The sequence below is a fragment of the Camelus bactrianus genome, chromosome 6 (genome assembly GCF_048773025.1).
Source record: "Camelus bactrianus isolate YW-2024 breed Bactrian camel chromosome 6, ASM4877302v1, whole genome shotgun sequence".
Lineage (NCBI taxonomy): Eukaryota > Metazoa > Chordata > Mammalia > Artiodactyla > Camelidae > Camelus > Camelus bactrianus.
In genome coordinates, this window is record NC_133544.1 from 97,563,767 (window position 1) to 97,635,855 (window position 72,089).

At 42.1% G+C, this 72,089-nt stretch overlaps 1 long non-coding RNA gene across 3 annotated transcripts; it reads right to left on the minus strand.

The window, feature by feature from the left end:
- Positions 1–5,115: 5,115 nt before the first annotated feature.
- Positions 5,116–35,944, minus strand: LOC141577826 (uncharacterized). 3 transcript variants are annotated; one of them, XR_012507292.1, is made up of 5 exons: positions 35,808–35,944; positions 14,158–14,343; positions 11,452–11,676; positions 6,065–6,249; positions 5,116–5,309 (listed from the first exon to the last, which is right to left on the minus strand). It is a non-coding gene; the product is annotated as an uncharacterized LOC141577826 (long non-coding RNA). The 3 variants fall into 3 exon arrangements; XR_012507293.1 differs by lacking the exon at positions 35,808–35,944 and adding an exon at positions 17,838–18,505; XR_012507291.1 differs by lacking the exon at positions 35,808–35,944 and having other exon boundaries at positions 14,158–14,480.
- Positions 35,945–72,089: the final 36,145 nt, after the last annotated feature.

Consider the following 72,089-nt stretch of genomic DNA (forward strand, 5'->3'; position numbering starts at 1 on the left):
CCAAAGTTGAAGGAAACTGACTTTCGGGTTCATTTCCTATCAGAAATAGCCCCTGCAATGCACTGGCCTATAGAGCACTGCTCACCTTAAAACAATGCCCAAATGGAGAAAAAGCTACCAGGCCAGGATGAGAAGAAGACGATATCTGAGGTAGACAGCTGACCCAAGACACCGTACCAGGCCTGCATAAAAATTACTGTGATAATTTCTCCTACCTTTGATTATGAACTACTCCAATTGTTAAGTTTATGGTAAATTACCTATGTCTAGATCTTCTGTGTTACCTTTGTGAGTTTCCCTACTCCAAGGCTCTAACTAGATAGCCCTCAGAAACGTTATTCTAAAAAGAAATTATAGTTCTGTTTAGGCCTCTGTTGATCTTACAAGGTGGGAGACCTCACCTGACCAATTAATACCTGCTCTGAGACTGACCATAAATATGAACTTTCTCATAAGATCACTCAAACTCAATCAGAAACACAAGAAAAATTTTAACCCCAAAATACAACTTCCCGACTATTAAATTCTTAATCGTGTCTTTATTTACGTTACTAGCTGTATTACTTATATCCTATCTATTTTATAAAATTGTCTGTTACATTTCCCAAAGTGTAACTAGGCCTACAAAATTGATGATGACTAAACATCTTGAAGAAATAGATAAAATTTATAACCCTGAATAAAGTAATTGTAATAGTGTGATTCTAGGTATGGGAATGAGCAATGAAGGGAAAACACTTCCTGGATCATAACAAACAAGTAAGACAGGTGATCCAGAGAATTTTTAGTATCAACAGGGCCTGATAAAAAACTAACACCTTGAATGGCAACTCAGAAGATTCTTCACCTGAACTAGGATTGAGCCATCCTAGCACCATGGGACAAAATTGGTCATGAAATGTCTCTCAAAACATTGGCAGAATTTAGGACCAAGGGGGAGCACTGTGAATGAAAATACTGCAACCATGTCAGTAAACAAAGAATGCTGAAACCAAGTCATCAGCTGCTGCTGCCAACCCCAACGAGTGCATGCCTGCAGCCCAGCCTCTCAGCCACTCACAGTGGTGCCCTCTGAGAGGACTCAGAGTAAGAAAGGACAGGATACTGGCCCTAGATAGCTAGGTACTTGCCAAAGGAATGAATTCAATGACACAAATGTTTGCTTCCTCCCATACATAGAAAAGCACTAAATACTTGATCTTGAGATATCTGGTTTTCTTTAGATAACAAGCAATATTTTATTGTTCCAACTACCTGGTCTTTCTTGTAAAACTTCTATATATCCTAGCTCCTCCCCTACCTCTTGGGAGCAGTCCCTCAGAGTGATCTGAGAGGTTGCCATAACGGCTCGAGTCCTCCAGCCAAATAAAACATAACTCTTATCATTTAGGCTGAACGTTTATTTCAATGAAGTCCCAGAATAGACACAACTCATCAATTCTGTAATGGAACACACTGGATCAGGAAACAAAAGCTTGTTTTAGTCTGGAAAAACTACGGTTTCCTCTTTCTTCCTGTCATTATACAATCCCACCAGAACTCATTAATTTGCTGTCTGCTCATCTGGCAACCAAACTCAGAGGAGTCAACTCAGCAGAGTGCTCTACTCGGGAGAACACCCCGCAGCAGCACTGCAGGCTACCTGACTTCCCGCACGCTCTGCTGAACCTTGGTGTCCTCCGTGACAACCAGGAAAACAGAGCTGTTCCCAACAGCTGCGAAGTCCCACACGTTAAATAAATCATTTTATTTTATACGATATTTTACATATATACCCATCTCTGAAAACAGATTTGCTAGAAGCCCAAATCTTCAGCATCAATCTGCAAAGGCAAATCCGGTCCGCAAGGGAAAACAAGACTTAAGACGAAGCTAAGGCGTCCAAAGTACTCTCCACGACCTAAGGCCTCCAAAGTCCCCTGCAGGACCTTCAACCAAACTGCCTGCAGGCCTGCAGCTGCAGGCGGCAACATGTCTGCTTTTAAAGCAACCCCTTCCTGCCCTCGGGCACTACAATGTCCCTCTACGCCCTCCCTTCTCAGGGTAAGAGCAGCCGCTGCAGAACCTCACAGGGCAGCACTGACAGGACTGGACACAGAGGATCAGAGCTAAACTAAGCCTTCTGATTACACGAGCTTGTCACTCTGTCACTTTACAGACGAAGATATATATAGAGAGAGGTGAGGTGATCTTGCTCAAAGTCACACAGCTAATAAGTGGCAAAGTCTATAACTCTGCTCCTTCTTCCGGCGTGACTCCCCAGCTGGGACGCCCACAGGGTTCTCTCGTGCCTGCCTGACCAGTCCTTTACTGGCACTCATAAAACACCACAGGGTCTGACCCTTGCCTACTTTTTCAGCATCTTTTCCCTGCAGTCTCGCAGGAACAAGGCGGTTCGGGCCATTGTATGACTTCTGGCTCCCAGAAGCCTCCGTGCTCAGGCTGGTCTTGCCTGTGCATCCAGCACCCTGCTCAGAGGATCTTCCTCCCCTGCAGGAACACGTTCCCACTCTCCGCATGACACCCCCTCAGGGAAGCCCTCTTCTCACCCTCAGCTCAGCAGGTGTCCCAGGCCACATCCCGAGCTGCCCCATTAGGACTGCGGGTGCCCAGGTTTGCTAGTCAGACCAGCAGCCTCAGAGCCAGGGATTATGCCCGGGTCACCCTGCAAACCTACTGCCCGCCTCACAGCCCCCAGCCAGCAGGTCACCTGGAAGTCGCAGCAAGTGCCCCACCCAATCCCGAAGTCTCTTCATTTGCCAGCACCGCTGATGACTGGTCTCCAAACTTTGGTCAGTTTTGCACAAAAGAGCAGCTTCCACTGTGAAGCAGGGGGTTTTCTCTTCTGCTCCCCATCCTTACTGGAAACGTCTAGGGAAATGAAAAGGCCTTTTCTCAACCCTTTTCTGATGACACCCACCCACCCACAATACTCACATGCTCAAGAGCTTTGGGTCTACCTGATTTTGTTTCCCTTACGCTAAGGGGCTCAAAACACTGCGGGATTCTTTCTCTTTTGAGGGTATTTTTACTCAGTTTATCGGCTTTAATCTGTTTTTGTCTCTCTCTTCAATATCCCTAGAAGTTGCCACTTCTTATTCCCTTCAGCAGCCTCCCTCGCAACATCTAGTCTAGGAAATCAGCTGTAATGAGGGGCCCGGGGGAAGTCACAGATGATGCAACTAAGGCACAGAGAGGTGACTTAATTTGCCCGAGAAGATCAGCTTCAAGCCCCAACACTGTGTGTCACGTCCCTCTGTTTAACTCTTATGCTAAGCAAGCGATCTATTTGTAGATTATGGTTATAAACAGATGAGGTATGAAAATACATACAAGGACACACATCAACTCTAAGATGTTCATTATCTCCACTATTTTGTTTCTATTTATTTTATTTCTCTTAAAAAAAAATTAAGAACCTCTGCAGTCAATATAGCAAAATGTTACTGGGCTTTAAATACAGAATATAGAGGTTTTAAGTGTGTCATTACTCATCCTTATTAGTATGTTCACAAGACAAACTGATTTGAAAGTCTCTCTCCCCTCCCCCTACTCACTACTGGCTCTCACCTGAGCTCCCAAACCACACATCTAACAGCCTTTCACTTTACCCACAGCTGTACTCATCAGTTATCCCCCAGAACTCCCTCTACAGCTTTCCCTCCTCAGAGCACAGCAGGACCATCACTTACCTCATTAATCCACCCAGAAACCTGTTCCTTCCTCAATCCTACCTTCACAGACAGCATTCATCCTTTCCTTTTTACCATCTAAACATGCTTTCAATCTGTTCGCTTTTACCCACTGACCATCCCACCGGTCAAGTGGAAGCCACCAACACTGCCCAACTGGACTCACGAGTCTCCCAAGTGGCCCCAAAGCCACTCTCCCCTACTTGAGACAAATGGGATTGTGTCACTCCCACGCTTTTAGGACTGATTTCAAACCCACTGTTCTTAGAAGAAAGTCAAGTTCTTCACCTGATGAAGGTCTTGCCCATCAAATTGTCAGCTCAGGGAGGGGAGGACACGCCCTCTCCCCTAGGACCCGCCCTCTGGCAGAGCATCAGCTTGGGAGGACCTGCTAAGCTACACCAGCCTGTATTCTAACCCTGGTCTTGAGTTCTTAGCAAACTGCTTCACTTATCCATACAAATCCAAGGTAGATTAGAAAGATATTAGATGTTGTGCTAGACTATTGATTTGGGGATTTTGCACTAGCAACCTGCAAGTACATGTTCTAATGATTCTGTCTTCTTAAAACCACACCCAGATTTAAGTAGTATTTGTGGAATGTCTTCGGAGTAATTGGGACTGTAGTTTTACAGACTTTATGTTTTATACCATGAACAACCCGGACAGGGTCACAATTGGAACCGCCTCAGAAGTGACAGAAGACAGGTGAGAGGCACAAAGCAACAGGTCACAAAGATGGTAAGAGCAAAGTTGTTTCTCCAACCCCCCAAAAAAATTTTGAAAGAACCGAAAACTCTGAATTTTGTAAGTAAAATACTATCATATAAAGAAATAAAATAATCCTCTTCATCAGGGTTTCAAGATCTGACTCCAGAATTTTTAGCATGCCATATTGAATCCAAGCACAGAAAAATCAGATGGACTAGTGGTGAGTAAGTTCCAGGAAAACTGCAGTAATTCCTCCACTTGTAAAAGGACATAAACTCACCTGTAGAAGATGAATGTAAACCGCATTCTGGAGAAATTCGGTAGCTCCCAGGCTCCGCTTCCTGATGGCAAGGACATGGACAGCTTCGAAGCATGCTTCTAACTCAGTCACCAGCATTCTTACACTGCAGGGGGAAACGGAGGCCCTCAGTCAAGAGCAGAGGTGTTCCTGTCGTGTCTCGCAGGCCGTGCCTCGGGGACTCAGTGCCCTGTAGCAGCCCGGCCCCAGGCGAGGACCCGCAGCATAGCCCACCCAAGCAGGAGGTACACTGTGCTTGAGAAAGCCCATCCCCGATGGGGGCAAGAGTGGCTGGTGGTTTTGAGTGAACATATAAATGCCCATAGAAATATGCCTGCATTCATTCAATTGATACAAGCAACAGTAGCAGGCTATTTAACAAAATTTCAACTGTCAGTGGAAATTTACCATTCCTTTCCACTTGTCCCCTGCACTCTGAGACAGGCTTAGGCTCTCTCACACCTGCAGCTCTGATGCAATAGTTGTGAAGTCGTTTTACTTTGCTGCAAGTGTCCTCGCTCCCCGTGTGGCTGTGACTGTCGTCTGTTAACACAGTCAGATGTCTTCCTGAATCTCTCCCTGCGTTCCTTGCTCCTGCTCCTCAGATCCTAAGATAAAGGGCAAGTGAAGACACATGACCAGAAAAGGCACCGTGGACTTGAACGAAGTCCTCAGTGATCCCCTAGGTGAATGCTGCCCACCCCTTACCTTCGATTCTCAAGGTTCTGCCCAGGGTGACATCCAGACAGGAAAGCGTCCTAGGCCAATTTAAAGCTGTGTGACTTGGGCCCTGGGACAGGTGCAGGAGCTGGTTCCAGAGCCGTGCCCCTCCCCACCTCTGCTCCCCTCTCTCCCAAGGACCCACTGCCAAGCCCCCAGGTTCCCTGATATTCTGTCCTTCTCTTCTAATCTAATCCAAGCCCTTTTCCTCTTCCTTTATTCCCTAATTATCACCAGCTGAAGTGGTTTTTCAGTCACATTATCTGAAAAAATTTCCGGCAGCTGAAAAAGGTCTCCAGAGGTCAATGCCCATATGCTGGTTCCTGAAGAGAGCCCCTGGTTATGGGGTCCCTCACCAACACCCACGGGGCATCAGACATGTTGCAGAGTCGACCACCCCCAACAAGAGTTTGCTGTGACCGCAATGCCCACACAGCATCCCTGCTCTCATAAATGTATTTGGCCCACTTATCCGTTACTAAGAAGCAAAACTAAAAAAATTGCTCATGTTTCTTACTAAAATTATTTATGTGGTGGAAAAAGAAATTGTAATAGAAAAGAATAAATTTGACTGCATGTTAGATCTGTTCATTTGGCTTTAAACCTTTGCTGTTTTCTAGGCTCAGACTTGGTAGCTCTGTACCTTTTGTAAAAGAAAGTTGCCTTTAGCCTGAAATATCCAGGAGAGCCTATTCTCCGGGCTCTGATCTTTCACGATGTTAACTCTTCTGCACTTATGTTGAGATGGCAAGTTGCAAAATAGAAAATCAACTTTGGTTTTTTTTTGGAGGTTTAAGAGGGGCACCATGATTTGACCCACGTGGACAGCTGCAAGAACAAAGAATTCCAAGGAGAAATAATTCGTACCGCAAGAAGTTTGCAACAACCAACCACATCCCCGCCACTTTTTAGTATAAAAGCGGACTGATTTCTGACTTGGGGGAGACGGTTCTCCAGCATGTCATTCAGCCATCTTCTGGGTCTGCCGACTTTTCAAATAAAGTCACTATTCCTTGCTCCAACACCTCAATCTCCCGATTTATTGGCCTGTCATAGAGCAAGCAGTACGAGTTTCGACTTGGTAACAAGATGACTGCATTGGAGGTAGTATGTCTCCACTCTTTCCTCGTTTCCAATATGTAACATGCACATCATTTATGATCTAGTTCAAATAATTCATCAAAGACAACCACAAAAAGAAACTACACTCACCTAGCTATCAACACTGAAGTCACAACCTATCAATTTTATATGCTGTTTAACAACACAACTAAAAAACCTAACATAGGGAATTGATTCCACAGAAATAAAATTATTTCTACTCCTTCAAAACCTTTTTTTCTTTTCTATTTTATTTTGTTTTGCATATTGAAAAGAAAATAAAAGACAAATCATTTTATTTCACGTATTTTGTTATAGCTACATAATTTAAATACTACAAAGATATTTAAATTGCAATAAAAAATTGTTCATATATTGTACAAAGATATATACACAATCAATGTGGATAAGGAAAGGAATGGACATTTACTAAAAATCCACTGCACATCCAGTTTTTTACAAGCATATCCTGGAATATAAGCTCTATGATCCAGGGGTCCCCCACCTGCATTCTCACTGCTGAGTCCCTTAGTAATCTTCTACCAAGGCACCAGCATAGAACCACGCGATCAGTATTTTAGGTATAAATGAGGAAATTAGCTCATTCAATTCTAAAACAAAAACCCTAAAATAAATACTGAACTTATTTACAGATAAAGAAAATTGGACACAAAGAAGTACAGTTTCTTCCCCAAGTTCACAAAGCTAATAACTGGTAAAGGCAAGATTTGAACTCATCTGTCTGATTCTAAAAACTAAGGTGGAAATCCCTTTCGACTGGGGAGGGTCCAGCAGCACAGCTTATCACCCTATCTTTGTTCAGATCTAGCCTTAGACAGCCTGAGACAGCACCCCATTCCTATGGAACTTGAGGGCAAATGATAACAATAAGGATTTTATATCCAGTAGTTTCTTAGGTATCATTTATATAAACTGTCAGCAGGACAGCAGAAAAACTCTGGGAAATATGAGTGGGTCCAGGGCTTTTTGCTGATTAGAAACTCAGTCTTTCAGGACAGATTGACCTTCCCATGAGAGGCCACACGGACCTAAACTAAAGACAGCTGAGCAATGAAAACTAGCAAGACCCTGGTACTCAAGCAAGAAGGATCCCTGCCATCTCCCTCCCTGTTGCCTCTTCATCAACGTGGACACAAAGACAGAAGACCCGGGTTCTTGTCCAAGTTACACCATCATGGATTCTCACCCATAAAATGTTACGACTCTATGCTGTCCTAAGTCCTTTCCAACTCAAATATTTTGACACCAATATCTCAGCAGAATGTCTATGTCTCCACATCCTCTCTTCTATAAGAATAGTTCTATGGCCACAAAGCAGAAATCCAATTAAAAACACCATGCACTAAGCAAGGTGAAAGTCTGCGTAAGAGACTTTGCTCTCACGCTCAGTGAATGAAAACTCAGAAAAATTGGTCCTTCTCCCTCAGCAAGTGGTAGGTAGGCTGATTGTGTGTGTGGGTGGGTGTGCGTGTGTGTGTGTAAATCAAATACAATGACGTCTGGGATCTGTACAGATTTTTTTTAAGTTACTGTTATTTCATGAGGATGAGACACCCTTTAAAGTAATTTGAATCTAGTGTTCTGAGAGAGTCTCAGGATCTTTTGGTGGAGGAGGGGAAATGAAAGGAGGAAAGAAGTAAATGAAGCAAAGGAGTAAGAATACTGCAAGTGAAAGGCAAGGCATTAATTTTGTTCCTACTTGCATCACAAACAAATTACGGACTGGCTTTGCCCCGATGTCCTGTCGAGCACTGAGTTGCAGATGAAGAGGTGACAGCCCATTTCTCACTGAGCTTGTGACTGTACGTGGCATCTTATAGAAACAAATCATTTATCCTTATCAAACACTCTAGCAGCAGGCCGTAATTCTCCTATTTTGAGAGATAAGAAAATAGGAGTTCAAAGAGGGTAGATAACTTGACAAAAGTCAGAGGACCAGTAAACAAGAGAGGATGAATTCAAACTCAGATCTGAAATGCAGAGTCTGATCTTCCAACTCCCAGGACTGGAAAATCCTTAACAAACAGACTCCCCAGCTCCCCTGCAGTGTTCCTGGCACCAAGCATTTCCCATGGCGATGGACTCCAGTTCTCACAGACACAGCGCTCTGTGCAGCCAATGACCTTGATCAGACCTTGATCATCTACCTGCCACGCCCACCAGGCTTCACCATACAGGTAGGAAAGCTGGCTTTCAAGTGCATACAAAGCCACCCTTGGTCTAACCTGGGCTCTTCTGGGGCTTCTCCAGCCTAAAGGCAGCCATGAAAGTGCTCACAGTTTGTACATGAGCCACACTACCTCTCTCCATCAGTCTCCACACCTATACTTCTTAGCTATGACCATTTTGATAATATTGGAAACAAATATTTAAAAACACAAAAGAAAGGATCCTGGAACAATTACTTAATACTTACAATTTTAAATGATTTGTTACAAAGTGAGTATTTACAAACCGAATCTGCCTTCCTAGGTGTCAGATTAAACAGTTAAAAAATATAATAGCAAAAAATTCTCACTTACAAAATTAAGAAAAACATCAACAATAATCTGGAATAAACTCAAAATTAATGCCCATGTTGTACATGGAGAAAACTACAGGACTGTACTGAGGGGTAAATAAGAGGTGTGAATGTAGAGACATCAACATATTGCATGGAGGAAAACAGTTTTGTAAATATGGAAGTTCTCCTAAAAATAATTCAAAACTTAATAAAAATCCCATGAATAGTCTTATCTGACTTTTTTTAACTTGAACAAAATATTTTAGAATTCTTTAGGAATAATAAAGTCATAATAATAGCCAAGAAAGTTTGGGATGAAGAAAAGAACAAAAAAATATCGCACTGTCAGATAATAATTAATTTTTACAATATGTAAGATATGGCGCTGGAGTAAGGAAGTATGATTGACAGAAATATAGCATGAGCTCAAAAAGAGACTCTAGTGTACATAAGTATTTTGTGCATGTGTGATTTCAAATCAAAGAGCAAATTGTGAATTCAATAATTGTCCTGGGACAATCAGAGAATCACCTGGAAAGAACAAATTCTATTCCTGTCATAATGACCACAAAAAAAATTACAGATAGTGGTTTAAATATTAAAATACTAATAACAGCAAATACAACTCTTTGCTCACATTAATTCAACTTCTCCTCACTATAACAAGTACTATTATCATCTCCATCTTAGACATTAAATAAACCTACATAAGAGATTTATACCATTATAAGAAAGTATTTCTAAGAATAATAACAAAGATAAAAGCCAAAAGGAAGACATTTACTATCTTAAGAATATTTTGAGCCACAACAAATATAAACCTACTGAACAAAATGAAACGAAAGAAATGACAAGGAAAAACTCTGTGATAGATGTTGATGAAGACAAGGGATTAATGTTCATAACATACAAAGAGCTGTCACAAAACAAAAAGAAGCTTCCTCACTTAAATTTGTGCAAAGGACAAAATGGATCATTCACTTTTCAAAAGTCAGATGGCTAATGAGTGAAAAATGCTCAATACCTCACTGGTCATCAAATGCAAACTAAAACAATGAAAAAGCACTTTTGCTCATCTTATTGGTAAATATTTTTAAAAGATATTGTAGCTAGTGTCCATCTGTGGGAGAAAAAACTGTGAGCGACCTTTTTGGAGGATGACATGTCAATGGATATTTAAACTCTGAAAACGTGTGTACACACTGATTCAACCCCACATCTAGGAATCGTTTCGTTTAGAAAAAAAATCAGTTCAAATAGATGTAGTGGTTACACTGGTGGGAAGAAAAGCTGAAGTGAAATCATATCCAGCAATAGAGAATTGGTTACATAAGTAATTCTACATTTTTCATTCCACACTGGAGAAGGAATTTCTAGTCACTTGAAAGTAGCCTGTGATGAACATAAATGTCACATCCAGGGACTAAATTTCCAGAAGACTTAACTAAAGTCATGCTCATACAAGATCACAGGAATGTCTGTTAAAGAAAGATGCCAGTCAAACATCTTTTCTGACAGTGGAAAATGGAGAAAACTTAAGTGTCCACCATCAAGACAATGATGCGGTAAATCACGGCGAGTTGTGGGCACTGAGGGGGCCGGCGTTTCCCCGTGGCCCAGGGCCTTGTCCACAGCACTCTCCCACCAATGGTGTCCTTGCACAAGAGACCACACCTGCACATCAGGAGACCCCTCCAGTCTATCTGAAAGGACCGGGTGAGTCTGGAGTGGGAGGACGTCTATGATATACCCCTGAGTGAATAAAGCGAGCTGCAGAAAACATATAGTATGGCCTTATTTTTCAAAACAGCATATATACACACATATACATAGAATTCTCATATGTATGTATGTATGTATCTATGTATGGGTATATATATATGTCATAGGCATAAAGGTCATGAAATATATACACCACATTGTCAACAGCTTTTACACTCAGGAAATAAGGGGAAGGGATTTAGGGGACTTTCGGTACCACCACAGCTCTCTTTTCAGTATTTCAGTTAAGTACACTTGGAATTTAAAAGTTTATTTAAGTCCGAAGTAAAATGGACGATGCCTCCACAAGACATAATGCTATACTGGTCATTAAAAATCATGCCAGGGGAGATAGAATATTGTAGAAAAACATGTAATAATCCGAATGGAAAATGGAGGTCTCCACACAGTAAACAGGCACAGACTGCTCACTGGTTTTTATGACAGAGCTGATACACACTGATGAAAAGAACAGAAAGTAGATGTTAAAGTGTTCATTATTATTTCTGAGTAGTGGGACCTGGATAGCCTCTTTTGTCTCTTATTTCAGACTTATTATATTAAATATACATTATTTTTCATCTGTAAAAAGCATTTTTAGATGTGTAGTAACACACATTGGAGAATAATACACGAGTACTTACAGAAACAAATAACTAGGAGACACCGCAGCAGCGCCACACAATGTAGAACGGGCGATCCTGATTAACACCGCGCAGTTACATAAGGACCCACAAAGTGAGAGCACCTGCTGTAACAGGGCGCGGACCCCTTCTATTTGTCACTTGTGTCTTCAGGGCTGAGGTAGTTCTGAGCATGGCCAGTGTCAGTGTTGGTGTCTGGATGGATGCCACTGGATGTGAGGGCACCTGCAAGCCGAGAGGAATAACAGAAATCATCCTCTGCCTTTTCTGCCTTGTTTCTGTGTTACTTTAAAAGAGAGGCATAAATAAGATAAACTGTTTATCTTCCCTACTGTAATTTCTGTAATGAAACCGTTTTAAAATGTGTTCACAACTTATATTCTGCCTATAACAGACTTTTCATCAAAGCTTCATATTTATTAAATGTTAATTAACTCAGTTAATTAACTCCCTGTTGAAACCTTCTACTATAGAACATGAAATGCACTATGTGAAAGGACCACGCCTGCAGTGACTAGCTTGGCTGTCTTGACGGCAGTGCAGTCCGCCCCCAACATCCCGTGGCTCTGAGCTCCTGATGCTGCTAAGAGAGCACGCTGCCGCCTCACATGGAGAGAAAGTGTGAAAGCATTTCCTGAAATCTACAGCACTGACAAAACATAACTGACAAATCCCAGGCTCCTTTGAAGCTGTCATTTTCGGTTTCTGGCCAACCCCCGTCAATGAGCAGAACCACCCCATTCCCGAGCAATGGCACTCACTTGGTAAGAAGTTCTGGAGAAATTTCCAGGTATAGAATGTAACCAACTATACGTAGAACTCTGACAAAAGAAACAATGCAATACCCTGATTTTGGAAGACACTCAAAATATTCTCCTAAGCCTTTGTAGCTGGAAAGGTTGGGTTTCTCCTGAGCCACTTATTTATTTCACAGCCAGTGAGCATCTCCCACAAACCCTGTTACCCTGTGTCTGCTGGGAGCATCAGGTACACTCATGCTGTCGATCTTATAAGTCACAGGGCAGAGGCGTGTGTCTCATGGCTGCAACCATCACACAGGCTCGCCTCCTAGCCTCATAGTTTGAACTTGGCCCAATTTTCTAACCTGTTTATTTGGTATCTGTTCTTCTGTAAGCTGCCTGAAATGCTTTTTGGAACAAGTCAGAAGAATGAGTGGGTAGATAAATGGACAGATGAACAGGTGAGAGATGGGCAGACTGAAAGAGAGACTCCAGGAAAAGGGGAACAAATAAAATTTCCTGTGCAAAACCCTCTTCTAGTCAGGGAAGAAAACCACCACGGAGAAGAGTGAAGAGGCAGGTAGCTTAGGACTGTTTCCTGGATTCCATGAAAAGTCACACCAAGAGATGAGAGGGTAGAACTATAAATAATAAAAGAAATAAAGCACACATGCTTGAAAAATATATCTACAATATGTACTTTCTAAAGAATAGATTCAAATCAGCAGGGCCCAATACCACAATCCTTGGGTATTTACAGAAATGAGAATCCCATCTCCAAACCACAAGGCATCCCTTTGGAGCACTGAGAGTCTACACGGGGCGGTCATAAAGCCATCACCGCAAAATCTATGCTATCCTGCACTTACGAGGAACGAGCAGTTGTGCACGCGTGACAGTTACACCCCACAGCACCTCTAAGGGGGAGGGAAGCCTAGCGAGCCCCATCTCTGCAGGACAGAAAACCAGTCCTGGAGAGCCTAAGCCGACCTACCAGTTCTCCATCTCACAGGACTGGTCACTCCAGAGCAGGACTCGATCTCAGACCCATGTTTGTAACCACAGTACTACCGTGCTTTATGTGCTTTTTGTGTGTATAATACATTTTTTTCTGGCATGAAAGTATATTTAATAAATGTTCGGTGGTCTTGTCTATCTCATTAGCTCACAATCAATCTTTATACTGTTGAATTGTACTCTTTTCCTCTGGAGAACGGAACGGAAAGAGCGGGGGTCAGAATGAGGTGGAGCTCCATTTTTTATCTGGTATCTCATCTCATCCAAGTCCCCAACCAGGGAGAAGGAGACAATGTTCTCTTCATCTTTTAAAGAGAGGGGTCCACTGATGATGACTTACTCAACCCAAAAACCAAGGCTGGGGGAAGGGCACATGTAGCAACCAGAGCAGTATCAGATGTAGGAAAGTGAAAAGAGCTCACGGGAGGGCTCAGGGGGTCAGCCTGATTTAATTTCAATCGATAAAAAATACCACACTGTAAAAATACTAGCATGCAATGGATTTGCTCTTTCTTGACATCTAGCAAGTTTCCACAGCCCACATGTAACATTATCGTGAACCAGTGAAAGGAAGAGTCTACAGACAGGGAAAATCAATGTCACAGGCAGGTTGAAAACCAGGCTGGAGTTTAGGAAGAGAAAGGGCATAGTTAAGAATTGGGGAAAGGCTGGAGGAAAAAATCATCACAAGGACTCTCAAGCATCATCCTTCAATCATATAATCATTCATTCAAGAGAGAGTTACTGAGGTCCTATTTTGTGCAAGATTGTACACAAGGCAAAGCAAGAGCGCAGCGACCATGTTGGCAGCAAGGGGCGGGGCTAAAATACACTTCTGATCCCGGTAACTTGCACAATTGTCCTCAGTATAAAGGCAAAGAAAAAAAGTAAAATAATATTCTGTAAACTCAAAGCATTGCTGAAAAAAAAATAAAGAAGGCCTAAATACCTGGACAGACACGCCACGTACATTCCTGGATCAGAAGACAGTGCTCTTGGAATGGCAGTGCTCCCCAGAGTGATCCGTATATTCTACGTGGTCTCGATCACAATCCCAGTGGGCTCCTCTGCAAAAACTGATTAGCTGCTGTTATAATTCATATGGGAATTCGAGGGTCTCAGTAACCAAAACGATCTTGAAAAAGAAGAACAACATGAGAGGACTTGTAATTCTCAATTTGAAACTTTACAACTGTATCTCTAGGTGAGATTAGAGGCCATTTTTAAGTTATTACTGTGTTTATCCTTATTTTCTAAATTCTCTAGAATGAATATAATTGTTATAATAAGGAAAATAAAAGGTAAGGTATCTTTTAAAACATGCACACCGATTCATTCATTGGAAAAAATGTATTTTAAATATAAAGAGGTAAACAAATATCTAGTGAAAAAGACTACTTAAAAACAAGAGTGCATTTACATTTTTAAGAAATTGAAAAATGAAAAGCACAAACACATCAAGTTTCTAGGGAGACAAATACAACATATTAACACTTATTTTCAAAAATTCTAATTGAGCAATGAAAATTCAAGAAAGGGAAAATCGCGATTGACAGCCAAATGCAAACACATGGAGAGCAAAGGCCTAGAAATCACAGTTCCTTTAACTCTGCTTCTACCTCAGTAGGGGAGGAAATTCCTCACTGAGGAGACAGTGGAATCCCATGCATAAGACAGGATACACAGTACAAACTGCACTAGAATCGGGGGTGATTTTCTTAGAAGAATTCTAAAGTTAGAACATTGCTGAAAAACTATAAATACACTGACAGACAGATTAAAACACATAGTCATATATATTATATAGAAACATATGAAGTCTGCTCCCATGTTACATAGAAATACAAACATATTTGTTCATTTATGGGCACTGATTATTTTTTCCCAAGTAGAATATTTCAACTAAAACAAATAATCAATAATACACCCCTCTTGTCATATCTAGTTGATAAGTTACTCTGCTATGTAATCATAATGTGCCTAAGATAGATCTAAAATAAATGAAAAAGATCTTTGTATGGTTTCTTGAACTCTTCTCAACATTCCAATCTTAATTTTAAAATAGATCTGAGCAGTATTTCTATATTATCTTTTCCCTCGTGAAATGACCAATACAGTCTGTTGTCAAAATTCTGTCCTTACAATGATTCACGAGCACCATATCCTCACAAAACTGCTGGACAGCAAGTCACTATCCAGACACTGTGACCAAACAAATGAAACACAAGGAAGACAATGACCCTATTCTGGAGGGCTTACCAACTGTGTCAACACCGGGGTTTTTATTTGATTGGTTTGATTGGGTAGCAAAATAAAATCAATCAATTATTTTCTTCTCTGAGCATTCTGTAAGTCATGACACTTTTCAGTGTCATGAGCAGGAAAGACTTAAACATGACTTGATTAGGTCAAATAGCAACAATGATCACCGGAGAGTGAGTAATAAAGAAGTTAACTGATAGCAATGCTTCTGCCTACATGAGACCTAAAATAAACCTACACTGATATCCGAAAGGAAAATTAGGAGATTAGGTTCCCAATGAGAAAACAAACAAACAAGAAACCGAAAAAGGAAAGACTTTTTCATTAACGATTCCAGGCAGTAGTGGAGCATGGTGGTGAGGAGCATAGATGCTGGGGACAATCATGATGCTCTGAACTCCCACAGCACTGGGTAGCTTTGACACTCATAAGTCAGTGAAATTTTCTGCATCTCAGCCTCCTATCCATAGACTGGGGACAACAACAGCACCCGTCTTCTAGGACGGTCCTAAGAATTAAGATATTTTATATGTAAATTTTAAATCAAATACCTCAGATTTTAAATATTGCCCCAAAAGAACAAGGAAAAAAGAAAACAGAGATAAATTTGAGTTCATCAAATTTAAAACTTCGCTTCAAAAGACACCATCCAAAAAGTGAAAAAACAACACTCAGGAGAAAATATTTTCAAATAATTTATCTGATTAGGAATTTGTATCTCCAAATAAAACAGAGCTCCTACAATTCAACAAAAAAGACAACTAAATTAAAAAATGAATAAAGGATCCAAAACGGTATTTTTCAAGGAAAATATACAAATGGCCAATAAGCACAATGAAACGATGTTCAAAATCATTAGCTGTAAGGGAAATCATGTCAAAACCACTAGGAGAATTCGCTTCACACTCACTACAAGGTTATATTTAAAAAAAGAATACCAAGAACTAATGAGGACACACAGGAATCAGAGATAGCAGCCCTTGCTGGTGAGATGTAACACAGCGTGGCTACTTTGGAAAACAGCCTGGCAGGACCTCAGAGAGTTGAACAGTTGGTTTCTGAATGACCCAGCAATTCTGCTCTGTGGGCACACACGTAAGAGAACTGAAAACAAATGTCCACATAAAAACTCCTACAGGAATGATCAAGGTGCCATTATTCATCACAGCCAAAAAGAAGAAACAACCAAAATGCCTATCACCTGATGAATGGGTAAACAGAGGGGCCCAGCCATACAGTGGAATATTATTCAGCAATAGCAAAGCATGGAGTACTGACCCAGGCAACAACGTGGACAAACATTGAAAACGTTATTCAGTGTGAAAGAAGTCAGTCACAATAGACGGTTCCATTTACATGAATTGACTCGATTTAAATGAAATGTCCAGCACAGGCAAATCCACAGAGAGAGAAGAGTGGCTCCCTGGGGGTGGGGGTGGATGGGGAAGATGGGAATGAGTGCTTATACATACAGGGTTTCCTGTTAGGAGGATGAAAATATTCTAAGATTGACTGGGATGCACATTTCTTGGCATAGAGTAAAAACCGGTGTAAATTTTAATGGGTGAATTTTATTAAAACTGTTAAGAACAAAAGCACCTCGGGCCAGTACCTTCCCATAGTAGATGCAAATTGCTAACTTTTATTACAGGAAGAAGAAACTGCCCTCAGCATGAAAGCAGGAGATCAGCAAATGTGAGTTAACCGAAATTGGACAAGAGCAGTTCACTTGAAACAGTTGCTGAGTGTATACGAAATATTGAGAATGAAGAAAATCAGTTTGACATCAAGATGAAGCATTCTGCTTCAAATGCAGATCAAGGATTCGGCAAGCCCACCTGCTAGAAATAACCAGAGAAGAAACCTGGCTCTTAAAACAAGCACCACATCCAACAAGGAAATGGTGGTGAGGAAAGCAGTCAGCCAAAAAACTGGAACAGTTTGCTACAAATAATTTCTCCACTGAAATTTCAAAAATAAAATGAAAGTGATGCAATGCTGCACTGCCCTCACGTGAATGGGCTTCCTCCGGTGCTCGACAGTTCTGTAACCCCGAATGAGAGACTCAGGAGAATCAGCATGGCTCCTGGGAGTCCCCAGGTGACTGCCCACCAGCACGCTGACCACCATCACATCTGCCAGGGTTGAATTGCAGAGAAGAGACCATCTTCTAAAAGGCACAGGAAATGTTGGCAAGGGAAAAAATGGCTGCAGTCAGTCCTGGGACAGAGGCCCTGACAGCAGAATCCAGAAGTCTGCAGGTGAACTGGAGTGTCCCTGGGGAAGGAAGGGAGCAAAAGGGAGCAGACCTCAATTCTCTTCTCTCTCTCCCTTGGGTAGGAGAGATAAAGCCTGCATCATTCTCACCTGGAACTGTGGGTTATGGCTGGCAGAAGTCCTACCGACACGGAATGATTATTCAAGACTCTGTGGGAAAAGTCCAGAAAAAGAGAAGATGTAGGGAGCCAACTCCACGAGCCTCTCAAATGCTTCTATATTTACTGTGTATAACGAAAGGAAAAAGTCATTAACAGTTGTGTGATAGTAAGTAGGAACTTGAGGAAAAACGGGAGGAGACAGGGATTGTAGAATCCACAATGAGTACAAAGGCTTAGTGTATCTTTAGGGAAGTCATGGGGTGAGGGGAATAAGATAAATTCTTTAGATATGTGAATTACAAAGCAGACCACGAGACCAGCCAGGTCCTTGTTTTGGGGGTAATAGACTATCTAAAAGCACACAAGCCCAGCTTTTATAGCAGAGGGCCTGGGTCCTTGCTTTGAAATGAGCAGAGTGCTATCTAAAGCATCAACTATGCAAGCAAAGCATTGTCTCTGCTTTTTAAGGCAAGGAGACAAGAGTGAGGATGCACATGCTCCTGCTTGCAAAGCAGTTACTAAGCACACATTTTTCTTCTGAACATTGACAGGCGGCTGGGGTCTGTTACAATTTGTTAACCTAATCTTGGGCTCCCACATGTAACCATTATGGAACCATTATGGAGGACACCCCAGGATAACAAATCCTAGCTCTGGGTCTTTTCCTGTCAGCTTCAGTTACTCTAGCAGGATCTAGATACATCCCTGAATAACGATCCCACAGAACCACCCAGACTCTTAACTCCTGGCGCTTGAAACTTAATTTTAGCTCTACACAACTTAACAAAGAAAAGTTTCAGAAATAGAAGATATTACATTCTTTTATATCTCATCATATGAACTAATTTTTCTGATTGCTCTAAGCTGCTTCTAATTGGCAAAGCACCTAATTCTGCAGGTGAATTCAGTACTTTCCATTGGGCATAACTTGCCAGTTTGGGCTCGCTGAATTCTATTGGTCAAATACTGATACACTTAATTGATTTCATTGTTCATCAGTTTCAGCCGGGAGGAGAGGGAGTGTCACTCTGTTCCTCAGCCCACCCTCAACTCTTTTCTCATCAGCAACTCAGGCCTCCTGAAATTAAAAGAAAGAATTTGTTTCCCTTCTACGCTTTCCACAAACCCAACAGGAAACATCAGCCTGGAGAAAGAATTCAACAAAAATGTTAAAACAAAAATCTATAAAACCTGAAGCAACTCCATCTCCAAATCATGATACACAATGACATGAAAGTAAGTGTGTCAAGCACAAAACATGCGTGAGCCTGACCACCTGATTTCTATTCTTCAAAGGAAGGAAGGTTTTCATATTTTTTATTATCACTCTTTCTCATTGCTTCTGATTAAGCCAAAAATTAGTTTATGAAATAATTAAGCACTGCAATAACAGATTTTTGTTGTATCAATTATAGAAGGCATTCAGAGGGGATAGGAAAACCCACCTTTGTAAAAAATGTAAAATTTATTCCACTGTAAAGAACACGTATACAAAATGCAACAGAGAATTCAAATTCTTGCGGAGAGGAGCAAAAGCCACAGAATCAAAGCAAAGTCATTACTATGAGTCAATTCAAAATTCACTAGACAAGCATGCTCAAAGCATTCAAAGAATTTTACAGGCACACTGCAAACCATTCACTTAATGATCTGCAGGCTAGAGGAAGAATTTCCCTCTTTAACAGACAACAGTAATCAAAAGGGTGCCCCTCCAAACAAAGACGAAAGATCAATCAGGTTTTTAACAGTTCTGATAAATCAGCATGTTCTAAAGAACAAAATTCAGAAATTTTAAACATTCATTCAAACCACAATGAAACAAGCACTTAAAAAAAAAGAAAAAAACCCCAAAGAAACTAAGCACATTGATCATGCACTTGGATCAATGAGAACGTCTTTTACCCTTCGAAGAAAGAACAGGCTATAGCCTTTTACTTGAAAATTAACACTACTTTAAAGATAACTCCTAAAACGGATTTCATCATTCATGTTGCCTTGAAAACTCTGAGGCAGTTGTATCTTATCAGAAAAGCAATTCTGTGTCATAGTATGTTACAATTCAGCACCAGTTTGTTTTAGAATAAAAGAAAAAAGAAAGCTACTGTTCCTCAAATCCTGCACTAAGTGTGAAGGGCCACCCTGCCTCTTTCCCCTCCTGTTTTCAAACCTGATGCTCCCCAACCCTTCTGAAACAAGTGTGAGAACCTCATATTCCCACCAATATATCAAATGACTAAAGAATATTAATTTACTTGTGTAAATATATGCCTACATCTTGAACTGGAGGAGGAAGGTATCAGAGGGCTACATGGAACTTATTTCTACCTTCCTGAAATCACACACAAACACGTTCACACAGACACAAACACATACACACTGAATTACTGAGCACTTCACAAACTTAGGATTTCCAACTTCTAGAAGATAATTTGCAGTTAGTTTAAAATACAAAACTGTCAAGTTTGAAAGACTTGATCATCTGCTAAATCATCCAAATATCAATGAGACCCAATTTGCCTTCTCTGTAGAATGTAATTTCCCATGATGTCAAAACAGATCCTAAGAAGTGCTGTATCCAAGACTCGTGTTTATCACTAGCTATGATCGTTTTTAAACAAGTAAACAGATTGAGAAAGGTAAGTCCCAACATTTATTCTTATTGAAATAGCATATGTATTCAATTGTCTATACAGAAAATAGGTCCCATGATGGTGTTTAAGAGCTATTTTGTGTATTGCAATATTTATTTTTAAGTGCAGACAAGGAGGGTGGGTATTACTCAGTTGTAGAGCACCTGCTTAGCATGCACAATGTGCTGGCTTCAATCCCCAGTAATTCCCCCCCCCCAAAAAAAGTGCTTATTTAAAAATAAGAAAAAAGTTATAAAAAAATGCAGACTAAAAACCACTGCAATGTAGAAGCCAGAACTATAATAAAAAACATGTGTTTCTATCAAATACTGACTATATGTCAAACACAGGGACAACCACAAATCACCCCTGACAACCATCACGTGTGGTTCTCAGCAACCCTTCTAAGTAGACATGGATGAGAAGCCCAGCACTGGGGATGAGGAGACGGAGCTCGGAGGAGCCGGGGACGCTGACCGTCCTGCTCCCCGTGACAACACGTCAGCCCAGGACAAGTGCTGACAGAGCTGCAGCGAGGGGACATGCAGCTGCGTGGAAACTTCAGGAGCTGGGAGACCTAGAAAACACGAAAAATTGTTCAGTGAAAAACCAGCTCAAATATATTACACTGTGCCACATTCTTTAAAAAGGGAACATGATTGAGACTTTTTTGATGCCTCCGTGTCCTTTATGCCATCATCAGTTATTTGCCCTCTCAACGTTACCAGTGATGGCCTGGACCCCTTATGAAGTGCACTCAGATGGCAGAGCTTTTAAAGCTGTTTTATGAAGTTTGTAAGACTCTGTCTATGCCTCACACAGGCGGTCATCCATCACTTCTCACCGGTGTGGATGTACCACCTGAAATCACTCCTTTCTGCTTTTTAAAATCCCTTCATCTAATCCAGACTTTTCAACAGCAAAGAATCAGCTCAACCACAGACAGTGAACAGCTTTTCACCAAATGGACTCGAACAGCCCATTGGACTACCTGGAAGCCCTTTTCTTCTATTAAACCCACTTCTGGGTACTTCATCATTTTCTGATTGGTGGAATTGGCCGCTGACTGGCCTACTCACAGAGCTCCCAGCGTCACATCCAGGGATGGGATAGGACCCTGCTCTTGGGAGAAATCAGTGAGGAAGGCGGACATCCTCCAGTCAGGACTGCACGTGTAGAAGTGCCACAACATGCTCAGAAATTATACCGTCAGCACCCCTGGGCTCCCATGGACTGGTTTCACATTAACCAAACACACGAGACACTGATGCAAGAAAACCAGAAACTTCACTTATTAATGTAACAGAATATGTGAAACTATGAACCAGACTGAAATATCAGAGTTCAACCATGAGTACAGTTTTTCCTCCACGGCCTAACCACGGGCAGGCAGTAACATGGCAAACATGGACAGAAGCAGAGCAGTAAGGATTTCTAGATTAACTCAATGGACTAAATTTCTGTTATACCAAAAGATCTACTGCCTGGAAAACAACGCTAATCACGGTGCACTCTTCATGGACAGTGGCCGAGACACGACTGTGAGCAACTGTGTGAATCTCCTTTCTCTGTCCTTTCTGGGCTTACTGATGCACAGATGTACAGAGATCCAGGGATGCAGATACCTCTAAACACCCAAAGCCCATCCCTGGGAGCCTCAAAACCAGACAGCCAGAGTTTAAATACCAGCTCTGCCACTTACTAGCTCTGTGACCTTGGCCAACTTACCCTCTGTGTGCCTCAGTTTCCACACTGTAAACCTGGGATAAAAATCAAACATTCCTTACTCCATTGTTGAGAAGATTGAAGGATTCATTTCTGTAAAACTCTCAGAAAAGAATGTAGCACATTATTGGTGCTCAACAAATGTCAACTTAATATTAAAGTGATTTACAAGTCTCCTTTCTAATCATCTTCTGTGTTTCCTTTCTAGACTAAGTCCCAAAGAAAATCCTTATTTCTCCTTTTATAAACTCTTGGGGAGCACCCTTCTGTTCCATACCACCACCTGTTTAAACTGAGGGAGGGGACGCCTCCTCCCCACTCCTCTTGGCCACGGAGAGTGCTTCTCCACACCACAGACCCATGGCTCAAAGCTAGCCCTCGTCACACTAACAGGGTGAGGTGTGAGTCCGGAGAGACAAGCAGGGTATGTGAAACTGTTCCTTTCCTTCCAGTGCTGGCCACACTTGGGAAGCACACGGGATGCTCAGCTCCATGGCAGGACAGCCCTGTGCATGATGGGGCAGGTCCTCTCAAGGGAAGGCTCGCTGTGGCCCAGAGTTACCTGGGACAGGGTGAGTCTCTACTTCTGGGACACAGTATAATGACACGCATTTTCCCACAGCCCTGAAGTTCATGGAGTACGTGGCTTCATCATTAAAAAAGAAGACATATATCGCCTGCTTACTCTTTTCTGTCATCTCTCAGTTGGCTGCTGGAGACAACATGTGTATAAGTATTGGATCCCCTTAAGCCCCAACATATTTGAAGTAACAAAAAATTCTGTGGCTTAACGTTGGTTCAGGGCGACTGTGTAACAGTTCTGACTTTGCTGATGCTAAATTATGGGTATAGGAACTATGGAACCTCCTCAAATATCTTTCATCATAAAACCAGCTTTCCTTATTTTCCTGTTTCTTAGTAATTGCCAAAGACTATCAAATGATGGCTTCTCACAAAACAGTAGCTAAAGTTTACGAGCCCTCTTGACATACCCACTGTGGTAAACAGTTTACATAATTACTAATTCTCACAATTCTACAAAGCAGATATGAGCATCCCCATCTCACAGACGAGGGAAATCTCAGAACGAACTGACTTAGGCTCACGTGGCTCAGTGGCAGCGTGTGCACGCAAAGCCAAGTCAAAAAACTACACCCCTTCATATATGTACCAAATCTCCTACCACCAATTAACACACAGCGGCGGGGTCAATACTCAGGGAACCCAGTACACTTTTCAGCTTTAAGGTGCTCCAGAGGCCACTTCTAGCTGTTTTATAAATTCCTGGCTCACTGGTTTCTAGCACTGGAAGAAAAGTCCGAATTTGCCATTGTTTGCACAGCAAGTCTGAGATGTTCACAGCGAGATGACAGAATAAAACTAAGATATAAGCAGAATAATTTTTCCAGGTAGACAGACATAATGGAGACTGTGCTATTCTGAAGCATTAAGCAAAGAAATCAAAATAAAATAACGTTGTTTAAGCTTTCTTTAACAAACAGGAAAATTAAGAAGGTAAGAAGGTGCAACAGAGCCACCTATGGCTAAAAAGACCTTCCAGGTTACCGGGAAACATGCAACACAAAATTGCCTGTAGGATCAGAAACGAGAATCAGATAACTAAAAGCTTCTGTAGAACATACTGCACTTTGTTTTGGGGTAAGGGAAGGGTATTCAGTATTTAATCTGATATTGCTAATACTCCTGAATATAAACAAAAGACATAGGCTTATGGAAACTCATCTTAGAGGAGGAAAGAAACCAGTCCAGCCTCTTCAGTTTACAGAAGGGGAGACTGAGACCTGAGATCTGTCCTCCTGGCAATCGGCAGCAAAGCTCTCCTAGGCCTCATGTCTTGCACTGTAGCAAAAACCAACAGATCTTTACTAGGCCTATAATCATAAAATAACGTCTGCATTTTTCCAACAGTAGGTAATCTAAGTATCTTGCAAAATACTTCTCAAAGAGCCAGGAAATCGTAAAAGTTTGTTGAAATACAAAAACATTTATTTACATATTAAAACAGCATGAGATATATTCTATTAAAAAAGTTACATGTCAAATCAATGTTTTGATATTTTAAACCTGTTAAAAGTGCAGGAAAAAAAAATCAAAATTTTCTTTAATCACAAAAGACAGAAGATTATTCCCTGAAAATGATAAATGTGGATTTTTCTAAAATTAATGGATCTGGTCAGAATCCACGAATTTAAATATCTGAGTGGATGTTACACGGCAACATGAATTCTGAGTTGTAACAATACACATTCTGTGTAAATAATCTTCAAGGTCGTCTGCTTAAGGCAATTTAACTAGTCCCTGTCTCAACAGAATGATAAAGATTTCATTAAAACTTCATAGTGCACTAAAAAAAATAAATGAATCCTTGTTACTTTAAGCCATATTCATATATATCATATATATACATATTGAATATGCATCAGAAATAAGCCACCCCCTTTAATATTCAGAGTTGATCCTTCTAAAATACCTGTCATTGTGACAGCACATTTTTATTAAGCACCCCTTGGGTGCTTTTTGTACAAGGCGTCTAACTCTCACAGTTAGACAAGGAAAACGATATTACTCAAATTTCACAAATGAGGAAATGTACTTAAGCCATAAAAACAACTTACCTATTCATCATCAGGAAAGAAAGAGTAATGATTTTACTTACAATATTCACTGACAATCTTTTCTTCCATACTAAGACTACATAAAACCAATTCAGTCTTTCTAAGTATTTCTGTCAATAAGGGCCACTAGAGAAAAGCAAGTAACATCACTAGCAATGATTGGAATTTCAAAGCCCACTTCTCTTTTGCACTATAATTATTTTTAATGTTTTGTTTTTAGTGCTCACAGAGCACTAAAATTAAAAAAAAAATTAACTTTTAAGTCATTACCTGAGAATAAAACTTTTGTAAAAATGTACAATTTTAATTTATGCCACTCTGTCTCACATTCTCACTGGTGTCTCTCCTTTGAAGTCCTCATCAGGCTGAGATCACTAAAATTGGCCATTTATGGAGTCACAGGAGTTCGGGAAAACACTCAACGGGAGGCTGATTACAGGAGCAATTAAAAATGCATCCTGTGCAGCCAGGGTTCCAGCACTGAACTAGCCACTGCCAGCTGTGTGTAATTTGGGACAAGCTGCTCCATCTCTCAATCCCTCAGCTGCAAAAAATGAGACACTGATACCTACCCTCAAACACCTGCTATGAAGTAAAACATGAGGAAAGCATTTTAGCCTTAGGCAGGTGTCCACTCAGAGCGAGGTTGGTCATTATGATGATAAGGATGGTTGTTAATAAATTAAGCTAGACCAGAAAGTAGAAATCACCATAAAGGAGAAACATTTAAATCAATGAGCATTTTCTTTTGGATGGATTGCAGAATATTTTATTGGTTTTTTTAATAAACCAAGATTTGTCCATTAATAATAGATTTACAGGTTCATGGACAAGTCTCCAGAAAAAGAATTAGAGGCCTCTAACTTCTGAATACTAAGAAAGTAAAGTTTAGAAAGAATTATGGTGGAGATTATACCTCATTTGGGAGAGTATGTGCTTAGCATGTATGCGGCCATAAGTTCAGTCCCCAGTAACTCCATTTAAAAACTTTTTTTTTTAAGAAATGGAGAATTAAAGCAAAAAGATGGAGGAATACAGAATTTTTTTAGAGACTCAACTCAGACTTCTGATGGGGAATAAAACATCCATTTCTCAGAGGAAATCTTGAAAACTATGTAAACTGGATCTGAGATGTCTAGTCTTTTAACATTATTCAAGAATTCATATTACCAAGTCTTAAAACTACCTGATAACCCACAGTGGTGGTAGTGATCATAACAGCTGCCAACACGGATCGAGCTCCGGCTAGGAATGCTCTGTTCTGACATCTCTTCTCCTGAGGCCTCACCAGGCTGAGAGCACTAACTTCGGACATTCATGAGCATCTCGTGTAAGTCCTCAATTTGTGCTTCTCACTCCCCCCTCACCAGGCCCTCTGAGGGAAGCACTGTTATCATCTTCCCCACCCGCAGTTAAGGCCACTAAGGCACAGAGACTAAACCCGATCCAGGTCAGACTGGCATTAAAGGACGTGTGTATTTCTGCTGTTTTACTTTTTACAAAGGAATCTGAGATATCAATTTAAGGGAGACTGTTAAATAATAAAAGTCTGTCTGGTCTCCACTTCAAAGAGCAGATACTATAAATTCCTGATGTAGGATGAGGCTGCCGCCACAAACTGACTCAGCTTGAAATTAATATCCAAGATGAAGCAGCGAATACAAGTAAATATTCACGATTGTCAACTCCGCTCTCGGGTCTGGGCCCTTCACTGCCTGAACGGCGGTGAAATCCCCACCCAGGTCAGAGAGGGAAGCGCGGCTCTTCCAGGTCACACCCAGGCTTCAAGGGCTGTTTCCCCTCACAGACTGTCATCAACGATTAAAAAGCTCTCAAGATTTTTACACCATGCAAAACTGAAAGATATTTCTGCAGATGGAGCACTTTCTCAGGCTTAAACCTTTTTTGCCTACACTCAGCAAGGGGGAGAAAAGAAACATGACTCTGCAAAGTGTCTGAGCCTCACCACTCACAGAAGTAGAACTGCCTATGCACAAGATGACAGTTCACATTGCAGGGTGAGAACAAAATAAAGCCGCCCCAACCACAGGCACTCCCAGAGACAGCGCTCAGCAGTCTTCTGCACACTCATGGTTGTGCAGCCCTCACCACCATCTATTTCCAGAACACTCCATTATCCCAGAAGAAACCCCCGTCACTATCAGTCATTCCCTAATCCCCCTCCACCCAGCCACTTGCAATCATCACCTGCTCTCTACCTCTTCATTTGCTTATTCTGCGCATTTCAGATCACTGAAGTCAACAATATGTGGCCGTTTATGTCTGGTTCCTTTCACTTAACGTGCTATTATCAAGGCTTTTCCATGTTGAAGAGGTATCAGCATCTCTCTCTTTTTTTTTTTTTTTTTGAAAACGTTAAAGTTTATTAGAAGGTGGTAAGTACTATCAAAAAGACTAGAGTGGAGCATAAGGGGTGGGGATTCAAAGGGAAAAGGGTGGGTTGAGCAGTCAGGGTGGACTTCCCAGGACAGGTGGCCTTTTTCATCTTCCCCTTTATTTTTTTTTCCTTTTTATTCACCCTTACGTATGAATAATGTTCCACTACATGGAGATACTACATTCAGTTCATCCATTCAGCAGCTATATATGGACGACATCCAGAAGAATGAGTGTAAGATGTGACTAGCAGGGGTGGCATTTAAGCAAAGGGCAAGATATGCTTTAAAAAAAAAGCCAACAAACAGAGGCACAAGGAAATTCAGTCCGTTTCTGAGCAAAGTGCATGCTTGCTTCGGCAGGACTACCGTGCAGGGCTGGGGAGGATATTGGCAGGAATCACGGGGAGGGAGTCACCTAAGAAGACTCCCCACCGATATCAGCTCAGCCAATTCTCCTCCCTCATGTTTCTAGGTTTCTCTTATTTCATGTAATAGCACTTTAACTACACATCTGATCATGTGCATCAGACCACCTTACCTCGAAGCCACAGAAAATCATTCACTGACCGGAGCTGCTCCAGGACAAAACTGTGATGGACCAGGGAGTCCTACAGCATCCCAGCCTGCAGGCACAAACCCCACATGTGCCTTGGTGATGTCCAGAAAATAAAATGCATGGAAATATCTCACTGCTGGTTCACAACATCTGCCCCCAAATTGCCCCAAAATCATGCTGGCAAAGCACTACTCAACCCTCTCACTACAAAAAAAAAAAAAAAAAGCTAAGAAGGCAAATTTAGGCTCTGCCATTGAAAACCAGCAACCATCAATGCCAGTATCTGAGCTGGAATGCTCCTGACTTCAAAAACCACTGCGCACTTATTTTTCAAACGGGAAAGCATATATGTATTCCATGTAGATGTTATTACAGTAGGATTTTTATTTTCGAAATTTCCAGTTCAACATTAGCACAAGAAAGATTATGTTTCAGCTTTTAAAAAACTCAATTATCTTCCACTTTCTTAATTTTGAACCTATTATTATTTTAAAAATGGAGCTATGCTTCATATTATAAACCAAGTGTTTGGCTTCTGCAAACAAAACTTTTATGACCTCACTATTTCAGAGCAAACTTTAATGATGTTTTGAGAGGTGGGGCCTGGGGTGCTAACAGCCCTTTAAATACTGACAAGGATGTGCTATTAAGTAATGCAAAGGCTCTAAGTCCACATTAACTAGGAAACCAAAGAAACTACACCAAAGCCTTACTTTATCATTTTTAAATATTCCTATTTTTTGAATATTAAATTTCTTAAAAGATATGATTTTTTTGAGAAAGACAACAGCTGTATTAAATTTCCTCTCACCAAGAAAGCAATCTTTATCAAGAGTAAAAACCCCTATGGAAATTCAAAAGATAGGACGTTTCTAGCTAAGTGAACATGCAGATCTGAACACAAACATAAATCCTATCAGATCTCACTCGGACGAGCTCAACAAAGTCCTGGGCTACCCTGGAACTTAGCTCTTCTCTTCCAAATGTTGGCTGAGCTAAGATCATCACACAAGGCAGGGAAGAAGAGAAGAGGAAAGTCCACCTGGCGGCCTCCATCTGTTTTCTTCAAGCCAAAAGGTGCCGCAAGGGCGGCCCAGCTAACAAGCCCTCCCCATAAGGAAATCCGGCATCCACACGGCCCCTGCCGTCCCCAAGCAGCCCCAACGACCCTCTCCCACTTGTGGCCTCCCAGCCTGTGAATGGTCTTCTAATGTCACTCCCCAGTTGGTGGCAACCCCCCCCTTCCCCGCTACACACACACACACACACACACACACACACACACACACACACGCGGAGCCAAGGCAGCCTTCCCAAAGCATAAATTTGATTACATCACCCCACTTCAAACCCTTCAGAGGCTCCCTGGTAGAGTTCTAGCCCCACCCCCGAACCTGCTCGCCCATCCTCACCTCAGTACCCAGGTCCCCAGTGACCTCAGGGGCCCCCTGATCTGCTCCTACTTCCCACTTGCCTCCAGGCTCATTTTGACTGTTTCTCAAGGAAGCCTTCCCTCCCTCCAAACTCCGCAATTTGTTCCTCTGTTCCTAGAACATTCTAGGCTAAGTCAACCTCTGACACTGCTAAGCTCCCAAGGAATATTTTGCTTACTAATGTGGGTCCAACCTCTCTCCCCTAGACACTCAGAAGTGTGCATGTTATGAATAAATGAATGATGGGGTGGGTCTCAAAGGGACAGCCAGACCTGCTCTCGTCCGCCCCGACCTTTCTTACTGTAGAATATCAGAAGCAAATCCAGAAGTACCTTTCCTGAGGGTCACTTCCTGCTGACACCCTTCACTGCCTCCTCTGTCAGTTCTAGTAAAACCCAAGCTCTTCGAAAGCCCTCCACCCCAGGCCCTCACCAGTGTCCTCCCCAGCAGGGGCACCCACAACCCTGGACCACACATGGCACTCTCCCCGAGTCCCCACCGCACAAGCCTCCAGGCCTCTACCCGGGCTGCTCTGCCACATGAGCCACAGTCTTCATGCTTTCTACTGGCTGACCCTTACTCTGTCTTCACAACTGAATGTAGAGCCCATTTCTTCCAGGAAGCCCTCTCTGATAATATCCTTTAGGTCTTGGCAGGGCTCCCTCTATAGCAGCACTGCATGGGGACCAACTGGGTGTTTGCTTGCTCCTTTGGGACCACGACCTATTGGGGGCCACTTGGGAAGGAGTGAGATATTACAAGAGGGGTGGGAGAAGCAAAAAGCAAAAATAACACCTGAAGTCCCAAATTCAAGGATTCTTTCTCAGAAAAAGAATAAAATATTTCACATGTGTGCAATTTGGCTACTATTTTTGTGGCTTGTGGAAAGCAAGGACTTGGTGTTCTAGTCCAAAACCCAGGTTACATGCAAAGAAATGTATATATTCATATCCAAAGGAAACCAGAGCTGCTCAACAACAGTTTGCAGTCAGAATTGAAAGGAATTTTGATAAAGGCAATCTCTCTCTCTCTCTCTTCTTTCTTTTCTGGCATCATATAATTTTAGAAGTTTTTGCGTGACTAAGAGATGGCTACAGCCCGTGATTCTGCACTGGAGAGTTTGGGCTGAGGAAGCCCAGATTACATTCACTGTGTAAATGCAATCACACCAACAAACTGACAAGCGCCCTTGTGGAGGAGCTGATGTTCCAAAGCAGGCAAACTTATGCAGTAAGAAAACTCTAAATAAGAAGTAAGAAATTCAATGTTCTGTACTCAATTTCATTAGCTATATGGGCCATTACCTGATAGTATATCTTGTCTAATGAAACCCAAAAATAAATTGTGAACGTTGATTTTCTTCATCTGACTGTTTTATGCTAAATTTGGATATCAAACCCACAATCCATACGGACAGCTCAGGCCTATGCTGCAGCACAGCTACATCCCGTAGAAGAAAGTCTATCAAGGGAGAATTGGAAAGTTTCCCTTCAGAAGCTGCTAAGTCTGGTTTTGCACCTGTACATCATTTGCAACCACTTCATCGTCAAAGGAATAAGACCTTACCTCTGTGGGGCGTAAAGCACTGCGGTGCTTCAGAACAATCAAAGAACACAGAGCTTTGTGAATCAGTCCTGAGGCATTTAAATCGTACTTTTTCTGAAAGGCCCCAAAACTGACCCACTTCACCATTTCACGTACAACAGTGAGGTACTGGAATTAGTAGAGAAAACACGCCCTTGAAGTCTGACAAGACCCTGCTTGAATCCTGTTACAGCATTTACTACCCTCTAAATGGACCAATAACTTAACCCCTCTGAGAAGGCTTGCCAATCCGCAAAAGGGGGCTGCCACCGCCCACCTGGGAGGCATGGATGTGAATGCAACACGCAAGTAGGGCGGCCGACTGGTACCTGACACGGGGCCTGGCTAGTTTCCCTCCGCTGCCCTTGTCCCCCTTTAAACTTGTGCTGTTTACCCGGTACCAAATGCCCGGAATAGACTGCCCGAATATTCTGTGTATCCCTGGATACATGCCTTACCCTTAGGAGGCCAGAAAAACAACTGCCTCCTCCCCAGTCACTATCAATGTTCTTAAGAGTCTGGATTTTTTTAACCTCTATTTTGCAGGGAGACTATTCCAGAATTTTTCAAGCACCATTCTCCAGGTTGGCTCCTCTCCCAGCGCCCATCCCTTCTCACCTCAGATCCTCTGTCTGCCTTCTGTTCATTGGAAAGCGAGTCAGGAAGAGCGGGGACTCCCTAGGCCTTCTTCCCTCCCTGATATGTTAGTGTGACTACTTTCAACCCACGCCCCAATCCAACTCCAGCTTCTGAGGAGTCTACCCTCCCGGACCCTGCAGACTCTGCAACTTCCCAAGACACACACGTGGCCACGACCCTCCATTCAGATTTCTTCCTGGCTGGCCCTGCCCACCCCCCGGCCCCTTAAGGATAAATGACATTGCCCTGAAAATCCCAAACGCCGCTGACTGACACACGAAAGCTGCATGGTCTGGGATTTCCTCCAACCCAGGCACAGCCCTGCCCCCCCTCAGCCTCAGTCTGCAGCTCTCAAGATGATCTAATTCACATGCGCGGCTGTGAACACCAGCTAAGAATGACGACTCCCAACGTGTATCTCTAGTCCGGCTCCTTCAACTCAGCCCCAGGCTCATTGACCCGAGTGCCTCTATGAAGTCCAAACTTGGACGAAAAATGGCATCTTAAAAATGCCTCATGTCCAAGATTTACTCTGGAATTCAATTTATGGAAGGTACCTCCCATGCTCCCCATTTTAGTAACAGACCCAGCACTCACCTAGGTGTTTGAGGTCACATTCAATTTCCCCTGTTCCCTCCCTCCAGCCCTGGCCTGGAATATTAGTCCTGTCATTTCCGTCGCTAAGCCCATCTCAAGACTGGTTCTGCAGGGACGACGGCCGGATCCCCACAAGCTCACAGCAAGGTGCACTGAGTCACAGTCCTCCGAAGGGTGCTCCCTGGAGGGGGAGGCATCTCCTGCCACCGGTCACCTCAGAAGGCACTGGTTTCTCACAAAGGAGGCCCTGGAGAAGGCACTCAAAGTTCTCCCGTGATCTGAGCTTTGAAGGTCCCGAGGTCTGTTGGAGCTCCTATTAGCAGACACACTTGCCACTGAGCAGATGAGGATGGAGAAGCCCAAGCAAGGCTGTCTTCACTCCGACCCCTGGGCGCTCGTGAGCCACGGGAAAGGCCTGTGTCCAGGGCACAGCCCACCAATCACAGATCCCAGCCTGCATTTGCCAACCCGGACAGCCTAGACTCCTTCTACTTGCGAGACTTACTTCTGTTCTGTTACCCCCGAGAATGTGATGGACTCTTTCAGAATGTCTGGCCTGTATCAAGCGAGACCAAGTCAGTGAAGGATGAAGTGTCCACATTTGGACTAGAGCATGAAAGGAGAAACAAGGCCTCATGATCAGCATGATGGTGGTGGCCAAACCCTTCCCCTGGGTGAGATGAACAAGGGTAGGGGTGAGAATCCAAGGTCTTAGATTGGCCAAAGCATCTTCCTTCATGGCTGACTTGGGGTTGGAGACTCACTACTGCAAACTAACGACACGGCCGTCAGTGGGGGACGTCAGCTGCAACAAACATGGAGTCAGCTCTTTAATGCCAACATGGGTTAAAAGTAAAGGCAGGTGCAGGGAGGCCTGCACGGCTGCTGAGGCCAACCACAGACCCGGCTCTGAATGCCCACTGGCTGGAGCAGAGAGGAAGCTACGGTCCCTTTAATAGTCCCTGTGTCCACCAGATCCATGTGAGCCAGCTACTTAGAAGAAGGCCATGTTGTCCTGGTACTCAGAAAAACCAGCCTCGTAAAGGGAACAAAAGAGTGGCATGGATTTTAGACCCACTTCTGCCCCTTTATGAAGGAAAAATAAAGTAAATGGCACGGGGAAGTTGAATGCAAAAAAAAAAAAAATAACCAAACGGTGACTGATTCCTCCAACAATGTCCCCTGCAGCTGCTCACCCCCAAGCCTTCCGCTTCCTCACCAGTGACCGCCGGTCATGAAGCGCCGTCACGCACGTCACACAGAGACAGCCAGGAACCGCGTGCTGAGCACGTTTGTGTAAAAGCAGGAATCGAGCAAGATGCTGCAGACTTTTACTTGACAAGATTAAATACTCCATGAAAAGAATCCCTCAACAGCCGCCTAAATCAATTCGCATCTCACTTCTTCAAAACAATCAAACTAATTGAATAAGGGTGCATTTGTCACCAAATATAAGGAGGACCAAACAGGTTCCTCAAAGCAAAGATTTTAACAGGTATCAAACACCAGTGGGTGATGTGCTAAAAAAGCAATATTCCAAAAAATTAGAAAATAACAAGATGACTAGGATAATGCATGGATCAAGGCAGCTGAAATGTTTCTGCTCCTTAAAGCAATGGAGACAGCACGGAGGGCGATCTAGCTATTTCCAGTGCAGGATATGCACAGCCACCTTTTCAGACGCAACTGCACGGTACAAGAGAAAAAGGAATAAAGAAAAAGGAAAAGAGGAACAAGCGAAAATTAGAAACACACAAGAACAAGAATGACTTTGACAGCAAGTACAAGAATTTACGTGAGTGTGTGAGGCCAGGAACGCTGGGATGGTGAGACCCACCCTCACCTCCTGCTCCAGGGAAGGCAGGGGCCTGAGGGGAGCGACGCTGCTTGGGGATCCCAACGTCGTCAGTGCCCCTAACCAAAACTCCACATACATGCATCTAGGCAGCTTTTAAGCCACAAAATGTGGTCGCATTACAGGCTGGACAGTTTTACTCACTCCCAACGAGAGTAGCAGGAGAGAATTAGTCTCTGCTCCTGCACCAAAGCATTGTTTTAAAAATTAATGACTGTGGAATAGTAAAAGCAACAATGGAGTAAAAGTGACTGGAGGAGAACGTGCTTGACCCGAGCTCACTGGCCACGTTATCTCACTGACGTTCAGATGCTGGCTAAGCCCTTATGGTACCAAAACAGACAGATCCACCAGGAGGGAGTTTAATTGGCTGCTGTATTTTGATGCCGAGAGCCATGCCTGGTACACGAGGTTCTGGGTAAACAATGGTGACAGTGTCAACACTATGGGCTAAGCACACATCCAGCTACTCCGCCAAATCCCAAGGGCAGACTTCAAAAGGCAAAAACAAGCTGGCATTCTCTGGTGGGTCTGGAGACTCAGAACCAAACAGTTGCTGAGCAAAAATGTCACCATTGCCTCCTATGACAAAGAGGAGGCACTAGCCATGGGGCTTGGGCAGGACTCCAGGCTTCCACTGCTCACCCACCAGTCTGTCCAGGGGGAGAACATGGTCCCTGCTTACGTTGCACTGATGCAGCTACCTTGACTAATGCCTGGGGGCTCAGCAGGAGGTGACATTTGAGGTGAACGGAGCCAGCCTCGGTGTAGCCCTATGCTGGCAGCTGTGCCCATAGCAGTGCCCAAGCACCTAAACCTGCCACCTCATCCCCAAGGAGCAGAAGGGGGTGCAGGCGTGTAGATCACAGGGCCCTGCGAGGACAAATACAGATCATGGCCACTACATGTCTCACCCCTTACTAAAGTCATAGAGGTATGTCCGGGAGGAACAGAAAATTCATCCAGAGCCCGCCAGGCACCACACGCAAGTGGGACTCGGGCCCCGTGTGCCTCTCACTCACAGGGCTGGTCTGGACTTTCTTTTTATCAATTCTCTGGCATTTTCTCCTCCAACTTACCAACAACCAGAAAGTAGGATTTGATCTTAGGTAAGTTCAAGAATCACAGAGCACTGCCTCCACAGCGGGCCCGGCAGCACGTGCCAGGTCCTCCGACCGTCACCTGTGGTACCGCCATGAGTGCCTTCCAGACTCAAGGCACGAGGCCGTTGGCCGTGGGGGCACAGCTTCCCTCAATCTCCCCAGCAAATGGGGACGACTTCTGGGCAAAGGCATCTCACCTCTTCTGACCGAGGGAAAGCATGATAGATACACGGGGAAACAGAGCAGAAGGTGGGGGGTAGTAAGCCCAGGAGAGCTCGTCTGCACTTCCAAGGCAAAAGTGGGGCCGTTGACTTAATCACAGGGACAAAGTGAGGATGAATCTTTCCCTGCTTTGTCTCATACTCCGTGATACGCCTTTCCCTGCATAAGGAGTTCATCCGGAATTCCCTGGAGGTGTTTCTGATATCCTAACTTGGCATGCTGGCTGTCGGGGAGGAAGAGAGGGCCTGAACCCAGCAGGTGCTGGGCCTGGGAGGCAGGAGACACCGGCTCCAGACCCAGCACAACCAGTGACTCGTTCGGCCTCTCGGGATTCAGCATCTCATCTATAAGCAAAGGGATGAGAATGTCCCAGGACAGGCTGCCTAACAAAATTGAAATGAGAGCCATGTAAAGAAAGCTTCAGTTGCCACATTTAAAACGGTAAACAAAGAACCAAACAAACAAAAAACAGATACTAGAAACTGATTTTAAGAACAGATCTTACTTAATCTGCTGTATGTAAAATAGTATCATTTTGACATGTAATCAATATATGAACGTAACAAGATAGTTTACATACTTTTTACTAGACAAGTCTCAGCGTCTGATGTGCATTTGACCTACAGCACATCTCAGCTCAGACCAGCCTCTTCCCCAGCGCTCATAGCATCAGTGGCTGTGGCTACTCTATTGGACAGCAACTCCAGGGGTCCCACCAGGGTTCCTGGCTGAAAAGCTGGAGGAAGTCTCCACACTGACCCTAAAAGGATCTCTCTGAAACAAAGGCAGATTCACTTTTAAATGTCTGTAAACCGTCGGGCTGCACCTCCCTCCGCCCTTGGGTACAAGACAGCCCTCTTCCATGCTGATCCCTTCCTGGATGTAGGGAAGGAACCCGGCACACAGCCAGGGTGGCCGGGCCTCCAGGTAGACTTACCTGCTGTCTGTGTCCAGTCCCATGAAGTCCTCCTTCTCAAACAAGGTGCAGAGGAGGGGGATCCTTTCCCCAGACTTGTTGGGGTCCCATCCATCCACTTGGACTTGAGCAAGATGAAGAGTGACTCAGTGAAGTCCTTGATCCTCTTCTCCACCACCCTGCAGTCCTCGTAGTTTGAAGGCCACGTCGGTGCGCGGCTGCTCGGCTACCTCCCCATGCAGCACAAAGACAAAAAGCTGAGAGTCATTAAGCGTGGTGCCATACAGCTCCTCTGCACATGGAGCTTCTCGAAGGCCTTGGCCGAGAGGCAGTCGGTGATGGTGACAAGGCCCACGACCGTGCGTTGGGTCTGGAAGTCACTCCACGCATTCTCGAACGCATAGTGGTGCCTGTAGTGGATACAGAGTGCCCACTGGGAGCCGCACGGGCTGATCTGGCTCACCAAGGAGATTCGTTTATAGATGCAAAAGAAATTGTCGTCTGAAATGATCCCCACGGGTTGGAAGACCACGGGGAGAGTCTCGTATTCCTCAGCACACTGCACGTAGTCAGGGATGCTCATGTTGCAGGCCCTGCAGAGAGGGGAGAGGAGATCGAGGTAAATACTGTGCTGTGGGCTTCGGGCGCCTCTGGGTTGCGGTGACCTGGTGTGTACCAGCCAGAAGGAAAATGAAGCACAAGCAAAGCCGGGGGTACAGTTTGTCCTCAGAGTCTGTACATGGATACCGTAGCTCGAATCACATTACCCAGCTTTTGGTCTAGGCTTCCTGCCCCTGCACAGAAGGGTCATCTTTTGTTTACTGTTTCCAAGCACCTAGCAAGACCCTGATGCAAAGTCAGTGCTCAACACTGCTGAATAAAGAAATGAACAAAGGAACTGCTTTCCCCAACCCCCTTCAGCAGATTATAAAGAAAAGAACCGCAGTAGGATCAAAAGATCTGGATTTCAACACCAATTTATTTGAACTCTTAAACTGCAGAATAATGGATAAGAAAACTTGCCTTGGGGAAGAGGGTACAGTTCAGTGGTAGAGCACATACATAGCATGTACGAGGTCCTGGGTTCAATCCCCTGTACCTCATTTTAAAAAATGAAACAAATGAATAAACCTAATTACCCTTCTCAAAAAATATTTTTTAATTCAAAATTCAAAAAACACCTTGCAATTGACACAACATTGTAAACGACTATACTTCAATTAAAAAAAAATCCCTGCCTTACAAGAATATATCTGGATTGCGGAAGTTTGCAAATGTAAAATGCCTAGGGTACCACCTGCATAAAGAGGGGGGACTGTACAAATTTACTATCCCTCCTTTATGAGCTATATTTCCTTTGAGGGGTGTTATAAACTCTCAGAGCTAATTTTCTCAGATTAAAAAAAACAAAACAATACTTGATTCTCAGTACTGCTGAAGAATCAGATAAGCCTGTGAAAGCATCTGACCCACAGAGGTTACTCAATAAATGTTCAATGAATGAATAAACAAGCAAAGTGAATGCTGCTCCCTGCCACAGACCATCATATTGGTACTTCCTGGAAATCCCAAGCCCACGTTACACCCGACTACACACTAAACATGTGGGTGACCTGGGCAGGCCTGTGTGCTTCTCTAAGCCCCAGTTTAATCATAGATAGAAATGAGGGCAATAACACAAACCTGAAAGGGTTAGTAAGTCAGTAATGAATTGTACCCCAACTTTGCAAGATGGAACCATTAAGGAAAATTGGGCAAAGTGTCCATAGGGCCTCCGCATATTATCTCCTACAAGTACAGGGGAACCTACATTACATCTCAAAATAAAAAGTCTAATATTTTAAAGAGGCTATTGAGGTTAAATGAGCTCATTGTCTCAAATAAGGAACACACAGTACAAGTACGACAATGCCTAGCCCATGAGATACACTCAGTTAAAATTCCCACTGAACCCACTAATCCCTCCAACTTCAGAGCACGAGGATGGGTCCTCGTGGCCAAAGGCCACTACACCTGAAGCTAACAAAGCTAATGGTCCCCACTTCCAAGAGCCCCTGTCACCACCCTTGTTCTAATTTTCTATTTGTAATTTTTTTTTATTTAATAGAAACCCCCAATTGCATAGCCTTCAGGTCACCAAAACCTGACCACAGAGATCATGATGGCAGCCCTCCTTCGTGAAACAATAAAATGAAAAGCCATTTCCACAAGACCTCTGGTAAATCTACTAGGGAACTTCATCCTGGACTGAGGAAGAGGACTGGGGAGGAGGGGGCAATCTGGGGCACAGAGAACTATCGGCCACCTGCCCCACGATGGACTTTAGACTCAACCCTCGCCCTCCAGGTAATTCAAAATACACACCGACAGAGTGCTATGGACAAGATTTTTTCTTAAAGAAATCCCTGACTCCCTAGCAGGTCTTGTTTCTACCGAGACACAGATGGCTTATGTGTATAATGTTTCACAAAAGCCTTAAAATATTATCACCCCAACTTGACACATTAAGAAACTGAGGTAGAGAAGTTTATCATATTGTACAAGATTAGAGGCCACGTCAGACACCGTATTTAAACCCAAGCCCCTGTTCCAGTGCTCACACTAGAAAGTGTGACACGCTGCCCCTTTCCTGCCCTCTCCCTGCAATAAATTTCTGAAGAGTCTTTTCTGTGCCACCTGGAATCACAATAACTTCAATTTTCCACAAAGAGCTATGTCACTCCCTGGAGGACATATCAAAATCTAAAAGGTTGGGATGGGAGGAGAGATTTGCATTTTCTGTTTCTCAAAGGAAACATGGCTTTAAAAGAAACTGAAAAGCACTTATCTAGTCTAAGCCCTCATTGTGCAGAGAAAGAAACGGAAGTTCAGAAGAGATGAGGAAAGGGCCTTATTAACAATTATTGCTTCAGCGCAGCATCAAGCCAGCTCTGGGCACTGCTGGGGGAGGATCTGGGAGACCCAGGAGAATGAGTGTTAGAAAAAGGAAAGAGAAGAAGCATACAAGGCCCTGTCTCTACACCACCATAACATGAAGTTCCACCAAATTACCCAGTATGGGTGCAGCCAATATTAATGTGGGCTAAACAGGTTATAGAAACCTGGAAGTCTCAACCATTGTGCAAATTCCAACACTTACTCTGCTTTTTTCCCAGTTCAAGCATCAACTCAGTGGGCACTCTGTTCCAGGAACTACACGAGGCCTGGAGTTCTCCCAAGTACAAATCTCTATTATCATGTGTGCAAACCACATAAAGCCCCACCAGAAGAAAAGTGCCCACAGATAAGATGGAATTACTGAAGCTGAAAGCAGTCAACCAGCGTATGTTACTAGGAAAAACGATGCTGCTAGAAATGGACTCATGGGCATAGAAAGCCAACAGTGGTTAGCAGGCAGGAAAGGGGGGATTAACAGATACACATTAATAAATATAAAATAAAAGACAAGGACCTACTATATAGCACAGGGAACTATATTCAATTTCTTGTAATGAGTGGTGCTAAAAACAATCTAAAACATATGTATATACATATGCATATGTTTATAACTGAATCTCTGCTCTACACCTGAAACTAACATTGTAAATTGACTACACTTCAATAAAAATAATTTTAAAAAATAAGTATAAATAAAATCAACGCCATTAAGATAAAATAAAAGAACACTCTTATCCCCTTAGCTGTAGGTGGTGGAGAATTCTGGTTACAAGCACCAAGTCCACTGGATCACTCCAGCACTGACTGTCACTCTTTCTGACCATGAGACAGTCACTTGGCTTCACTGAGGTTACTTTTCTCTTCTGTGAAAGGCTACAGTGGCAACTAATGATGTATAGAATCTCATCATTCACAAGCCGAACAATTAGTGAGGACTTCCCATGGGCCAGGATCTGGAGAGATGAAAATATAGGGTCCCAGATATATTCATAGGTAGAAGAAATTTATGCCATAAAGACATTTATTCTTCCTGTTTTGATAGACAGATTCAATGCAATTCTGATTAGAATTCCTACCAGGCTTTTCATGGAATGTAACAAGTTAATTTATGGTCAGGAACAGCCAAGAAACTTCTTTAGAACCACCACTGGGGAGGGGTGGATAGGTCATTCATTTCCACTGTTCTTTCTGAAGTGATGAAAACGTTCTGGAATAATAATGGTTGCACCACTGTGAATATGCTAAAAGCTGCTGAATTGTACCATTTAAATGGGTGGACTTCATGGTGTGTGAACAATATCACAATAAAGCTGTTATATGAAAAAATATTCCTTGACAATTATTTTTCCCTATATACAACTAGTCTACCCCACAATTTAATAAAAACAAAAAACCAAAACAAACTAAACTGTGCCAGGAGCTTTTTAGGACTGCAATGTCCCTGGGTCTCCAACGCCTCTGGTGGTGCTGTTCCTGTTAACACACACTAGCTGGGCTGGGCTAGTTAGGGACTGTAACTATGTTTTTAAAATCGACTGTCACACGTTTCACCCTGGGAAAGGGAAGGAAGGAGCATGACACAGCCTCATGCCTTCAGCTCATTTTTAACTGAACCAAGCCCTGCTTTCAACACTGTAATTCCTGACACTATAAAAACACGTGACATCAACAAGCACCGCCATCATAACACCTGAAATTGTTCAAGGTACTTACCTGGGGCAGAAACACTGAGGGGGGAGACGGAAACTCCCTCAGCACTGGCGCTCCCTTTTCCAGACTCCACCAGGAGAAACTGGGCTTTACAGCCGGAGGCTCTAACCCCGGGGTGCAGCGCGCATGCCTCTGAGCTTGTCCTCAGGGAGCTGGAAAGGGAGAGGAGGGCAGCCCCGTGGTCACAGGGCAGGGAAAGCGTGGGGGGGCGCGGGCTGCAGCCCTGCTCGGAGGCCAGCCAGAGCCCCAGCCGCCCGCCCCACAGATCGGGTCCGCAGAACCCGCCCACCCGGGACACAGCCCTCAAAGTGGCAGGGACAAGCCGGCGGCCAAGGAGAGGAAGCCCGGGAGGATAGGACTCGTGGGCGGGAGAGGGGAAGGTGTCGCCAGTCGCGGACTGAGGGGAGCCTGGCTGGGGCGAGAAGCGGCAGGTGCACACCTGGCCCTGGACAGCTGTGGCCGGGGCGCCGGCGTAGGTGGCGCGGGCAGAGGGGTCTGGCCCGAGAAATTCAGCTGAACACACGCAGACTCGCACCCTCGCGGGCTTTGACACGAGGACCGCCCTCCCGCAGCCGCCTGAGCCCTTCCCCGGGAGCCCCCACCTTGCATTTCCACAGCCAGAGGCCCCGGCCTCGGGCAGGAGCCAAAGGCCTACCGAGCGACAGAGCTGAGAAGACTTTGTGGCCGATTCCCAGCTCGGAGCTGGAGCTTTCAACCCGCGGTCCAGCTGGCACCGACTGCGCATGCGCAGGAGGGCCAGAGATCCTCTAGGTTCTGTGATAGAGGCTGGGGCATCGAGGGAGGGTGAAGATGGGGGAGGAGGAGAGGAGGGGAAAAGTGGAGGGAGACAGATGGACAGGAGGAGCAGAGAGTAGGTAGGGATCTGGAGAGGGGAGGGGAGTAGCGGAGATGTAAAGAAAAAGCATTACTTCTGGGGCACCCCGAAGGAGGCGGCAGTCCTGCCTCTGTACCATTCTGTAACCCTTCAAGTCCCGCAGCTCAAGTTTTACCTCCCTGGTCCAGCCCTCCAGCCGATGCCTCTGCAGAACCCCTACGGGGATCACACCCATTGTCCCCACGCGGAGCTGGGTTTCCTTTAGCTCTGGGAACCAAGCACCCGCAGGTGTTGTCTCTCAGAACTACCTTGGGAAGTGTACATATTCCCCTTTTACAGGCTGGGAAACAGGCAGGCACGATCTCTGCCTTAGCTCCACTGTCCCAGGTGTTGGCCTTGCGGGGAGCGGGAGGTACAAGATCAGAGCCCCAGACAGAGCAGACTGCCTGATTTTTGGTGCATAGTCCCATCCCTCCTGGGTAAAACACACCTAACCCAAGTGGAACCATCAAGGGCTCACAGTAGGTTCCTGGGTGTGGGAGAGCTGTCCTCAGTTCCAGTGCCCAGCTTGCTAGGTAGATAGGAGTGTTACCGAGTCCAAATTCATTCTCCTCAGTGTAGGACAGGCCAATAAGTTGGAAGACCCGCTGCTGGGGCATGGAAAAGCAAGTTTCTGTAGAGCTAGATGGCAAACTAATGTCCTGGAAAACCATCTCCCCAAGTCAGAATTCAGGCTCGTTTCCTATGTGCTTGGTTGTTGCAAACTTCTTGGTGTAGGAATTCCTTGTTGTTAGAATCCTTTGTTCTTGCAGCTATCTGCCTGGGTCAAATCTCTGTAAACCTCCAACAAAACAAAAGTTATTTTCTATTCTGTAACTTGTTATCATTTTATGAATGGAAAAGTGTTAAATATCCTTAAAGGTCAGAGCCTTCAGAATAGACTCTTCTGTATATTTCAGGCTCTAGGCAACACTGTTTTACAAGCAAGATGAAGCCTAGGAGAAAGAGCATACGGTTAAAGTCAAATGAAAAAATCTAATATGCAGTCAGATTTGTTCTGTTCCATTACCCGGGCAAAAGCCACTTGAGGATTTAAATCCCTTTAAGTTAAAAATAACTAAAACTTTAAAGGAATTTACATGCATAGGTGGGAATGTGCATAGCATATCTGGAAAAGCACCCAAAGGATAGTAAACAGTGGCATCTCCAGGGACGGCTGGAAGAACAGAGGATGAGGGAAAACTTCTTTCACTTGTGTATTTTTGTGCTGTTTAAATTGTTTTTAACCATATGCATGTGTTTCTTTTTCAGTTTAAAAAAAGTGTAATGGAGCAAAGGAGTAACAAGTTCAGCAAATACAGCAGCCATGGAATCACTGAGCCATCACTTTTGATTTCAGCGAGGAAGCATTTATTGACTCTCTCCTATGTGCCCAGTGCTGTTTTAAAACTTCTTTTATTATTATTAATTTTATTATTATTATTATTATTGTTGTTGTTATTTATTATTATTATTATTATTATTATTATTATTATTATTATTATTATTATTATTATTATTATTATTATTATTATTATTTTATAAAATAGTAACATGCTATCCCTCATCCCTGCCCATGGCTGGTGAAAAACCAACTGAGTTTTTATTGAGTTGTTTTCCAAGGAGTAGAGATGAGTTATAAACTGAACACATCTTCAGGGAAAAACAGGTGGAGTGGTTTTACAGCATGCCAGACAGCTATGAAGGGTTTTCAATAGAGGCACCCAGACGCTGAGAGAGAAATCCTCCAGGACCCTACAAAAAGCTGCCCAAACTTCCTTCTCCATGGCACTACTGAAATAGGAAAAACAAATCTGACTCCATATTAGATCTGTTCCTTTGACTTTAAAAAAGCCAAGTTAATACTCTCCGGTCTTTTCATGGGTTATGATGTCACAGAGGAGATGGACAGGTTAACAAGGGACGACTCTGCAGTGATCACGGAGCCGGGGAGCGGGATGGGCGGCAAGATGTATGACGCAACCGCAGCTGTGCCCATGCTTCTAGGCAGGAACCCAAAGTCACCTCGACAAGGTGTCAAACACGTGTGTCCACGTCCTCATCACCTGACATGTATTAACGAGAAAAGGAAACCCATAAAATGCCAATAACCTTGGTGGATACACCGTCCAAATTGCAAAGTCACAGTTTGACAACTGGCCATCTCGGTTCCCTGGGATTCATTCTTGGAGAACCTTAAAAACCACTCCTCTGTCCTCAAGAAGTGCTTTCTTCTTGTCCGATATTTGGCTCAGGGATACAGCACGTTCAAGTGAACTTCAATGTCTGCACAGATTTGACTGTCTTTCTCCTGGTTCACGTGTCCATTCTAAAGAGGCCTGAGCTAAGTCCATCCTCCTTAAGATCTATTCCCTCCAGTGACTACTCATTGAGCCTGCAATTAAAAGCCAACTGAACAAGACTGTCTGTCCTCAGCTAAAAAGTTCACCCACCCTTCACTGCTTTCTTAATCTCCTCTCCTGGCTAATTGCAACAGACTAACACCTCCCTCTACCAAGCTCCCCGACTATGTCAGTTTGTCTCCCCAAAGAGAAAGTAAGGTCCATAAAATAGGAGACAACTCCATAGTTGTTGCCGACGAAATGAATCAGAGAGCTGCTGTGGTGCAATATGTCTCCCGAGATTCGGGTTCCTTTATTTTTTATACCATCTACACAAAGGAGTAACTCTTGCCAAGCACAGAGAGTAAACATTTTTTAGGTTGACACATGTGCACTACATCTAAGGCTTCCTTATCTTAATTACACTCAGACTCTCCTGTTCCCAGGCCTGTTCCTTTTGAGGAACTAATAAACATTCTTGTCTGCAAGCAATGTTTCCCCTGGGAACGGGCAGAGTCCCTTGGCAGGAATTTCTGTTTGCAGACAAGTCCAGCCACTTCTGTGAAATTTCCTGCGTGCAGGCACATCCACAGCTTCTATGCTAAGTTTCCTTCACATAGTTACCTCTGAATTCCTAGCATATAGTAATGTCAATAAATAGAAATATGATTGTGGCTTCTTTCCTTTAAAAAATTTCTGGTTATTTAAATGACCTTTGGAAGAGATGTGTTTGTGGTACAGTATCTTGATCCACAATACTCTGGAGGCCTTTTTCGGAATGGCTGTTCACTGATCCACTCAAAACACAACTTCTCATTCCAGGAATAGCTGTGCTTTTCTGCCAGGAGTTTGTGGTCACTCTCATGCCAGAACAGCTTTAAACTATATCCTTACTTTGGATTTGTTATTTTTCCACTCTTCCAAAAATATTGACATTCCTTACTTTCTTGCCTTGAGGATTTTTTTCCCTAGTTCAACCTTTAGTAAACCAGGTTTCTCGGGATGGGCTTGGCCTTACATATGATCAGCCATCCAACTCCAAGTGTGAGAGGACTTGGGCTCACCTCCTGCCCTCCTGTCAGGGCAACTAAAACTCAGTTCAGGAGCCAACAGGCACCCCAGGGCTTCTAAGGCTCGCTTATCTCCCAGAATCCCTGCTTTCTGGTTTGTCTTGGCTTCTGAGGATTTCCCCTCACTTTCTTGACAATTAGCTGTGTAGCTTGAAAGATGAGGAAGGAAGGTCTTATTTCTTAATCAGCATTTCAAGGAACTTGTGTAATGAAGGTTTTCACGAGATTCTAGAACACTCCATTGCCGAGACAGAAAACACACTAGATATTTTCTAAATTTAGGTATCATGTGCATTTTTCTTTGTTTTTGTTTTCTTAACTGCTAACAGACATTTTTTAATTAAAAAAAATAACGCCCCAAATAGGATAGAACATTGAAGGGGCATACAAAATTAAAGGACAAAGACAGAAAAATGATAAATACTGTATAAAATTAATATAATACATACACTATGGATCAGATCAGCAATTCTCAGTAACAGCTAATTGAAACATGATCATGAGGTAAAACGTCTCTCCTGTCAGGAGATGGCCAACAGAAAATAGAATTAATACAACAAACTAAAATTCTAAGTCTGGCGAGGTACAGAAGGCTACCAGCTAAATGTGTCTTCTTCTGGAAAAGAGGGAGGCTCACCAGCTCTTTACTGTGGAGCCTGAACCCAAGTGAGGGTGGTAAAGTGAGCTCTGTAAGTACCCAATTAACAAAGTGAGTGGTGAATAAAAAGACGTGAGCTTTGATGACAGAGATGATACTACTATTCACTTGTCCTGTAAAGTATGTCTTCACGTTTAGTGATAAAACCTCGGCATCCTCAGGGATTGAGATTATAGGAAAATGCACAGCCCGGGCCCAGACCTCCTCTTTGAGCTCGTGACATTGCACTTAGATGTCTCAAGGGCACCTCAAACTCCACCTGCAAAGAGCTGACTTCACGGTTCTCCTCCAATAGCAGTCCTGCCCAGGGGCCCTGGTCGGGGGACAAGGTCTCCCTCCCTACCCCAGCTCAGGCCCATCACTCACAGATGTGACTGGACCCCTCGTTCAGGGCCCAGATTTCCTCAGTCATGGAGTCCCACCACCCACACCTGTCCTACCAGGTACTCAATGGCACTCACTCAGCACTGTCTTTGTGCTGGGGACCACGCTGCACACTGCGCACACGTAATCTCACTGGATTGCCACAGCAGTCTTGGGAAGTCGGTACATCACTGCTTTAATTGATTAGATAAATTGTTTCACTTTCTTGAGTGCATCATCCAAAGTGCCACGGCTACTGAGCCACAAACCTGGGACTGAAAACCACTTGAAAACTGAACACTGCTACACCTCGCAGCCACCCTACTCTGATTCGTCACATCACTTTCTGCCGAGCCTACTGAATGTTTGCAAGCATTCTACAAACACAAATGTGATCTACGAGAGCACCCCACTCCCCTACTTAAAATCTGTCAATGACGGTCCACTGCTCTTCAGAGAAAGCCTCACCAAGCCTGAGCACAGCCCAATGGCCCGGCATCCTCGTTCCCTGCGCGGCCACGCCGCCTCACCCACCATGCAGCACAGTGCCGTGTCCAGGACTGGGATGCTGACTCCGTACCACACGGGGCTCGTCTCACTCGAACAATGATCACCCTCTTCAGTGGTCACCATCTTCAATGCTGACTCTCAGAAAAATGTTTTCTCAGGATGAATCAATATCTTTTTTTCTTACAACTTCCAGTCATTGATAATGAGCTCCCCCAAAAAGAGAGAAGACTTAATCCTCAGTCTCCTTATCTGTAAAGTGGGAATAACAAGGAAATATGTACGGTTTTCAGAGAAATAAAATTCATGTGAGTCTGAGGGACAATTCCCAACATTCAGTAAGCACTCAATATGGGCTTACTTAGTATTAATAAGAATATGTTGCATTCCAGCAACCTTAAATCAATGTTTTAAGGCTTTGTCCAACAGACTAATGACAAATAGTTGGACGAACCCCTTTGAGCAGATCAGCACATGTGTATTGGGAGAAGTAAGCACTGCCTCCAGTTACAGCTCAAACTCTTACATGTTGTTTGAGCATTTAGTTGTTGTTATTGAATAAAGACAGGTGTTCTTTAGTCAAAGCTCCTGAAACATAAATCTTCAAAGATAGATACAAATTAGGTTTCAAGTACAACATTCTCACTAGAAATTACTTGAAAATGATAGTCTTAGCTCCTCTGTACATCAAAAGGGCATGTTCTTAATGTATCTGACTATATACACTGAAAGGATTGTTTAAAAGAAATTAAGATGAAGCCATCCTACATAAGCTCTCAGTATCATCTGCACAGAGCCCCACCCAAGGGTCTCATTTCTCACTTCCACATAGGTGTTCAGGTAGCTTAACCTGGGTCTTGGTTTCTTATAACACAGGGGAGGGAAGAGTTGTGGATAGATTTATGTAGCAAATATAAACCTAGTGTATTTGATGTGTAGGAATCCTAGAAATAAACAAATTGATATATAGTCCCACCCTTAAGAAGCTCAGCCTTTCCATTTACAACAGCATTAAAAATAAAATGGGAGATACATTTAACAAAAATTTACAAGATTTGTACATTAAACAATTTGAAGTATCACTGAAAAAGTTTTAGAAGATCAACATATACGGAAGACATCCCATGTTCATGGAATAGTAGACAATATTGTTAAAAATGTTAAGACTTCCCAAAGTGATCTACAAATTCAGTGGAATTGCTATCAAAATTCCAGCTGACTTCTTTTCAAAAATTGAAAAACTGATCCCAAAATTCATATGGAAGTGCAAGGGACCCAGGTCAGCCAAAACAATCTTGAAAAAGAAGAGCAAAGTTGGAGGGCTCACTTTAATGATTACTACAAATCTATAGTACTCAAGTCATTATGGTACTGTCATAAGTTTGGATACATAAATCTATGAGACACAGTAAAAATTCCAGGGGGGATTCTTACATTTACAGTCAGTTTTCAACAAGGGTGCCAACAACACTCCATTGAAAGAATAGTCTATTGAACAAATGGTGCAGGGAAAGCTGGGTATCTGCAGGCAAAAGAATGAATTTAGAATCTGAAACCCCCTATTGTATATAACAAATAAAAATTAATTGAAAATGGATCACAGACAGAAACGTAAAATCTAAACCTATAAACTTTCTAAAGGAAGACATAATATAAATCTTTGTGGTCCTAGCATAGGTTATGGTTTCCTAGATACAATACCAAGAGCAGAAGTGATAAAAAAAAAAAACCAGATAAACTGGACTTCATCAAAATTAAAACCAATTGTTACAAAAGAAATCATCAAGAACGTGAAATGAAAGGGGAAGGAGGTAGCTCAAGTGATAGAGTGCATGCCTGGCAATAAATAAATAAATTAAGAAAATAAATGAATAAATCTAATTACCTCCCCTATAAAGAAATTGTCTTAATGTTTAAAAAAAGTAAAGTGGAAAGACAATCTGCAGAATAGTAGAAAAAACTTGCAAAGCATATATTTAATAAGAGACTAATATCCAGGATGTAAATCAAATGCTTACAACTGACCAATACAAAGAAAATCGACCCAATTTTTAAATTTACCAATGAATTAAATAGATACACAAATGGCCAATAAGCATATGAAAAGATGCTCAGCATCACTAGTCAAATCAAAATTAAAATGAGATCTCATTTTACACCCACTAGGATGGTTATAATGAAAACACGGACAATAACAAGTGTCGGTCAGGAGGCAAAAGAATGGGAACCCTCAATATGCAGCCATTGGAAAGGGGCAATTGTGCAGCTTCTTTGGAAAAGCCTGGTGTTTCCTCAAAAGTTTAGTGTTATCATATGGCTCAGCAATTCTACTCCTACATATAGGGTCATCCCTCAGTATCCTCGGGGGATAGGTTTCAGGAACCCACCACCCTGGATTCCATAATCCAAGGATGTCCGAGTCCCTTTACAATCAGTCATCTGGATCCATGAAGTGGAAACTACAGATATGGTGGGCCAACTGTACAGCCAACAGAATGAAAACATATTCTCACAAAAATTTGCACATCAATATTCATAGCAGTATCATTCAGAGTAGCCAAAAGTTACAAACAATATCCATCCATCAATGAATCGGTAAAAAAATTATCAAGAATAGTCCCAAAAACTTTTGGTCATTGAATCTTTGACAAAGGAGGTGAGAACATACAATGGAGTAAAGACAGCCTCTTCAGAAAATGGTGTAGGGAAAACTGGACAGCTACATGTAAATCAATGAAGTTAGACTACTCCCTCACAGCACACAAAAAAATAAATTCAAAATGGCTTAAAGACTTAAACATGTAGACAAGACACTACAAACCTCTTAGAAGAAAACGTAGGCAAAACATCTGACATGCATCTCAGCAATGTTCTCCTAGAGCAGTCTACTCAAGCAATAGAAATACAAGCAAAAATATACAAGTGGGGTTTAATTAAACTTACAAGCTTTTGCACAGCAAAGGAAACAGTAAGCAAAACAAAAAGACAACCTATTGAATGGGAGAAAATATTTACAATAAATGAGACTGTCAAGGGGTTAATTCCCAGAATATATAAACAGCTTTTACACTTCATAAGAAAGAAAAACAAACAACTCAATCCAAAAATGGGCAGAAGTGCTAAAGAAACTTTTCTCCAATGAAGACATACAAATGGCCAATAGGCACATGAAAAAATGCTCAATATCTTTATCAGAGAAATGCAAATCAAAACTACAATCAAGTATCACCTCACAGCAGTCAGAATAGCCATCATTCAGAAGTTCACAAACCATAAATGCTGGAGAGGCTGTGGAGAAAATGGAACACTCCTACACTGTGCTGGGAATGCAGTTTGGTGGAGCCATTGTGGAAAACAGTATGGAGATTCACCAAAAGACAAAAAATTGACTTCCCCTATGACCCAGCAATCCCACTCCTGGGCATATATCCAGAAGTAACCCTAATTCAAAAAGACACCTTCCCCCAATTGTTCACAGCAGCACTATTTACAATAGCCAATATATGGAAACAACCTAAATGTCCACTGACAGATGACTGGATAAGGAGGTTGCAGTATATTTATACCATAAACTACTACTCAGGCATAAAAAATAATAAAATAATGTCATTTGCAGTAACATGAATGGACCTGGAGAATGTCATTCTAAGAGAAGTAAGCCAGAAAGAGAAAGAAATATACCATATGAGATCGCTCACATGTGGGATCTAAAAAAAAATAAAACAACCAACAAACAAAAAGATAAACTTATCTACAGAACAGAACCACAGAGACATAGAAACCAAATAATGGTTACCAGAGGGGAGATGTTGTGGGAAGGGATAACTTGCGAGTTCAGGGTTTGCAGATACTGATTATGTATAGAATAAACAGCAAGTTTATACTGTATAGTACAGGGAAATATGTTTAATATCTTATAGTAACTTATGTTGAAAAAGAATATGAAAATGAATACATGTATATTCCTATATAACTGAAGTGTTGTGCTGTAAACAAGAAACTGATGCAACATTATAAACTGACTAGACTTCAATGAAACTATTTTTAAATAGACCAAAAACAAAAAAAAAAAAAAGAAAAAAGATATTATTAAACCAAAAGAATAAATTACTGTTTCAGGCTACAACATGGATGAACCTTAAAAATGTATGCTGAAATAAGCCAGACACAAAAGGACAAATACTGCCCTTTTATGTGAAGTGTATCTAAGTGTTCATTGTACTACTCCTGTAAATTTTCTGGAAGTTTGAAGTCTATCAAATTAAAAATAAAGTGTATTATTCATTAAAAACATAAAACGATTCCTCACAGGAGGGCTTTAAATAATAAATGAAGAAATGCATGTAAATCTCCTGGAACAAAACTTTGCACGTCCACAGTCACTGCTGTCACTGCCACTCAGAGGTTTGTACCAGCGCTGATGAGAGCTGCCTCCACTCGCTGCCCTGCAGACAGGTGTGAGGGCCTGAGGTCTGACAGGCAAGGTGACCTGGAACCTGAGTCAGACACAGCCACGCCACAGACTCTGTGTTACCCAACTTTCTTATACAAACTGCTACATGTAACGTAAACACGCTAGAGGGATGTATCTTACAACATAGGTAATACAGTCAATGTTTTACAATAAGTATAAATGGAGCAACTGTTGTACACCTGAAACATATCATATTGTAAATCAGCTATACATTTAGAAAAAATTAAAAAATAATGTAATATTGTTATAACTTTAATATCAGTCCAGTTTTTAAGTAACTACTAAACAGCTTAAAATGTATAAAAGCATTTAAGTGTGATGTTTATTTACATATTTATTTACTTTCAGCCTCCTGCTAAAAGAGAATTTAAACAATTTTTTAAACACAGCTTAACAACCATAACAACAAAAAGACAAAACTGAGAGTGAAGAGAAATTGGAGATTCAATACTTAAATGAAACCAGGGGGAGGTAAAGTCATAAAAATGGACGCCATGAAGTCAGGGTAAGTGTTAAAGGCCGACTAGAAATTCAGCTGTAAGATTTTTGGCAGCTAAAGCAAAAAGAAAAAGATGAAGGGGCGGGTGGTAGAGCTCAGTGTTAGAGCGTGTGTATAGCATACGCGGGGTCTGGGTTCAAGCCCCAGGGCCTCCACTAACAGATAAATACACCTAATTACCTACCCCCCTAAAAGAAAAGAGCCCCAAAGAAAAGAAAAAGAGAAATTTGTTTCGTAAAAAAACCTGATATTAAATTTAGATTAAATAATTAAAAAAAAAAAAAAAGAAAAATAGAAACAAATGAGTGACACAAGCGATAATGCCCATGAGATAATTCTGCGGTGGCAGCTGGCAGGTCCTCATGTCCCACGTGGGAAAATCTGAAACATCCTTCACACCACCCAGAGTCATCCTCAGCCCACCCCACCCCTCCCCCTGTTAAATGCAGGAACACAGCCAGGGCCGGGCCTTTGTTCTCTCTGTGTCATCACAGTGAGACAGGATGGAAGGGGGCAGAGCACAGCCATTCAAGGAAGGCCACAGCAATTAACATCAAAATGGTGAAGGATTCAACCCCCAATAGGCCTTGAGGCTTAGGATGAAGAGATTTAAGTTCTAGAAGATCTTGAGCTTCATTATACACCCATTGTAATAGTAACATGGTGAATAACACGCCCCCAGGCACCATGGCAGTCCCAAGGCTAGTCAAAAAAGTCAAATGGTGGGAAATGGTCAACTCCCTGTGAATTCCAGCCCCTTGCCCTTAGGCTGGTCCTTCTACTTATTAGCATATGAAACCACCAAGCCCATGAATACAAGCAACACAGCACCACCTAGGGGTCACACCTCTCTCTCCCGCTTCAGAGAAGGCCCACACTCTGTGGAGTGTGTACCTACTTTTAATCTGAGCATCAAACCCCAAAACCTCGTGGTGTTTCTCTAGCCTTTCAATGAATCTCTCTGAATAAATCTACATTTACTCAACAGTGGCTTGCGCTTGAATACTTTCCTGCATGAAGCCAAGTACCCACATCTGGCAGGGCACATCGAAGGGGCTCAACCAAAGCCTGGCACACAGCCCTTCTCATGCCCCACTTATTTATTCTTGTATCAACAGGACTGGGTTGTGAAGGGAGCTCTAAGGCCCCGGCTAAGGGACAGAAGCAGCCCCAAGGGCTCGAATTGGTGGGCAGCCTCTCCCCCAGCAGGGGCCCTGGGGTCTGCCCGGTTCTCTGTGTTTCTTTGTTGTGCTGAATCCCCAGCCACAGAGCGTTCTCCCTAGGCCTGTCCCCACAAAACCCTTCTCTCCAAAATACAAGCACATCATGTCACAGTCCTCTTGTTCAACCAGGAAATGTTCAGCCCACTATTTCCCTCCCCAGTAAAGTACCTAAATGTCCTCCCTCCCATCCCACCACTTCTTTCTTTGTGACAACTCTGCACACCCCACCCACCATCCTGAACGCACGTGCCTTGCTGGCTGGGACCGAGATGTTTCAGTCTTACACAGCCTACGTCCTTTCACTTTCCCCTTTCTACCTTAAAAAGCCTTTCTTGTGTCTCCCACCCATCTGATTCTGAACTTCACAAAGTGCTGAGTTTACGGTCACTATGTGCATACATCCCAGGTTTTGACTAGGTTTCCTTCACAAGATCCTCATTAAGGAGCTGCATCAAGAAGTTTAAAGAGGCTATTCTTACATCTGAGCGGAGGAGTCAGCATAAAATTTAAATGGCTTTGAATAGACTGTTAACCAGGGACAGAGAGTTTGCAGGTCCTAGTCAACAGTGTCATGAGGCAAAATGTTCTTCAAAGGCTCAGAGTGGCTTCTGAACACGGAATCGGCAGGAAGGAGGTGACAGGCAGTGAGTGGAGTGTGTGACAGAGCTTACGCTCCCCCAGCTTGGGAAGAATTGAATTTTTTTCTAGTTTTCCAAACAATTTCTTACTATCTTTTTCTCCTACTGTCACATACCATTTCCTACGAATTAAGAAAATCAATATCAGTCATTTGGGCCAGTTGGGAGAAGCTACACGATGCCATTCACAGGGCTGGGGCATGACAGCCACGCCAGTCTAGGTTGAAAGACCAGTGGGGGTATTTCCATGGTGATCACGGGCATGCAGCAAACTCCCCAGCTTCAATTACCTCATCTCAAAGGTGGGGCCAATAAAACTTCCAAGCAAAGTGCGTGATGATTATGGCCAACATCTATTTACTAGGTAAGTGCCCATGACAGCTGCCGCTTAATGGGGAATGAGTATGACCAACGAGGTCCAGTCTACCTGGACACACGCGCCCTGCCTTCCTGCCTTTGTGCAGCAGCAGAGATTGTTTAGCTGAGATGAACGCCCCCAGAGCAGCCGTGACGGGGAAGGTCCAAGCGCTGCACGGCGAGGCCTGTTCCTTTCCTTCTCAGAGCTGATCACAGTTTGCAGTCATCTCTTTTTATGTTTATCCTTTTTGTAACTGCCTCCACCCTGGAGTTTTGCTCAAGCAGCACAGGGCCAGGTATGTCTTGCTCCCTGCTAGATATTCTGGGCTGGGAGACAGCCGAGCACACATCTGTCTCAGGTGCTGAAAGGAGAGGGCAGAAGGCCCAGGGACCCATGCTGAACTGAGGCCCCTGCACCCAAAATTATGGTCTGAATTTGGGCAAATTACACAGTCTTCTTTACCCTGAGATTCCTCATCTGTCCATGAAAATAACTGCCCATGGCACACAGATTTACCAAGATAAAAGGAAATCACCAAATTCACAACGTATTCAAGGGGCTACCAGTGCATACTCAACAAACAAATGCTGCCTTTACGGCTCTGACACACGCGAAGTGGGACGTCCACACACAGTGAACACTGCTAAGTGCCAGTGTGTTAAGTGCTTCATGTGTGCTATAATAGTCTTTACAACTTACAACAATCCCAGGAACAAACGAATATTATCATGCCCATTTCACAGATTCACCAACAGGTTAGGAGTGGTTACATTGTAGTCCAAGGCCCCATGGTGAGGAAATGGCGATTTAAACCTGAATCTGGGCCCAGGCCTGGGCTTCATCTCTCTCCCATCCACCTGACCACTTGCCTATGAAATCCACCTGTCCAATACACAAGTTTGCAGCCGGCCAGCTCTTGAATGCAATGTTTGCCACCGTTTCTCAATGTTCATTAATTACCATAAAGTTTTCTCAGAAGCCACTACAGAAAAGAAAGGTGGGCTTACGTCCATGCCCACAAAGAAAAGGAATTCTGCCTTCTCCTGTAATGTGCAGAACACCTTCCCTACACCACCAAATTCTTTTGTAAGCTTCCTCCATGTTTATGTTTGCACACGGCTTATTAAATTAGAAGGTACCTGAAGTAATTCCATCTCGGTTGCTTTCCAAGTTTGCAGATTATCCATAATCATTCTGTGACCGAAAATACTACAGTGTGAATGAAAATACTGCAACCATGTCAGTAAACAAAGAATGCTGAAACCAAATCATCAGTGGCTGCCAACACATCCCAGCGAGGACAGGCCTGCCGCCCAGCCTCTACAGCCACTCACAACGGTGCCCTCTGAGCAGACTCAGAATAAGAAAGGACAGGATACTTGCCCTAGATAGCTAGGTGCTTGTCTAAAGAATGAATTCAGTGAGTCAAAATATTTGCTTCCTACCATACATGGAAAAGCACTAAATTCTTGAACTTGAGATACCTGGCTTTCTTTAGATAACAAGCAATCTTTTATTCTTCCAACAACCTTGTCTTTGTTGTAAAGCTCCTATATATCCTAGCTCCTCCTCAACCACTTTGGAACAGTCCCTCCGAGCGATCTGAGAGGCTGTCATCCCGGCTCGAGTCCTCCCGCCAAATAAAACATAACTCTTAACTTTTAGGCTGCACATGTATTTCAGTCAAAAGTTTTGGACACCAGGAAGGGACCCAGAGCAGACTTCTCTCCAGCTGAACTCTCCGAATTACCGGAGCCTTGGTACCAGCATTGGCACTTTGTGCCCATCTGCCTCCTTGGGGAATCCAGATGAATTTTGGCGAGTCTCTCCTGGTTCTCGGATCTCCCATATTGGTTGATGATCCTGAGTTTTATTTTGCGGTGTATCCAGATACCTGGCCCTCCAGTTGAAAGAGACTGGGCGGAATTACCCACCAAGTGGAGACATACTGGGTGGGGCCTGATTGAAAGATAACAGGAAACACCCACCTTGAGGAGACGTCTGAAGTGGGGCTGGTGGAAACATACCAGGAAAATACTCACCCAGTGAAAACGTCCTGAGTGTGTCCAAGTTGAAAGACACTGGGTTCAGGACTGAGTGCTTATGTAAGAGGCTGGTCTAATGTTGTCCTCGATTTGGTTACCTCCACTGAATTTTTTGGAATAAAAGTAAAACTCCTATGAGGAACCTTTCAACTTCAAAAATGGGACCCTCCTCCTGGCTGGTAACAGCTTTCTTGGGTGATGGAGAAACTTACAGGAATGGTAGATGCAAAGACTTCATGCCATAGTGTTGTCCCTGCGGGAAATCTTACCAGCAATTTTATTCTGAAAACCCGACCTTACAATGGGGAATAGAACTTTCAAAAAAAAAACTTAAAAAAAAAAACAACACAGAACAGAAAAGAAAAAGAAATGACAGATTGCCAGCCTCCAACTAATACACTAGCCTGGTTTATATACGTACAAAACTTACAACATTAATTAGGAATTAGAAAAAAAAAACTCACCCTGAAAGTAACTAACCAGGCCTGATAAAATATTTTTTGGAATTCTGAACTTATAGGAACAAAATCCCATTTAGGGGGAACTTGGATTTCTCTTCCTGTGTCCTTGAAATGTAAACGTTTTATCTTTCTCTGGGTGTTTTATGTGTGTGTATATATGTATATATGTGTTTCTTTTATTTTAAATGAAACCTTGGACTCTGTCATACAAAAGGTACAAGTATTGTGTACATATTGTGGCCAAGCAAATAAATTGGGATTCTCAAAAATCCTTTGATTGTACCAATTTTCAGATATTTTGCCATCTTAACCGTTGTTGCATCAGCTTGGACCACAAAGGCTTTTAGCTTTTGGAAAGTAAATTTTGAATTTTATTTAAGCAACACCCCCACTCTCATGTGGAAAAGTCTCTTCATCTTATTGGTTTAAAATCACTATATATATATATATATTATATAATAATAATATATATATTATTATATATATATATATATATATATATATATATATAAATTGATGGCCATATGATGGATCCTTTAATTTGGGAAAACTTTTAAATTGGTGAAAGTTGAAAGAGCTCTCATTATAAACAGCCGTTTTATTGGTACCTATTAAAATCAAGTTTAAAGGTAGGAAAATATATCTAATGTTTAACCTAAGAAATTAGTTAAAAAAAAAAAAAACTGGTTTGAAAAGCTACATTTGTGTTTTCCCTTTCCGATCAATGGTTTTAGAGATGCTAATAAATACTTAGAATAATTAATGTTAATTAGGCTGAATAACTGGAAAAAGGATTGTAAAAATGTCGGAAAAAAAAAGATAAGGGGCTTATCCCAAATGGATAAATATTTTTATATGTTTATTTTGAATGAGATAAATAAAATGGACATTTTTGGATTTAGATACAAGGTTTTGATACTACACTAAGTAAAGTAAAAAAAAGGGGCCAAAGAGATCACCTACTGCCCCCTAACATTAAAGTTCAAACAAATCCGCTTTAGCACAGTTTAAAATATATGTATTTATAGAGCTAAAAAAAATACATAATTATAGACTGAAATACTTGATCAATGATTGGGACAACAGACCTATTAATCAAATTGAAAATTGAGAAGGGCCTAAGCTCTTTGGCTGAAACTTGGGCATCCTAGAGACTTTTCTATATAATTAGATACAATGCACAAAAAAAAAAAAAAAAAAAAGCTTCTGACACTCCTTCTAGAAACAGGAATTACTGATTAAACCTAATATATATAAAAATTAAGGGTACAAGATTTAATAAAATTGAGATAAAATTTGTAAAATTGGTATATTAAATGGACTTTATATAAAACTTTTGCTTAATTATATTGTGGGATAGATATATTTCAATGGAAAAACGCTTCCCCTTCTTGGTATTATAAGGCTGGGCACATATCTGTCCCTCAGAAAATATTAATTGAACAAAGTAAAGGAAACCAATAGAGTTTCGTGAGCCTTCCAATATAACGTAAAATTAAAAACTAATATTCAGTGGCTAATAGACAATAAAATAAGAGGTTTATCCTGGGTTTAACTTATAACTCAAGGAAAAGAGACCTCACTAAATACCTTATGCAAGCTTTGGAAGACATGCTAAAGTAAATCTTAAAGTTTTAAAACATGGAATTCTTTGTTTACAGCTCTTCTCACTGATACAAAAAAGCCAAATAAGGAGATACAATTGGGCCTAGATGACAGAGCAGTTCTCTGGGGAACTGGAAGCTTCTGTCTTTGTCTTGCAGATCAGAAATATAAATACAGCAAACAGTGACCTAGGACTGAGCCTAATTAGCTCAATGAGATAATACTTAAGGCCAAGAAATTTTTGGCATTTTAGAACTCAGAATTCTGACGCGTCCTTCAGCATTTGTCAAGAAATCTTAAATGTCGGTTTCATAAACAGTAAGCCTTAGTGATCTGAGCAAGCAAATTCAGCTTACTCCAACTATTATTATACCTATCTTATAAGTAAGTTTTAAAGTGAACCTATGAGATCTCTAGCTTTTGTCTGTTTATAAGCCTGCGTACACATTATAGATGTGAGATATTTCTACAGCTGAAAAAAAAAATCAAAGTCAAAGATCTCTGCTTAATTGACGTAAAAAAAAAATAAGAGCTTACAAATTAAGTATTTTTAAAATAAAAACTGACCAAGTTGACTTTCAGTGTCACGTGAACTGGAAAATATTCAATATTAAGATAATATTTGATATTGTTTAGTTTAAGTATGTTCTAATTAATATAGACATCTTTAAAGTCATCAATATTAAGTACAATACCTTTACTGTACCTAGTTTTAATGAAAGTTAAATAAGATCCTGTTATATCTGTTGCAGAATTGTCAAGAAAAAAAAATAGTAATGTGGTGTAGTAAAATTTTAAGTAAATTAAATGCAAATGAGATGAGAGCTTTGGGTAAATTTTTAAAATATATTTTTAAAATGTATGGTTAAGATAATCTCTAAATGTTTGGTATCTTTAAATTCTAGAGTTGTGCTAAATTAAGTTAAATGATAGGATTTTATTAAATAGCTATGACACTTTCAGATAAAATAAGATTGAAATATGAATTATTTAACATTTAACTTACCCTTACAAAGAAAGTAAAGGTGTTTAGAAATATTAATAAATGGTTGGTGCTACCCTGAAATAATCTCTATTATTAAGGGTATAATCTCAGTATCCTAGGAAAGTAAGATAAATGGGTAAAGGAAGATATATGAATGTAATTATATTTTGTTAATAAAAAATAGTGACTTTCTTCTGAAGCTGGTTACTTCTGAATGGAAGAGAAAATAAAGGACACACTAATGTGAGTATAGAAAGCTGTGGAACGCTTGTGGAAGAGGAACCCTGAGGAAAGAGTTTTGTACGTTGTCAGAATTGTCTAAGTTTAGAATCAACTTGGGCAAAGTAAATGAATCTTAGAAGTAATCTGGTACAAGACTAGATTTGGTTTTCTCTCTGTTAAGATGACAAAATTTTCTAAAAATATTAATCCACTTTCAGTAACAAATTGTAAAGCTTCTTATACCACATAACTGACCTGTTCTGCTTTTACTTTAACGTATTTTCTTGTTAATGAAAAAGAACTACTTTACAGTGATCTATATGTTTATCTGACCAAGTGTTCTGAAAACCTTTAACAAGCTCCCCAAATATCAATTTCTAATTAAAGTTCTTTTAATCTCCAGTTAAGTTTGGGATGCTACAGAGGGCCCCTGAAACATCCCAAAGAGAGATTTTAAAGTAGTAAGTTTCATTTGGCATGCTAAATAACATGGTATTGTCAATTGAATAATAGATCTTCCTAGGTTATATTGTATGAGAAAATATTATTAATATAGATATTCTATAAATTATATGGATTCCCTAAAATTCTGGTATATCTGAAATGTTACCAGTCATAATTCTAGTTATAGTGACCAGCTTTCTTTATCGATTATAGTGTGACGTTGTTTAACCATGCTTTTAAATCACTTGTCATTTATATACAGTTAATTGTTTCCTTCTGATGATTTTGCAAAAAGCTTTCTCTTCAAGGAGATTTATTGATTTCAAATAAATTTCGAACTATAGCACTGAACTAAACTGGGTAAGAAATTTTAAAGGTCTAATGAAAACTCTGAGTAAAAGAATTAGTTACATGGGACTGAGTAAACTGGTGAATATGGTTATAATTTTTGATTTTGTCTGACATACTACTGGCTTTTAACCTGTTTCCCAGACATAAAGAAACTCTTCTCCTTAAGCTAGTTATGATTCACAGAAATTTGATAAGTTATACCTATGTAAGCAGACTTGGAACAGTTATCTTTTCTCTCTATCTGATCCCTCAAGAGACTAAAAACTCTAAGGTCCCCAGTGGGTCTATCAGACAAACGAGGAAGATCATCTCCTAACAGATATAGCAATCTCAAAGTATTTTAAGGATTTTAAAGAGAAAAGAATTTACCTAAATCTGTAAGGCAGAAATCCATGACAAGCCCTTGACGAGGCATTCCGGGCCTAAGAAAACCTTATTAACATTCTACCCTGAGACTCCTAATTAAAAGTTCCAACACAGCCAATTTAAAAAAAGCCTATATAATCAAATAATCAGACTTAGCTTGTAAATAAATTAATCTTGATTTGACTATATTTGAGAAAACTGAGGGTAACTTTAGAGAGAAAAAAGATTATATTTTAGTGGATATTAATTTCTAGTTTTGTTGATTGAGGTCTATATTTACTTAGACATTTCCCAGATCATTCCTTGCTGTTATGTCACATTGCTGTAAAGGTTAATTGAATTATGAAAAGAATACTCTAGGTTTGTTTCTGAGGCTCAGTAATCTATCCTTGGTAAAGTTCCAATGCCCCATGACCAGCAGCCAGGGTATTATAAATACTGGAACAGGCATGACTTAAAGAACTGTCTCCAACCTGAATGGAAGGACCCTTTATCAGGTACTCTTAACAAGACCATACACACCAAAGCTGAAGGAAACGGACTTTCAGATTCATTTCCTATCAGAAACAACCCCTGCAGTGCACTGGCCTATAGAGCACTGCTCACCTTAAAACAATGCCCAAATGGAGAAAAATCTACCAGGTCAGGATGAGAAGAAGACAACATCTGAAGAAGACTGCAGACCCAAGACACCGAACCAGGCCTGTATGTCAATTACTTTGATAATTTCTCCTACCTTTGATTATGAACTACTCCAACTGTTAAGTTTATGGTAAATTACCTATGTCTAGTACTTCTGTGTTACCTTGGTGGGTTTCCCTACTCCAAGGCTCTAACTAGATAGCCCTCAGAAACGTTACTCTAAAAAGAAATAATAGTTCTGTTTAGGCCACTGTTGATCTTACAAGGTGGGAGACTTCACCTGGCCAATTAATACCTGCTCTGACCCTGACCATAAATATGAAATTTCTCATAAGATCACTCAAACTCAATCAGGAACACAAGGAAAATTTTAACCCAAAAATATAACTTCTCGACTATTAAATTCTTACTCATGACTTTATAAACGTTACTATCTGAATTACTTATATCCTGTCTATATAATAAAATTGTTGTCTGTTACATTTCCCAATGTGTAACTAGGCCTACAAGATTGATGATGGCTAAACATCTTGAAGGAATAGATAAAATTTATAACCCTGTATAAAATAATTGTAATAGTGCGATTCTAGTTATGGTAATGAGCAATGAAGTGTAAACAATTCCTGGATCATAATAGACTAGTAAGACAGGAGATCCAGAGAACTTTTAGTATCAATAGGGTCTGATAAAAAACTAACACCTTGAATGGCAGCTCAGAAGATACTTCACCAGAAGTAGGAATGAGCCATCCTAGCACCGTGGGACAAAATTTGTCATGAAACCTCTCTCAAAATATTGGTCGAATTTAGGACCAAGGGGAAGCACTGTGAATGAAAGTACTACAATGTGAAAGAAAATACTGCAACCACGTCAGTAAACAAAGAATCCTGAAGCCAAGCCATCAGCAGCCGCTGCCACACCCCAGCGAGTACATGCCTGAAACCCAGCCTCTCAGCCACTCATATTGGTGCTCTCTGAGCAGACTCAGAATAAGAAAGGACAGGATACTTGCCCTAGATATCTAGGTGCTTGTTAAAGTATGAATTCAGTGAGTCCAAACGTTTGCTTCCCCCATACATAGAAAACCACTAAATTCTTGAACTTGAGATACCTGGCTTTCTTTAGATAACAAGCAATCTTTTATTGTTCCAACTACCTGGTCTTTGTTGTAAAGCTCCTGTATATCCTAGCTCTTCCCATACCTCTTGGGATCAGTTCCTCAGAGTGATCTGAGAGGCTGTCATCCCGGCTCGAGTCCTCCCGCCAAATGAAACACAACTCTTAATTTTAGGCTGAACGTTTATTTCAATCAAGTCCCAGAATAGACACAACTCATCACTTCTGTAATGGAATACACTGCATCAGGAACCAAAAGCGTGTTCTAGTCCTGAAAAACTACTGGTTCCTCTTTCTTCCTGTCATTATACAGTCCCACCAGAACTCATTACTTTGCTGTCTGCTCATCTGGTAACCAAACTCAGAGAAGAGTCAACTCAGCAGACTGCCCTACTGGGGAGAACAGCCGGCAAAAGCACTGTGGGCTGCCTGCCCTCCCGCACGCTCTGCTGACACCTAGTGTCCTCTGTGGAGACCAGGGCAACAGAGATGTTCCCAACAGCTGCAAAGTCCCACACGTTAAGAAAATCATTTTATTTTATATGATATGTTACGTATATACCCATCTCTGAAAACAGCTTTGCCAGAAGCCCAAATATTCAACATTAATCTGCAAAGGCATATCTGGTCCCTAAGTGAAAACAAGTCTTAAGACGATGCTAAGGACTCCAAAGTTCTCTCCACGACCATCAACCAAGCTCCCTGCAGGTCTGCAGCTGCAGGCGGCAACATGTCTGCTTTTAAAGCAAACCCATCCTGCCCTCGGGTGCTACAATGTCCCTCTACGCCCTCCCATCTCAGGGTAAGAGCAGCCGCTACAGAACCTCACAGGGCAGCACTGACAGGACTGGACACAGAGGATCAGAGCTAAACTAAGCCTTCTGATGACACGAGCTTGTCACTGTGTCACTTTACAGTTGAAGATATATATAGAGAGAACTGGGGTGATCTTGCTCAAAGTCACACAGCTAATAAGTGGCAAAGTCTATAACTCTGCTCCTCCCTCCAGCGTGACGCCCCAGCTGGGATGCCCACAGGGTTCTCTCATGCCTGCCTGACCAGTCCTTTCCTGTCACTCATAAAACACCACAGGGTCTGAACCTAGCCTGCCTTTTCAGCATCTTTTACCTCCAGTCTCTCAGGAACAAGGCTGCTCGGGCCACTGTATGACTTCTGGCTTCCCAAACACTCAGTGCTCAGGCTGGTCTTGCCTGTGCATCCTTCCCCCTGCTCAGAGGCTCTTCCTCACCTGCAGGAGGACGTTTCACCTCTCTGCAGGGACACCCCCTCAGGGAAGCCCTCTTTTCGCCCTCAGCATTGCAGGTGTCCCAGGCCACATCCCGGGCTGCCCCATTAGGACTGCATGTGCCCAGGGGACTAATCAGACTAGCAGCCTCAGAGGCAGGGATTATGCCCGGGTCTCCCTGCAAACCTACTGCCCGCCTAACAGTCCCCAGCCAGCAGGTCACCTGGAAGTCACAGCAAGTGCCCCACCCAATCCAGAAGTCTCTTCATTTTCCAGCACCGCTGAAGAGTGGTTTCCAACCTTTGGTCACTTTTGCACAAAAAGGACCTTCCACTGTGAACCGGGAGGGGTTTTGCTTATGCTACTCACCCTTACTGGAAACGTCAAGGGAAATCAAAAGGCCTTTTCTTGACACTTTTTGATGACACCCTCCCACCCACAATACTCAAATGTTCAAGAGAATTGGGTCCACGTGATTTTGTTTTCCTTACGCTAAGTGGCTCAAAACACTGCAAGGTTCTTTCTCTTTTGAGGGTATTTGTACTAAGTTTATAGGCTTTAATCTGCTTTTGTCTCACTCTTCAGTATCCCTAGCAGTTGCCACTTCTTAATCCCTTCAGCAGCCTCCCTCCCAACATCAAGTCTAGGAAATCAGCTGTGATGAGGGGCCCAGGGGCAGTCACAGAAGATGCAACTAAGGCACAGAGAGGCGACATAATTTGCCCAAGGTGATCAGCTTCCACCCCTAACAGTGTGTGTCACGTCCCTCTGTTTAACTCTTATGCTAAGCAAGTTAACTTTTTGTAGATTATAGTTATAAACAGATGAGGTATCAAAATATACACAAGGACACACATCAAATCTAAGATGTTGATTAACTCCACTATTTTGTTTCTATTTATTTTATTTCTCTTAAAAAATTAAGAACCTCTGCAGTCAATAATGCAAAATGTTACTGGGTTTTAAATCCAGAATATAGAGGTGTTAAGTGTGTCATTGCTCATCCTTATTTGTATGTTCACAAGACAAAATGATTTCAAAGACTCTCTCCCCTCCCCCTACTCACTACTGGCTCTCACCAGAGCTCCATGTCCACACATCTAACAGCCTTTCATTTACCCAGAGCTGAACTCATCAGATTTTCCCCAGAACTCCCTCTGCAGGTTTCCCTCATCACAGCACAGCAGGGCTATCATTTACCTCATTAATCCACCCAGAAACCTGGGCCTTACTCCATTCTAACTTCACAGACAGCATTCATCCTTTCCTTTTTACCATCGAAACATGTCTTCAATCTGTTCGCTTTAACACACTGACCGTCCCACCGCTCAAGTGGAAGCCACCAACACTGCACACCTGGACTCACGAGTCTCCCAATTGGCCCTACAGCCGCTCTCCCCTACTTGAGACAAATGGGATTGTGTCACTCCCGCGCTTTTAGGACTCTTTTCAAACCCACTTTTCTTAGAAGAAACTCCCAGTTCTTCACCTGGTGAAGGTCTTTGCCATCAAACTGTCAGCTCAGGGAGGGCAGGACACGCCCTCTCCCCTTGGCCCCACCCTCTGGCAGAGCATCAGCATGGGAGGACCTGCTGAGCTACACCAGCCTGTATTCTAAACCTGGTCTTGATTTCTTAGCAAACTGCTTCACTTATCCATACAAATCCAAGGTAGATTAGAAAGATTTTAGATGTTGATCTAGACTATTGATTTGGGGATTTTGCACTAGCAACCTGCAAGTACATGTTCTAATGATTCTGTCTTCTAAAAACCACACCCAGATTTAAGTAGTACTTGTGGAATGTCTTCGGAGTAAAAGGGACTGTAGTTTTACAGAATTTATATTTTATAACATGAACAACCCGCACAGGGTCACAAATGGAACTGCCTCACAAGTGACAGAAGACAGGTGAGAGGCATATAGCAACAGGTCACAAAGATGGTAAGAGAAACTTTGATTCTCCAACCCCCGAAAAAATTCCTCAATGAACTGAAAACTCTGAATTTTGAAAGTAAAATACTATCATATAAAGAAATAAAATAAATAATCCTCTTCATCAGGGTTTCAAGATCTGACTCCAGAATTTTTAGCAGGCTATACTGAATCCTAGCAAAGGAAAATCATATACACTAGTGGTGAGTAATTTCCAGGGAAACGGCAGCAATTCCTCCACTTGTAAAAGGACGTAATTCACTTGTCAAGGTGAATGTAAACTGCATTCTGGAGAAATTCGGTAGCTCCCAGGCTATGCTTCTGGGTGGCAAGTACACGGACAGCTTCGAAGCATGCTTCTAACTGAGTCACCGGCATTCTTACACTGCAGGGGGAAACGGAGGCCCTCAGTCATGAGCTGAGATGTTCCTGTCTTGTCTCACTGCCCGTGCCTCGGGGACTCAGTGCCCTGCAGCAACCCTGCCCCAGGCCAGGAACCGTAGCGTGGCCAATCATGCATGAGGTGCACTGTGCTTGAGAAAGCCCATCCCCGATGGGGGCAAGAGGTGCTGGTGGGGTTGTGTGAACCTATAAATGCTCACAGAAATACACCTACATACAATGAAGTGATACAATTAAGAGTAGCAGGCTATTTAACAAAATTTCAATTGTCAGTGGAAATTTTACCATTCCTTTCCACTTGTCCCCTGCACTCTGAGACAGGCTTAGGCTCTCTCACACCTGCAGCTCTGATGCAATCGTTGTGAATTCATTTTGCTTTGCTGCAAGTGTCTTCGCTCCCCTTGTCGCTGTGAATGTCGTCTCTTAACAGAGTCAGATGTCTTCCTGGATTTCTCCCTGAATTCCTTGCTCCTGCTTCTCAGATCCTAAGATAAATGGCAAGTGAAGACACATGAGTATAAAAGGCACTGTGGACTTGACTAAAGCCTTCAGTGTCCCCTAGGTGAATGCTGCCCACCCCTTACCTTCGATTCTCAAGGTTCTGCCCAGGGTGACATCCAGACAGGATAGCGTCCTGGGCCAATTAAATGCTGTGTGGCTTGGGCGCACGGACAGGTGCAGGAGCTGGTTCCGGAGCCGGGCACCTCCCCACCTCTGCTCGTCTCTCTCCCGAAGCCCCGCTTCCAAGCCCCCAGGCTCCCTAATCTTCTTTGCTTCTCTTCTACTTTACTCCAAGCCCTTTTCCTCTTCCTTTATTCCCTACTTATCCCCAGCTGGAGTGATTTTTCAATCACAGTATCTGAAAAATTTTCTGCAGCTGAAAAAGAGGTCTCCAGAGGTCAATGCCCATATGCTGGTTCTTGAAGAGAGCCCCAGGTTAGGGAGACCCTCACCAACACTCACAGGGCATCAGACTTGTTGCAGGGTCGACCACCCCCAACAAGAGTTTGCTGTGACCCCAAGGCACGCACAGCATCGCTGCTCACAAAAATGTAGTTGGCTCATTTATCCATTATTGAGAAAAAAATTAAAAATTGTTCATGTTCCTTACTAAAATTATTTATGAGGTGGAAAAAGGAATTGTAATAGAAAAGAAAAAATTTGACTTAATGTTAGATGTTTTCCTTTGGCTTTAAACCTGTGCCCTGTTTTCTAGGCTTAGACATGCTAGCTCTGCACCTTTTGTAAAAGAAAGTTGCCTTTAGCCTGAAATATCCAGGAGGGCCTATTCTGCGGGCTCTGATCTTTAAGGATGTTAGCTCTTCTACACTTATGTAGAGATGGCAATTTGCAAAATAGAGAATAACCTGTTTTTTTTTTTTTTGGAAGTTTTAAAGGGTCACCGTGATTTGACCCACATGGACAGCTGAAAGAACAAAGGATTCCAAGGAAATCAATTCGTACAGCAAGAAGTTTGCAACAACCAACCACATCCCCACCCCTGTTTAGTAAAAAAGGAGACTGAATTCTGACTTGGGGAAGAGGGTTCTCCAGGATATCAGTATGCCATCTTCTGGGTCTGCCAGCTTTTCAAATAAAGTCACTATTCCTTGCTCTAACACCTCATCTCCCGATTTACTGGCCTGTCATTCAGGAGGCAGAACTAGCTTTGACGTGGTAACTAAATGACTTCATTGGAGGTAGTATGTCTCCACTGTTTCCCCATTTCCAATATGTCACAACCTATAAATTTTATATGCTGTTTAGCAACACAACCAAAAAACCTAACATAGGGAATTGATTCCATGGAAATAAAATTATTTCTACTCCTTCAAATCTTTTTTCTTTTCTATTTTATTTTGTTTTGCTTATTGAAAAGAAAATAAAAGTCAAATCTATTTATTTCATGTATTTTTGTTATAGCTGCATATTTTAAATACTAAAAAGATATTTAAATTGCAATAAAAAATTGTTCATATATTAGTGTAAAGATATATAAACAATCAATGTGGATTAGGAAAGGTATGGATATTTACTAAAAATCCACTGCACATCCAGTCTTTTACAATCATATCCTGGAATATAAACTCTATGATCCAGGGGTCCACCACCCACATTCTCACTGCCGAGTTCCTTAGTAATCAACTACCAAAGCACCAACATAGAACCACGTGATCAGTACTTTAGGTATAAATGAGGGAATTAGCTCATTCAATTGTATAAAAAAAAACCTTAAAATATTTACTGAACTTACTTACAGACAAAGAAAATTGGACACAAAGAAGTACAGTTTCTTCCCGAAGGTCACAAAGCTAATAACTGGTAAACGCAAGATTTGAACTCATCTGCCTGATTCTAAAAACCAGGTGGAAATCCCATTTGACTGTGGAGGGCCCAGCAGCAAAGCCTATCACCATATCTTTGTTCAGATCTAGCCTTAGACAGCCTGAGACAGCACCCCATTCCTTTGGAACTCGAGGGCAAGTGATATCAATAAGGATTTTGTATTCAGTAGTTTCTTAGGCCTCATTTATATAAAGTGTCAGCAGGTCAGCAGAAAAACTCTGGGAAATATGAGTGGATCCAGAGCTTTTTGCTGATTAGAAACTCAGTCTACCAGGACATAGTGGCCTTCCCATGAGAGGCCACATGGACATAAACTAAAGGCAGGTGAGCAATGAAAACTAGCAAGACCCTGGAACTCAAGCAAGAAGGACCCCTACCATCCCCTGCCCAGTTGCCTCTTCGCCCGCATGGACACGATGGCAGAAGACCCAGGTTCTTGTCCAAGTTACAACATCATGGATTCTCAACCATAAAAATTTACGGCTCTATGATCTTAAGTACTTTCCAACTCAAATATGATTAAACCAATATCTCAGCAGAATGTCTATATCTCCACTTCCTCTCTTCTATTAGGAGAATATTTCTATGGCAACAAAGCAGAAATCCAATTAAAAACACCATGCAAGAAGCCGGGAGAAATTCTGCATAAGGGACTTTGTTCTCACGCTCAGTGAATGGAAACACAGAAAAAGTGTTCCTTCTCCCTCAGCAAGTGGGAGGTAGCCTGATTGTGTGTGTGTGTGTGCGTGTGTGTGTGCGTGTGTGTGTAAATGAAATACAATGAATTCTGGGATATTTACAGATTTTTTTATCTTACAGTCATTTCATGAGGATGAGACAACCTTTAAAGTAATTTGAATCTAGTGTTCTGAGAGAGTCTCAGGCTCTTATGGTGAAAGAGGGGAAAGGGGAAAGAAAGGAGGAAAGAAGTAAATGAAGCAAAGGAGTACGAATACTGCTAGGGAAAGGCAAGACATTAATTTTTTTCCTAATTACATCATACACAAATTATGGACTGGCTTTCCCCCAAGTCTTGTCAAGCACTGAGTTGTAGAAGAAAGGTGACAGCTCATTTCTTACTGAGCTTGTGATTGTACGTGGCATCTCATAGACACAAATCCTTTACGCTGATCAAACACTCTAGCAGCAGGCCGTAATTCTCCTGTTTTGAGAGACAAGAAAACAGGAGTTCAAAGCGGATATATAACTTGACAAAAGTCAGAGGACCAGTAAACAAGAGAGGATGAATTCAAACTCAGATCTGAATGCAGAGTCTGCTCTTCCCACTCCCAGGACTGGAAAATCCTTAACACACAGGCTGCCTAGCTCCCCTGCAGTGTTCCTGGCCCCAAGCATTTCCCATGTTAATGGTCGCCAGTTCTCACAGTCACAGCGCTCTGTGCAGCCAATGGCCTCCATCGGACCTTGATCATCTACCTGTCACGCCCAACAGGCTTCTCCACAAAGGCAGGAAAGCTGGCTTTCCAGTGCATACAAAGCCATCCCTGGTCTAACCTGGGCTCTTCTGCGGCTTCTCCAGCCTAAAGGCAGCCATGAAACTGCTCAGAGTTTGTACATAAGCCACACTACCTCTCTCCATCTGTCTCCCCAAATATACTACTTAGCTATGGCCATTTTGATAATCTTGGAAAAAAATTTTTAAAAACAGAAAAGAAAGGATTCTGGAACAAGTACTTAATACTTACAATTTTAAATGACAATTTACAAAGTGAGTATTTACAAACCAATTCTGCCTTCCTAGGTGTCAGTTTTAACAGTTACAAAATATAATAGCAAAAAATTCTCACTTACAGAATTAACAAAGACATCAACAATAATCTGGAATAAACTCAAAATTAAAGCCCATGTTCTACATGGAGAAAACTACTGGACTCTACTGAGGAGTAAAGTAAGAGGTGTGAATGTAGAGACATCAACATATTGCATGGAGGAAAGCAGTTTTGTAAAGATGTACGTTCTCCTAAAGATAATTCAAAACTTACTAAAAAATCCCATGAAAACCCTTATCTGTGTTTTTTAACTTGAACAAAGTATTTTAGAATTCTTCAGGAATAATAAATTCATACTAGCCAAGAAAATTTGTGATGGAAGAAAAGAATCAAAAAAAAATCACACTTTCAGTTATTAAATAAATTTTTACAATATGTAAGATATAGCGCTGGAGTAAGAAAGTAAAATTGACAGAAATAAACCATGAGCTCAAAAAGAGACTCTAGTGTACATAAGTATATTGTACAGTTGGGATTTCAAATCAAAGAGCAAAGTATGAATTCAATAATTTTCCTGGGACAATCAGAGAATCACCTGGAAAGAACAAATTCTATTCCTGTGCTAATGACCACAAGAAAAATTACAGATAGTGATGTAAATATTAAAATACTAATAACAACAAATGCAACTCTTTGCTCATATTAATTCAACTTCTCCTCACTATAACAAGTACTATTATCATCTCCATCTTAGAAATTAAAAAAACTTACAGAAGAGATTTATATCATTATAAGAAAGTGTTTCTAAGAATAATACCAAAGATAAAACCCAAAAGGAAGACATTTACAATCTTAAGTATATTTTGGGCCACAAAGAAAATAAAAAAAAACTACTGAACAAAATGAAAGGCAAGAAATGACAAGAAAAAGCTCTGTGATACATGTTGATGAAGACAAGGGGTTAATGTTCATAACATACAAAGAGCTGTCACAAAGCAACAAGAAGCTCCCTCACTTAAATGTGTGCAAAGGACAAAAGGGATCATTCACTTTTAAAAAGTCAGATGGCTAATGAGTGAAAAATGCTCAATACCTCACTGGTCATCAAATACAAACTAAAACAATGAAAAAGCACTTTTGTTCATCATATTGGCAAATATTTATAAACGATAATCTAGCTAGTGTCCATCTGTGAGAGAACAAACTGTGAGTGACATTTTGGAGGACGACATGTCAATGGATATGTAAACTCTGAAAAACGTGTGTACACACAGACTCAATTCAACTTCTAGGAATCATTTCATTTAGAAAAAAATCAGTTCAAAAGATGTACTCATCAGAGCATTTACACAGCACTGTTTACAATGGTGGGATGAAAAGCTGAAGTGAAATCATATCCAGTGATTGAGAATTGGTTACATAAGTTATTCTACAGCTTTTCATTCCCCACTGGAGGAGCAATTTCTAGAGTCACTTGAAAGGAGCCTGTGATGAATGTAAATGTCACATCCAGGGACTAAATTTCCAGAAGCCTTAACTAAAGGAATACTCATACAAGATCACAGGTATGTTTGTACAAGAGGGATGCCAGTCAAACATCCTTTCTGAAAGTGGAAAATGGAGAAAACTTAAGGGTCCAACATCAAGAAAATGATGCTGTAAATCACGGCAAGATGTGGGCTCTGAAGGGGCCGGCGATTCGGCATTGTCCAGGGCCTTGTCCACATCACTCTCCCACCAAAGGTGTCCTTCCACAAGAGACCACACCTGCACATCAGGAGACCCCGCCTCTCTATCTGAAAGGACCGGGTGAGTCTGGAGTGGGAGGACGTCTATGATATACCCGTGAGTGAATAAAGCGAGCTGCATAACACATATAGTACGGTCTTATTTTTCAATAAAGCATATATACACACACATATACATAGATTTCTCATATAAGTGTATGTATGTAGGTATGTATGTATTTATGGGTATATATATATGTCATAGGCATAAAGGTCATGAAATATATACACCACATTGTCAACAGCTTTTACACTCAGGAAATAAGGGGAAGGGATTTAGGGGACTTTCGGTACCACCACAGCTCTCTTTTCAGTATTTCAGTTAAGTATACTTGAATTTAAAAGTTTATTTAAGTCCGAAGTAAAATGGACGATGCCTCCACAAGACATAATGCTATACTGGTCATTAAAAATCATGCCAGCGGAGATAGAATATTGCAGAAAAACATGTAATAAGCCAAATGGAAAATGGAGGTCTCCACACAATAAACAGGCACAGAGTGATCGCTGCTTTTTATGACAGAGGTGATACACACTGACGAAAAGGACAGAAAATAGATGTTAAAGTGTTAATTACTGTCTCTGAGTAGTGGGACAAGGATACCCTCTTTT